Genomic DNA, 65305 nt, shown 5'->3' on the forward strand with positions numbered 1-65305 from the left:
CGTCCTCTAGTATGTATTGTCTCGTCCACTAGTATGTATTGTCTCGTCCTCTAGTATGTATTGTCTCGTCCTCTAGTATGTATTGTCACGTCCTCAAGTATGTATTGTCTCGTCCAATAGTATGTATTGTCTCGTCCTCTAGTATGTATTGTCACGTCCTCAAGTATGTATTGTCTCGTCCACTAGTATGTATTGTCACGTCCTCTAGTATGTATTGTCTCGTTCACTAGTATGTATTGGCTCGTCCTCTAGTACGTATTGTCTCGTCCTGTAGTATGTATTGTCTCGTCCTGTAGTATGTATTGTCTTGTTCACTAGTATGTATTGTTTCGTCCTCTAGTATGTATTGTCTCGTCCTCTATTATGTATGTATTGGCTCGTCCTCTTGTATGTATTGTCTCGTTCACTAGTATGTATTGTCTCGTCCTCTAGTATGTATTGTCACGTCCTCAAGTATGTATTGTCTCGTCCACTAGTATGTATTGTCTCGTTCACTAGTATGTATTTTCTCGTCATCTAGTATGTATTGTCTCGTCCTCTAGTATGTATTGTCTCGTTCACTAGTATGTATTTTCCCGTCCTCTAGTATGTATTGTCTCGTTCACTAGTATGTGTTGTGTCGTCCTCTAGTATGTATTGTCTCGTCCTCTAGTATGTATTGTCTCGTTCACTAGTACGTATTGTCTCGTCCTCTAGTATGTATTGTCTCGTTCACTAGTATGTGTTGTCTCGTCCTCTAGTATGTATTGTCTCGTCCTCTAGTATGTATTGTCTCGTTCACTAGTGCGTATTGTCTCGTCCTGTAGTATGTATTGTCTCGTCCTGTAGTATGTATTGTCTCGTTCACTAGTATGTATTGTCTCGTCCTCTAGTATGTATTGTCATGTTCACTAGTATGTATTGTTTCGTCCTCTAGTATATATTGTCTCGTCCTTTCGTGTGTATTGTCTCGTCCTCTAGTATGTATTGTCTCGTCCTCTAGTATGTATTGTCTCGTCCTCTAGTATGTATTGTCTCGTCCTCTAGTATGTATTGTCACGTCCTCAAGTATGTATTGTCTCGTCCTCTAGTATGTATTGTCTCGTCCTCTAGTATGTATTGTCTCGTCCTCTAGTATGTGTTGTCACGTCCTCTAGTATGTATTGTCTCGTCCACTAGTATGTATTGTCTCGTCCTCTTGTATGTATTGTCTCGTCCACTAGTATGTGTTGTCACGTCCTCTAGTATGTATTGTCTCGTCCACTAGTATGTATTGTCTCGTCCTCTTGTATGTATTGTCTCGTCCACTAGTATGTATTGTCTCGTCCTCTAGTATGTATTGTCTCGTCCTCTAGTATGTATTGTCACGTCCTCAAGTATGTATTGTCTCGTCCAATAGTATGTATTGTCTCGTCCTCTAGTATGTATTGTCACGTCCTCAAGTATGTATTGTCTCGTCCACTAGTATGTATTGTCACGTCCTCTAGTATGTATTGTCTCGTTCACTAGTATGTATTGGCTCGTCCTCTAGTACGTATTGTCTCGTCCTGTAGTATGTATTGTCTCGTCCTGTAGTATGTATTGTCTCGTCCTGTAGTATGTATTGTCTTGTTCACTAGTATGTATTGTTTCGTCCTCTAGTATGTATTGTCTCGTCCTCTATTATGTATGTATTGGCTCGTCCTCTAGTATGTATTGTCTCGTTCACTAGTATGTATTGTCTCGTCCTCTAGTATGCATTGTCACGTCCTCAAGTATGTATTGTCTCGTCCACTAGTATGTATTGTCTCGTTCAGTAGTATGTATTTTCTCGTCATCTAGTATGTATTGTCTCGTCCTCTAGTATGTATTGTCTCGTTCACTAGTATGTATTTTCCCGTCCTCTAGTATGTATTGTCTCGTGCACTAGTATGTGTTGTCTCGTCCTCTAGTATGTATTGTCTCGTCCTCTAGTATGTATTGTCTCGTTCACTAGTACGTATTGTCTCGTCCTCTAGTATGTATTGTCTCGTTCACTAGTATGTGTTGTCTCGTCCTCTAGTATGTATTGTCTCGTCCTCTAGTATGTATTGTCTCGTTCACTTGTGCGTATTGTCTCGTCCTGTAGTATGTATTGTCTCGTCCTGTAGTATGTATTGTCTCGTTCACTAATATGTATTGTCTCGTCCTCTAGAATGTATTGTCTCGTCCACTAGTATGTATTGTCTCGTCCTCTAGTATGTATTGTCTCGTCCTCTAGTATGTATTGTCACGTCCTCAAGTATGTATTGTCTCGTCCACTAGTATGTATTGTCACGTCCTCTAGTATGTATTGTCTCGTTCACTAGTATGTATTGGCTCGTCCTCTAGTACGTATTGTCTCGTCCTGTAGTATGTATTGTCTCGTCCTGTAGTATGTATTGTCTCGTCCTGTAGTATGTATTGTCTTGTTCACTAGTATGTATTGTTTCGTCCTCTAGTATGTATTGTCTCGTCCTCTATTATGTATGTATTGGCTCGTCCTCTAGTATGTATTGTCTCGTTCACTAGTATGTATTGTCTCGTCCTCTAGTATGCATTGTCACGTCCTCAAGTATGTATTGTCTCGTCCACTAGTATGTATTGTCTCGTTCAGTAGTATGTATTTTCTCGTCATCTAGTATGTATTGTCTCGTCCTCTAGTATGTATTGTCTCGTTCACTAGTATGTATTTTCCCGTCCTCTAGTATGTATTGTCTCGTGCACTAGTATGTGTTGTCTCGTCCTCTAGTATGTATTGGCTCGTCCTCTAGTATGTATTGTCTCGTTCACTAGTATGTGTTGTGTCGTCCTCTAGTATGTATTGTCTCGTCCTCTAGTATGTATTGTCTCGTTCACTAGTACGTATTGTCTCGTCCTCTAGTATGTATTGTCTCGTTCACTAGTATGTGTTGTCTCGTCCTCTAGTATGTATTGTCTCGTCCTCTAGTATGTATTGTCTCGTTCACTTGTGCGTATTGTCTCGTCCTGTAGTATGTATTGTCTCGTCCTGTAGTATGTATTGTCTCGTTCACTAGTATGTATTGTCTTGTCCTCTAGTATGTATTGTCTCGTTCACTAGTATGTATTGTTTCGTCCTCTAGTATGTATTGTCTCGTTCACTAATATGTATTGTCTCGTCCTCTAGAATGTATTGTCTCGTCCACTAGTATGTATTGTCTCGTCCTCTAGTATGTATTGTCTCGTCCTCTAGTATGTATTGTCTCGTTCACTAGTATGTATTTTCTCGTTTACTAGTATGTATTGTCTTGTCCTCTAGTATGTATTGTCTCGTTCACTAGTATGTATTGTTTCGTCCACTAGTTTGTATTGTCTCGTCCTCTCGTATGTATTGTCTCGTCCTCTAGTATGTATGTATTGGCTCGTCCTCTAGTATGTATTGTCTCGTCTTCTGGTATGTATTGTCTCGTCCTCTAGTATGTATTGTCTCGTCCTCTAGTATGTATTGTCTCGTCATCTAGTATGTATTGTCTCGTCCTCTAGTGTGTATATATTGCCTCGCCCTCTAGTGTGTATATATTGTCTCGTCCTCTAGTATGTATTGTCTCGTCCTCTAGTATATATTGTCTCGTTCACTAGTATGTATTGGCTCGTCCTCTAGTATGTATTGTCTCGTCCTCTAGTATATATTGTCTCGTTCACTAGTATGTATTGTCTCGTCCTCTAGTATGTATTGTCTCGTTCACTAGTATGTATTGTCTCGTCCTCTAGTATGTATTGTCTCGTCCTGTAGTATGTATTGTCTCGTCCTCTAGTATGTATTGTCTCGTTCACTAGTATGTATTTTCTGGTCATCTAGTATGTGTTGTCTCGTCCTCTAGTATGTATTGTCTCGTCCTCTTGTATTTATTGTATTGGGTCGCCCTCAAGAAACATTGTACCGTCCTCGAGAAGTATTTCTTGTCATATACGTATGTATTGACTCGTCCTCATTGTAACGTCCTCGAGAGGTTCACTTGCAGTACCGACATTTACCACACCAGAACCGACACTTGCGATATCTGAACACGTAGATATATGAAGTACACTTTTTTGCATATCCGTTCAATTATACAATTACGAATTTATTTGAGTGGTAGACGTGTTTACTCAATATTGATTTTCTTTTCACAACTGTTCATTATAACTACGGGTTGAACATCCAATAAATACAACCTGCGATATGCTCCTAATTCTTAATTAAGTGTGGCCAACAAAATGTGTTTCCATACCCAATGGCACAGAAATCTTCAGAATCGTTTGAGCGCATTTTGTCTACGATACACTTTTATATGTACACAATTAGCGTTATATTACTATTACATAATTCATACACGAGGCAGGTTTTATGTCATTGAGATACTTAATTAGTGCAAAACATATCAAATGATGTACTTGTCATTACACTGATCCATTTTGCAATAGACTTTCGAGATGTAAGTAGGTAAGCAATTTCGCAATCCATGTATTAAGATATCTATTTAAATCGAATACATGTTAGTCCTAACGACTTGTCATAAATGCATGATTAGACAAACCCTGATGTAATGATGAATAATCATTCAATACGTTTTTATTTTAATTTACCGTCTCCATATGAAGACATCGATCCATTTATCTTAATTCCTGTCGTTTCCACACGAAGTCGTTTGAGGCACGTTACTACCAGGTGTGTTTTGCTATTTTAGACAGGTATATGATTGTTTTTTGTTCAATCGTGAAGGTTTGCCAAAACAACACACGGGGGAATATGCATATTACAAGGTTTGTAAAGAAGACGTCGGAGGGAATAGAGCCTTTAAATGTTTGTAAAGAAGACGTCGGAGGGAATAGAGCCTTTAAAGGTTTGTAAAGATGACGTCGGAGGGAATAGAGCCTTTAAAGGTTTGTAAAGATGACGTCGGAGGGAATAGAGCCTTTAAAGGTTTGTAAAGACGTCGGAGGGAATAGAGCCTTTAAAGGTTTGTAAAGACGTCGGAGGGAATAGAGCCTTTAAAGGTTTGTAAAGACGTCGGAGGGAATAGAGCCTTTAAATGTTTGTAAAGATGACGCAATAGAGGATAGCCATTAAAAATTTGCTAAGAAGCAGAGAGAAAAGAACATTTTAAGGTTTGAAAAAAAGACAAAGGAGAGAATAGTGGATATCCAAAAGGGAAGTATAGGAAATGGGCGTAAACAAATGTCTATATTTAGTAGCAGAACCCTAAATCTGTATAATCTGAAAAAGTGAAACTATTAATCAGAATAAAAAAAGTCTCGGAAAATTAAGGCTCTTATGTTAAACCGTTTCCACTATACAGTCACACTCATCAACCTCAAATCAAATACCATCAATCAGTTTTAATCACATCCATGCTCTGTTTTAGGTGCTCTACTCTCGCAATCTACGTGTCGCAAGCGCGCACGTAGTTGGGCCCGGGTTGGTTCCGTTTTTTATGGATATTTTATCTATTGTTTCATAGATTTTAAGTTTTAATTTTGGGTTAGTTTACAGTTACTTTCTGATTTAGAGAGGATATGAATTGATAAATGCATTTTTATTTAACTTTATTTGCGGTTGGGCAATCATGATATGGCACAAATGATTGTAGAGAGGTGGGGCATTTACCCAAGATATTGCCTAATGTACCGATATCTAGCGGCTGATTAGGGCTATTTTTTCGCATTTTCACCATGGAAATGCTGTGGGCATCCGACGATGTGAAGTGTAGCGTGGTGTAGTGCAATCAACCGTGGTATCCGATGATGTGAAGTGTAGCGTGGTGTAGCGTAATCAACCATGGGTATCCGACGATGTGAAGTGTAGCGTAGTGTAGTGCAATCAACCATGGGTATCCGATGATGTGAAGTGTAGCGTAGTGTAGTGCAATCAACCGTGGTATCCGACGATGTGAAGTGTAGCGTGGTGTAGCGTAATCAACCATGGGTATCCGATGATGTGAAGTGTAGCGTAATGTAGTGCAATCAACCATGGGTATCCGATGATGTGAAGTGTAGCGTGCACGTGGTGTAGTGCAATCAACCGTGGTATCCGACGATGTGAAGTGTAGCGTGGTGTAGCGCAAGCAACCGTGGTTTCCGATGATGTGAAGTGTAGCGTAATGTAGTGCAATCAACCATGGGTATCCGATGATGTGAAGTGTAGCGTGCACGTGGTGTAGTGCAATCAACCGTGGGTATCCGACGATGTGAAGTGTAGCGTGGTGTAGCGCAAGCAACCGTGGTTTCCGATGATGTGAAGTGTAGCGTAGTGTGGTGCAATCAACCGTGGGTATCCGACAATGTGAAGTGTAGAGTAGTGTAGCGCAATCAACCGTGGTATCTGACGATGTGAAGTGTAGCGTAGTGCAGTGCAATCAACCGTGGTATCCGACAATGTGAAGTGTAGCGTGGTGTAGCGCAATCAACCGTGGTATCTGACGATGTGAAGTGTAGCGTAGTGCAGTGCAATCAACCGTGGTATCTGACGATGTGAAGTGTAGCGTGGTGTAGCGCAATCAACCGTGGTATCTGACGATGTGAAGTGTAGCGTAGTGCAGTGCAATCAACCGTTGTATCCGACAATGTGAAGTGTAGAGTAGTGTAGCGCAATCAACCGTGGTATCTGACGATGTGAAGTGTAGCGTAGTGCAGTGCAATCAACCGTGGTATCCGACAATGTGAAGTGTAGCGTGGTGTAGTGCAATCAACCTTGGGCATTTAGCGATGTTGCCACACTAACGGCACCCTTTACACTCTATAACTGCAGTTTTCCGTATGGGTGACTAGAGGGTAAGTTTTAAAACATTAAAAATTCAGCAAAATTAGGAACAGATATTGAGAAGTTAAAAACATACAATTAAAATACAAACTTGTAAGATGTATTATTTATTATCAGCCTTCTTACTAACAGCTAATTATGTATACAAGAATTACAAATTGATCAAAATTTGTACTAATATTACTTTAGTTGCATAGAAAATACAAAAATGACAGTTGTAAAGACTATTACAACTACAAAATATAAAACGCTCTAAACATCACAAACAAAACGTGGCCATTATTTTCATTTGATTACTGGTTTGTGTGAGCAATGCCTCTAGATTTAAGAGTACCAATGGTTACACATTCTCTGGATACATGTAACTGTCACATTCAATAAGGGCTATCCCAGTAAAATACCTAACTCACAAAAAAAACTTCTGAAATAAATTCTATGCTTATGTGTAAAAGGGAAAACGTGGCTGATGTACTGTTAAAAATAAAATCACTTCTTTCTGTATTTCTCTTTGACAAAACTGATTTTGTCTGATGACTAGATCTTCTGGTGAGAGCCACCAGTCGTACAGAAAAACATTTTTAAAATAACATTTTAATGGATGCACATTTATTCAGTAAATTTTGCTTATCTATCAACCACTCTTTAGCCTTAAATCTCCTTTTTTTAGAGAGAGAAATGGTTTGAAAAATGTTTGGACTCAAAAACCTGCCCTCTTGAAACCTCCGGAGGACTATCTAACAAACTGTAATGGATTTCGTATTAATTACATAATTTCACATTAATGGCCCTGTTATGACTCTTAAAATAAAATCACAACGATAGATTGATATTTCTATAAGTCCAAGTTTGGTCAAAATGGAGGAACATGTAAGTTACTCCACACTCACAGATTAGTGAAAAGGGAGGCCTATGTTAACATGTTATCAATAAGGCTGAATTTAGAACCAAAGCTTGTCAAGTTCAAATTATGTGTAAACTGTAAAAAAGTTAAAATAACTATACCTTTTTACAATTAAACACCATTAAATGATATGTCAGACCCAAAAAGAACCTCCATGTGAAATATCGGCATCCCCAAACCCATTGACTCAGAAATACACCTTAATGCAAAGTCTATAATGTCTGACATACAGACAGAAAGATGGACAACAGACAGGCAGGCAAGGGAATGGTATATGTACCCAGCTATTTCATAGCAAGGGCATAACAATAATAACTATCAACATTCAGAAGTATCTGTCTATGGGACGATTTTCTGAGTACACAGACTCTCGATTATACAATGATATTACCAATTCCACTTTCACTCCATTCATATAGCCATTTACGTACTGTACCGCATCAATCAGTCCAATAAAAGTACATCTCCTTCACATGCAGACGCATTTAAACATTAAAACATCCATCATTCTATACAATGCTTACATTTCAAAACTAATCACATTATACATGAAACCTTAAAAGCCAAGACAGCATTGCTAGTATTATGCAGTATATAATACTGTATAAAAATAACATAAGGAATTTTACCAGATTTAAAAAAAATAAAAGGTCTGTGATAACATGATTGACTTCACTTACTATTAACCACACTAACAACACTTGGTGGGATACCAACAATCGGGATCAATGACCAAACCATATTATTGTCATGGACCTAATATTGGTACATGTACAGTAGATACCTAAATATCTCCAATGTTTTTGTCATATTAGACAAGAGTTGTCAGAAGACAACATAGCTTGATGAGGGGGTTGAAATTCAGAATTAGTTTTTTTGATAAGTAGGTCAAAGGTCAGAAGGTACAAAAATGTAATGACAACGGAAAGACCTTGGGTGACTGATCATGCATGTCAAAGATGAAAGCTTTATTTCATACATTTAACATACTGTGGCCAGTTTTTTTTCTTTCATATGTCGAGTGTCACGGTTGAGGTCAGCAGGTCCACAAATATAGTTCTAATTAAAGAAGTGGTAACAAGGAACACACATATATAAATACATAAGCTGTACCCTCATTAGTATTGACACAACCTTGTTCATCCCAGTGAGCTTGAAAGAAGTTACTAAGAGTGACAACATAATTGTATTGTTTCTACTCTTATCTATTGTGTGATAACAGTGACAAGGTCTTTTCTCAGCTTAAATTAGTTTAAATATTTCGACCTTGTTTTACTCAAAAACTATAATAATAAACAGTAACAAAGAACACAGGGTAGAACCTCGAACACTTCTTGGTGAAAACAATTCCTTGTCAAAACCTTGAACAGCTCTTGACAAAGACCCTCAAACATTTCTATTGGGATGAACCAATTGAACCAATCCTAATACAAGTCATTGAAGAATTCCTGATGAAATTTTGGCAAAAATCAATATTCTTGTGAAGCCATCAAAATTACTGAACAATTTCTGGTTAAATAACTTGAATGATTTCTAGAGACAACTACAGAACAATTCCAGGTAAAACTTGAGTCTGTGTTTATCATCCTATTAATTGAATCAGTTATATGATCAAAGTCAAACAGAGCTAACAAATACTTGGTAAGCATGTAGACATTCATATATTTACTTAAAAAAAAAAAGGGGAATGTTTTACAATTACTCATTACAAAATCAACAACAACTACATATTATGTTTTTGGGAGTACAAATGCAAATCCAATCTAAATACTACATAAAATAAAATCAAAGAAAGACAGTTGATAATTTGTTTGTTAATTGCACATTGTAAAGACTTAGAAAATAACAGGATGAAGTAATTCCTAATAACATACAGTTCTATCAAAGAAACTGTACTTTGTTCTTGATTCTGATTTGAAATAAGTGAGTGAATCATATACTATATTTACCCCCAAATGGTTTGTAATGAGCTTTAACTTTTGTCTAGTCTTGCCAAATACAATCTGGATATGTAGGGAAGGTTATAGGAGCCTAAATACAGCACACCATTCTTGTCCTCCACCTCACTCACTGATGGAATGACCTCTCCTGTGGGGTCGTGCAAACTTCGTAATATCTTCCCATCAGCACTGACCTCAATCACCAAGCCATACTTTGGTACAAAACGCATTATCATTTCTTGGGAGAATAGCTGAAAATGAAAAATACTCATATGTATTAATAATGTACAATTAAATATGCTACTAAAATCATACTAATCCAGATCGTATTTTTAATTCAGGACAACACATCATGAAATAAATTTCTCTTCCAAAAATATAGACAAATATCTGGTTTAATTCAGTTAATAAATGAGCATGAAATGCGAGATTGAGATAGCTAGGCTGTAAGAGATGTCTTTCTTTTATATACAGCTATGTTGTATGTTATTGCCAGGTATCGGATGTAAAAGATGTTTATTCATACCGAAAGGACATTGCCACTACTGTATATGTAATCTGCCAAAATTATATCTGTCAATCATAGCAAAATGAATGCCATAGGACCTAATCAATATATAATGACATCTATACTAATACGATAACCTCCAACAAAACCAGGGCAGATTTAGGGTATTGACTATAAACAAAGGATGTTTATATCACATAAATACCATTGATATTGTTTTATTATGGTAATACAAATTCATTATTGTGTAAGAAACATTTTTCAAAATTTGCATTTTTATTATACTCTTGCATCACATCCTACATGCCTCCATTTCAGTATCCTAGCAGGAGGATAAATGTGGTATATAGATAGCGGATTGAAAACATATCAATACTTTAATGTAAGCATTGAACTGTTTTAATTGGCATTCATACAGAATGTGAATGCAACCAAACTTCATACAGATAGTTACTTTTGTGATGAGAGTTCTTATCCAAGGTCTCTGTGATGCATAATCTACTAAGCTGAATTTTCCTCCTCTGCGGGCAGTGGCCATTCCTATCCAGTATCCTCCTGTACTGCTGGGACGTATGTTGTCTGGTAAACCTGGTAGGTTGTCTATAAACACGCTTACCTCCCCTGCTCCAGACCCTGTCAACTGGTACCTAGGGGAACAACACAATAACTTATAATTACATGTATGCTTTTTTCTTTGCATGTCTTTGTTTTTTTGTTTTTTTTTTTAATCTTGAGGATGAACCAAAGACATAGACTGATATCAGTTAAATGTTTTTGGTGATTTCAACCATATATATTTTAGCACAACATGCAGGTAAATTTTTGGTTTGTATCAAGACATTAATTTAGGTATGTTTGACTAAGATATTTTTCCAACCAAGCTTTTACAGTTATTAGGCACAGATACTCTGATAGAAGCTGTATTTACTTTAAAATTCTGGCTTTTGTGGTCTCACAGATCAACAGGAAATCTTCATTCTTTGATAGCTGTATACCATTAGGGAAGGCCATGGCACTGGCAATCCTCGCTGTGGTGTTAGTCTTGGGGTCATGCTCCAGTAACCTGAACATAGCAATACATTCATCAATCTCATTCACAGTAGCATGATGATGATGATGATAATTATGATGATGCATGATAACGCTGATAGCGATGATTATGATGATAATAATGAAAATGATGATGATGATACATGATGATGGTTATGTATTCTGATTATGATGATGATGCATGATGTATGATGATGATGATGATGATGATGATGATGATGATGGTGACACAGCATGTAAGTGTGAGAGTATGTGTGTGTATGTTTTTGCCTTTGTCATATATGTCTATCATATTGTTTAATACATGTATGTGAAAAATCGTCAAAAAATATAAGAATTATAAAAAAAGCAAATTTATTCTACACCGTATGTATAGCTTCTAGAAAATTTTGTTAACATGAAAAACAGAACGTTTTAAAGTTATTGAATCCACATGTACATTAAGCAGATTTTCCATTTTTCAGAATTCTGTGAATACTAAAATGAAATCAAAGTACTGAAAGTACTGAAGACACAAACGAAAACAAATTATTTTAACTGCTTTTGTTTAGTGGGGACATGGTCAACTTTGTATGGAACATCACCAATACCTGATTAGGACTAGGACAAAATATTGGCAAGAAAAGAAATTCATATCTACTTTTGATTGCAAGTGCGTCTTGGCAGCTAATTGTCAGAATAGCTACTCAGGTAATCTTATTTGACATCTTCAATGGGTTAATGTATACGTAGTTGTAGTTGTAATATGAAGGTCCTAGATTACCTGTAAAATTAATGAGGCCTTTCTTTTCAAACTTTTGAGGATCCCATGCCTATAAGCGCTTCACAAATTATCATTATCATTAGCCATTGAAAAGATATTTATACATTTGATGTAGCGCCCCATCTAGCTACCAGCTTTTAGATCAGAGCTCAGGTTAAAAACAATTGTGTGATTGTTTTAGGATTTTATCGTGTGTGTGAGCCCTGGTTTGAATGATGTTATGTCAAGGTTTTGAATGATATTTTGTGGCAAATTGTTCTATCCCTTCAGTACCTTCTGTAAAATAGCGATAACAAACTTCAATTGTCAAAATACAATATGGCTGCCTGTCGACCATGTTGTTTTCCGATTAGTCTCAAAATGCAATATCCATAACTAGGCACCGAGGGGAACCTACATATAAAATTTGAGAAAGATCCCTTCAGCACTTTCTGAGAAATAGCGATAACAAACTTCAATTGTCTGAATCCAAGATGGCTGCCTGTCGGCCATATTGTTTTCCGATTGGTCTCAAAATGCAATATACATAACTAATGTAAGCACCAAGAGGAACCTACATATTAAATTTGAGAAAGATCAATTCAGTGCTTTCTGAGAAATAGCAATAACAAACTTCAATTGTCAAAACCTAAGATGGCTGCCTGTCGGCCATATTGTTTTCCGATTTGTCTCAAAATGCAATATGCATAACCACCCACCAAGGGGAACCTACATATCAAATTTGAGAAAGATCCCTTCAGCACTTTCTGAGAAATAGCGATAACAAACTTCAATTGTTCAAATCCAAGATGGCTGCCTGTCGGCCGTGTTGTTTTCCGATTAGTCTCAAAATGCAATATGCATAACTAGGCACCGAGGGGAACCTACTTATGAAATTTGAAAAAGATCCCGTCAACACTTTCTGAGAAATAGTGATAACAAACTTCAATTGACAAAATCCAAGATGGCTGCCTGTCGGCCTTATTGTTTTCCGATTGGTCTCAAAATGCAATATGCATAACTAATGTTAGCACCAAGAGGAACCTACATATGAAATTTGAGAAAGATCAATTCAGTGCTTTCTGAGAAATAGCAATAACAAACTTCAATTGTCAAAACCTAAGATGGCTGCCTGTCGGCCATATTGTTTTCCGATAAGTCTCAAAATGCAATATGCATAACTAGAAACCAAGAGAAACCTATATATGAAATTTTAGAAGATACCTTCAGTACTTTGAGAAATAGCGATAACAAGAATTGTTTACGGATGGAGGGACGGACGGACCACGGACGCAGGGCGATTTGAATAGCCCATGCACCATCTGATGATGGTGGGTTAAAAACACCTGGGTCTGATAAACAGACTCTGGAGGCGTAGAATGCGGATGTAGACAGGGCAGGGTATACCATCACAACGGCCACATTAAACTAAGCACTATATTCAAAACTTAGAATTACATGCTCATATCAGCTCAGACTTGAGACAGTTTCTTAATCGCTCATTAGAGTGAACATGATTTTCATATAGCACTCTACGTTATATGTTTACATTCCATACTGTGTAGCTACAAATAATCTATACAACAAAAACACATTCATTCACATGTACAGTTCAAATCAATTTAAAGTGGAATTTTGTTTTTCACCTATGTACATTGCATCAAATATTCTCCGCAATAGTATATGTACCATATACATAACTGTAACTGCACGATACATATATATATGTATGGTATATATATCATGTTAATTAATGTTAGTGAGATGTGAATGTAGCTATATGTATTGATATCATCGATTTCAAAATCAGAGTTTTTTTTTTAATCTGCAGCATCTGTCAGATGAAAATGTAGTTCGAATGCCCAAACTGGATGAACTGTACATGTAGTAGCATTCTTCAAAGTCCATTATGAATGCTTTTCATACAAATGTATTTCTTTCAATTGTTCATGTGTTTAAATTATTAGAACACTGAAGTAATTTTTATTTTCATAAAAATGGAAGTACTGCTTATTTTTAAAACTAAATTGGATATTGATAAGATAAATTTGCCAAAATGTTAAAAATCAAACCTTATTAAGTAGAATCTAAACAGTTGTAAATGGCTAAGCCCACTATTCTTAACAACAAAATTACTCATTTTGATTCTCTGTCAAATATAAACAGGTTACTTGAAGACTTTGTCAGAAAAGTTAACACATATATACATTAATAGTTGCTTTAATTAAATTAATCTGAATTTGAACATTAAACCGACTTAACAATTTAAATGAAAAAAATGTGTTTTCACCATTGACCATAATTGATAAGAAGAAAATAATTATTTAACTCAACCTATGATATAGTATGTAACATCCATCAAGACAATACCATTATCTTTAGTCATGCAAAGTTATTTCACAATAGGATATATGCACAACACAAACAAGTTTTACACATTTTTGTTGTTTAGAAGAATAATGAACTTAGTAATTTTTGCTGTTCTTCTCAAATAATATGTACTAGTGTTGTAAAGAAAAAAAGATTAAATAATAATAATAAATTATTTGCATTGATTTATCAATACTTTACTGTGCATTAGTTTAAATGTTAATTTAATTCAGAAGCTGAAATGATTTGAGACAGAAAAAACCGCAGATGTAGGAATATAACATTTCCACTGCCTTTAAATATCTCTGGTTAAATTTAGCAATCAGTACATTTCCATGAAAAATGGTGTTTTCTAAAGAGTTACTGCCCTTTAACCGTCCCTGAAGCGTTCAAAACTCCACCAAACATAATAAAGGTCTATGTAGATGTACATCGTAGACCCCTTTCTTTTTTATAATATGCTTCGACTGTTATGTAATATTTCAAATGATAATGATAGATCATTTTCTATTTTTGTTTAAACCATCACGAATATTAGAAAAAAAGAATCAGTCGCTATAATTAGAGATGAAATTTTCAGTGACGTCTACATCTGCATGCAGACAGCCACGTTAATGCGGTACGCGTTCTGTAAACGAAAAACTTCATGTGCATTACGTAGGATATAATCAATAGATCCGAAGTCAATATTAATATTCACAAGTCCATTTGCCTTTTCGAAACCCTATTCAGTGAGAATTTATTTAACTTTTTATTTGCAAACATGCGTATGGTACTCGACTGCCGTTGTTGTGATATTGTCATGATGAATAGACAACTTTTTTCTTTCGTAAAAAAACATCTATATAATCTAACCATCTGCAGACTACATCAATCACATGCAAGTTAATATTTCAGTGAGAAAATGACAGTCAAAGTTGGGTTTGATCACCTACTCTTGCTTTTATTATTGTTTACATTACTGAAAGATGGCGGACAAAATCGGATGCTGGATGAGTGATTTTCAATGTACAAAATAACAACGATATTCCGACGAAACTTTATCAATATTATAACCCATTCAGTAACATGCCACCAAAGAAAAAAAACACATAGATGTCGATGATGAAAATTCAGCGTGATGTTAGTAGATTTTTCTTCCGGGTCACAGGTAAGCAGCAATATGGCGCCAGCGAAAAGTCGATTGTATCATTCCGCGTGAAATCTAATGCGTTCAACGCGGAAAAATATTCTTACGTATCATCGACAGAACATACTTAAATTAAATACTTTGAAAACTATCTATTTGTGAGGTTCTGTTGTTTTGTCATATATCTAACGAAACTGCAGTGTTGCATTTGACTCCCTAAGTCACGGGACTATTATTTTTTTGCGATAGAATATGATTGTGAAGTGGCAGTTGAAGTTGTGTCAGAGCGAACGAAAATGCCAAAAAAAAAACCACATTGTCCTGTCAGCTTCTAAAATACAACAAAACAAAAGGAGATTTTTTTAATAGCTGAACTTCACTGTATGTCATTTTTTATCGTGAAGTTAAACAAATATTTACTGCATAACATTACGGAGTTACTGTAAAGCAACGTTTAGATTGGCCAACAGCAATATCCGCCAGAGGGCATCGTAGATTTTGTCAGCTACCCTCAAAAGCGCTGACATAGACTCAAACTTACGTTTGTGTCTACGTTTGTGTCAACAAAACAAAAGGTGATTTTTTTATAGCTGAACTTTACTATATGTCATTTTTATCGTGAATATTTATGATATTTACAAATATTTACTGCATAGCATTACGGAGTTACTGTAAAGCAACGGTTAGATTGGCCAAGGCAGTATCCGCCAGAGGGCATCGTAGATTTTGTCAGCTACACCTCAAAAGCGCTGACATAGACTCAAACTTACGTTTGTGTCAAAAATGCCTGTCAATATTTTTTGTCGTTTTTTTTATGCAGACTGATCTAAATGAATCCTTCTCCAGTTTATTTTTCGGATAAAATTCATAAAAACTGATACAATTTATTGAATTTACACAGCATTTTCACAGACATTTCACTATTTTTTTAAGCATTGAACTGTTACCAAATGGTGGTATACAGTCGATACGAATACAAATTGGGTGACAGATATGTCATGGAATAAACTCTAAATGAGTTTTGATTGGCTTACACAATGACCTTTGACCGAGACTATGGTTGTATATAGTATCTTGTTAGTAATTTTTCTAAAGTTACAAAAAAAAACACTTGCTAAAGCTTGTATTTTTTGTAATTTTTGAAAATAAATAACTCCAGTGAAAGAATTACCATATACAACAACCACTTGTGCAAACTCAGTTTCACTATTTACATACATTTCATTGATTATAAATCTTGTTAAGAAATATTATACTTCCACCAAGCTTGGCCAACATGTTTACAGAACTTGCTTTATAATTAATATCACATCAAAAAATGATAAATTAAGTTTATTCTATTTTAAAGCTGAGACATTTTATCTGTTTTTGTCATTAATATCTAACATTTTAAAGAGTTTACTGTTTTTGGCTGAGAGATACTTAACTGTTGAACAATATCAAACTAGCATTATACATGTATTTTCCTTAGGAAATAACCAAATTTCACTTCAGTATTGTTTAGCATGGTAACTTTCTAATTCACCTTAAAGTGATAAAATACATGTATTCATACTGTGAAATTCTGGTATATAGCATGTGGTTCCCTACCTGCCAGACCTTTCTGCTTCCAGAACAAGGTACCGATTGTGGCGCCTGTCCCACTTGATGCTGGAGTCTGTCATGTAGATGAGCCCATTGCTGGCAGCTGCGACATCATTGAGGAACCGTATCTTATCCCCACCAATAGAGAAAGTGGATGGCCACAGTGCAAACACATCACCTGGTTGATCAAAGATGCAATAGAGATAATGAAGACCATGATCATAAAGGCTCTGGCATCATGTGCAGCCTTGTCAGTTAGACAACTGTTTACTGATGAACCAGATCTATATAGTAAACAGTCAGTCAGGCCGCAGATTAATCAATGTTCCTTAAGTATGTAACAAGACAACATTATTGGAGTTATTGAAAAAGTAGCTCAGTTTAAGAAATCATCCCTAAATTCTGGAATACCTTCCACTTTGAGGTTAAAGTATATCCTGATGTTACAGAACATTGATGAAACTGGGGTCTTCTTTAAGGGCTATTTATATACATCATAATAGGGACAAGACTATGACGATTTTAGGACAACTTTTCTGTGTACACCATTTCATTCTGTAGTTAATATGAAAAAGGGCAGACACAAATAATAAATAATTTGTTACAGATCATCAGTCGTTCTAAAGTAAACAGAATACATAGCATGTACAGGCAAGTTTTTTCCTCATCTATAACTTTATATTTGGATACAAATTGTGCATATCTTACCTGTGGCTACATTTACTCTGAACAGTCCCAAGTATGCATCTGCTACAATCAAGTACCCTTCCTTGTCCAATCTCATTCCTAAAGGGCGGCCACATGTTGGCTCCGATTCAAATGTACCTAGTATAAAACATAACGCTGGATATAATTCTAGAAGAAAAAAACGGCAAAATAAGTTATATGCAATAATCCCTTAAAAATATGAATTCGGAACCTTTTGTATTAGACATAAATCTAGTGTAAAATCAATTCCAACTGTCTATATCTTATCAGTGTAAGAGAAAGTTATAAAAAAAAACCTTTGTGGTGAAATTCACAACCAGATAATAAACATATATTTCTTTTTGAATCCGTTTTCAACTCGCACAAAAATCAAAAATGAATTTCCTAATCATGATTTCCTGAAGCACAGGAATGTTAGTGAGAGTAAGTTTTGCTTACCACATGGTTCCACTCCAAGTCGTGCCAGGACAGTTATCTCCCCTTTATGTATGTGAAGTATCTTCCCATCAGCAGTGCCTGTGTATGTGTGCTCTGAAGAGAAATTAGTGATCAGTTTGGACAAATATTGATATAATCAATAGTAAATAGTTTACTTTATTTGGTAATAATTTCACTTTTATTGACAATCATTTACTGTTTAAATGTTAAATTTCTAATGCTGATTTCTGATATTTTGGGGTTGTCCCAGTTAGACCTAGTTTGCAAGTATTTAATTTAATGCTTTGTACAGGTTAATATTCTGCAATAAAAAAATGATACATTTATTTGTACATGTTTATAAACAACTGCTGGGTATAAAGTTTTGCACTATATATATAAATGGCTGTGAATTCAACAAAATGAACCCCCTGCGAAGATTACCACCTATACAGTATTTTGTGTATTCACTATTTTTCACTCTTGAGTTGCAGTTTACATTCATGAAAGTATGTGAACACCATAAGAGTATACAATCAGAAACCATTTATAGAGGAAAGTTTTGAAACATGAAAATGTTTTCAGACATGATAAAGTTATACAAACCTCCATCCACTACAATAGACTCTGGTCCTGTCAGTTGGTTTTTGTACAAATGTTCTGCCTTTTGTAGGTGAGTATTTGGTTCTAGTGGTCCCTCAAACACAGGGGGCTCTTTGAGTCTATATGAACCGAAATATGAAATCTTGAATCAACGTTTTAAAAGTAAAAAGTCTAGCTATGTACAACAATAATCCTGTAGAGATTGAAATGATATTTCTTTCCCATAGTTTCCAACATATTTGACTAATTGCATATGAAACTGAAAGAGAATGAACATTTGATTTCCATTTGACATTCAAGTTACATTCCAGAGAGTCAAAAGTCCTCATATGACCTTAACCTCAAAAAAAAAAATAATACAAATCATGAGTGTTGGTCTAGTGATTATGGAGAGAATAACAAGAATAACATCTCCATAGGCCTACTGTAATCTGAGGCCTTGAAAAACTTATGTCAGCACCGCTGTTTAGTACATTTACATGTACATAAATTATCTCTGCTCAAGGAAATTAAGATAATGACAATGATAAAAAAAACTGAAGTTTGTTTATCAGACAAAACTGACAGTATCTCAGCCATTGTGAAACCAAGGCCATCACCTTGGATCTTGTAATGTCCAAATAATACTATGAATCATCATGGAATGTTTTTAACCAAGTCTGTTTAAAGCAGCAATCTAAACTTCAATCAATGAGATTTTGGCTAATAATTCCACATAACTTCAGGTGTACAGTAGAAATACCTACAGTTACCCTTTAGAGTATGGTGATTAAAATCATTCAACTGCTCTGATAAAAACTGAAGACATTCCCTAGACAATAATTCCAGGTCAGCAAATGTAGTACCAATGGAAAAGCCTTGTCACAAGAAACACACATGTCAAATATAAAAGCATCATAATATGGTTAACATACTGTAGCCAAGGTAAAAGTTTTTAAAACGTAGGCAGAGGTGCCAACAATGATTAATTGAAAAGAGGAAGGTTTTCGAGCGGAGCGAGAAAAAACATTTTTCAGGGGGTGTGGGGGCCGACGAGGCCCCCAGACGCTGACGGGTTTCAAGTGTCCGGAAATGCATTCTGGGCATAAGCAGCACACAATTCAGATAATTTGGTTTGGGAAAATAACTCAAATATATGTTTAAAAAAATAAGAAATGTTAATTTTATTTAGTTTTACCTTGATATAGTCTGTCTGTGATTTCAGTGCCTCGTATGTATGATGTCATTTTCCCCACCGTGTGCAATGCTAAAATCACAATTGCAAGTAACACATCTTGCAGTATATTCATCCCGATCGGATTGAACAATAAAAGGAAAACGCTCCTTGTATTCAGATTTAAATCTCTGGTCCCATTGCGACTTAACTTTTTTCTTTGGTGTTACTGATTTTACGGTTTCGTCTTCAGCTGTCAGACTACGTTTTTCCGCCATTTTGATAAACTTGGGAAGACCATTCATGATCGTTCATATGCTTGAAAATGATGTATAAATAATACTAATGGTGACAAACGCACAGGAGATCGAGAGCGCGGATTCTAACAGATCTAGTGGAAACGGACATCAGAATTCCGGATTTAGGAAACATTTCGATTTTTTTTTATAAAATCGTACAAAAGTCATGAAAAAGCGGAAGGCGTATTTTATACCTAAAAATCGTAAGGATTACGCCAAAAGAGGAAGGGTTGGCACCTCTGCGTAGGTCAAAGGTCACGGTCAAGGTCAGCAGGTCCGCAAATGTACCAATGCAATGGGAAGGTGTTGTCATGCAAAAGGAACACAAATGTCAAATACCTAAGCTGTATCCTCATTAGTATTGACACTGTTTTATATATAAAAGTTTAACCTAGCTGTATATGGATACCAACACCATGATTATTATATAGCAATAGCTCTCCTGGACTTTGTCCTGGCGAGCTAAAACAAGCTAGGGAAGACGATTCTTACTGATACACCACTGGTTCTATCGGGGCAGGAATAACTGCTATGATGATAGGTGTTAGAATCAGGGCCGCAAACACACCAATCAGACAGGCAGCATTGTTCCATCTGTAAAAAATATAACAGAGTTTTATATTCTATGGTTTAATTTAGGTCCAATGTACAGATTGTAGGAACTAAATGTGGTAATTTGGACTGGACAACAATGCAACATTTCTAGAATTGCTTTCAAAAACAATGAAAAAACGTAGGTGTTCAAGTCTTCATTTTTATCTTTTCTGAACAAAGCTTACTTTTTAATATGATCAAAACAATTAATGCACCTTATGGTAAAAGAGGCATTGATGCTAAACTTAATTCTCAAATATACATTGTCATGGTATAGAGAAGGGATCATAACTGCCACATAATCAAGCATTATTAGAGTACGTTGCACTACTGACTCCAGTTATCCTACCCAAACCAAATTTGGCATTGATATTTTGAATTTTTCATTGGTTTATTTGAAATAAGAAAACAAAGCATGAAACACCATGTAACAGTGACTTTCATATGGGGGATCAATTGATCATAGGAAGGTCATTTCATCATAATTGGATTTTGACCCCGGGGTCACTTTACAATGAGGGTCAAAAAAACCTATACTATATCAGATTTAGAAAATATGAGCCCTCAGTACTTTACACAGGTTTGAAATAGTGAGCATTTCTCTGGATTCAAAGTGAGATTTGCTTTCTGAGACACTCAAAAATTGCCCTTAGATTTGAAAGTGTAGTTTGAAATGTGTTTCCGATGACGACGACATCATCCAGATAGCACAGGCATTTAGTTCATTAAAATCCACCTTATACCAGCTGAATAATTCTGGAAATGTTACAGAAGCATTACACAAGCCAAACAGCATTAAATTACTTTAAATTGATATATTAAGCCCTTTTGGTTTGCAAATACATTCCTAAGTTTATCCACCTTTAAGCTTGTCCATACTGCACTACCCCGAATCCACCTCCACTAACTAGATCTAATGTGCTAAACACAGGGCCCCATAAAATGTGTCAAGGGCAGGGGCTATGTAACTTTCTTAGTGACTTATTGAGTTCCCGATAGTTTATACAAAACCGAACTGTCATATCTTTTTTTCTGACCAGAACCTGAGCCACCCAGGTGCTAGTGCTTAAGGCTCTATGATATCATTCTCTAGAATTTTATTCAACTTGAACACCACAACCTCTTTCTAAGTAGGAGATGGCCTTTTAGAAGGGAGTTTTATTACATTTTTACCAGTGAAATATCAAAAATTATTCATTCTGTAAAAGTGATATTTTTCACTATTGAAAAATATCACTTTTGCTGATTTGACCAATCAAATTCATGATTAGAAAATACCAAAATAATTGACCAATCAGAAAGCCCAACATACATGTCAGCACCTGGACAGGGGGAACTACTGTTTTTGTTTACAAATTATCGCTGTAGGCCTAGTTAGCAATAAGCATACAGGGTAGGTTTTTCGTTAATAAAAAATGTAATAAACAGAATATCTAACAGTATCTTCAGTAATACCAAATATATTTCACGAGTGGGGCTAATATTTTGATATTTTTCACTTGTGCACAGCAGCACAAGTGAAAAATATCAAAATATTAGCCCCACTCGTGAAATATATTTGGTATTACTGAAGACACTGTTAGATATCCTCTATTTATTGGTCTTGAGTCCTCAGTGTCAATAAAAGGTTTTGCCTCCTTAGTCTGCCCTACTTTTCCCCCTGGACCTGCAAAGATGTCTTGATAATCTCTTAGCAAAGTTTCAACTTAATAAAACAGAACATATGATTAGCTAAATTTGAACCTGAAAATTTGTTAAGGATAGAATCCGGAACCACTGGTCTTGCGCGTAAACAATTGAGCAAAAGAGAAGTTCTCTCAAGCCAAGCAGTACATTTGTGGCTGGTATTACCAAGATTTACATACTCTCCCGCCAGGGAAGAGCTGGTCCTTGCATTTCCAGTGGTTACAGATCCTAATGAGGGCACTTGAGTGTAACAGAGCCCATTATTAAGGTGAAGGAGTAATGAAAAACACCCTGCCGGTGAGGGCCTTGAACTAGCAATTTCTCAGTCTCAAGAAAAACATCCTACAATATATCGCTAAGGCTAAAGGAAAATTCCTGCTAGCCGGTGCTAGTAAGGTGACCTATACTCTCCAGTATTACAATTATATCTGAAATCTCACATTGCCATTATTCTCTCACTGCTTTAGACATCTTGCTTTGGGTAGGTCTTTCAAGAAGCAAGTTGTTTAAGTGACATTATTTAGCTATATGCCCTGGACCTTCAACCATACCCTTGTGATGTTTCTTCATTATATGATTCCCTGTCTAAATCTTCGGACCGACGGCCTGCAATTCTTCTACGCCGGACTCCTGATTTCTCCCCCATCGTTTCTAAGTTGTTACGTTACTTTCCTCTGTCAGTTTTCTGCAATACACAGGTACATGTACAAGCTTATTAATTAGGCTTATACAAAATCTTTATTTATGTCAAATATAATTGTCAAAGTAAATATCATGCAGCTCTCAACTGGAACTTGTATTTCAACAAACATATAAAGTGATAAAACATTGTAACGGCAAAATAACAAACTTTACCGTAAGATGCTAGCTAGCCTATAATGTATTATAAAGAAGCTAAATAATCTGTTGTACAAAATTTGCCATTAAAACATTTGTAGCGAAAACTGTGGAACTCTCGAATAATTAAGAGCCCTGTAGCCCTTGGTAGGTGTCTTCGAATAGCGTCCGTGGTCAGACACCCGCCACAATACCTGAGTTTAGAGAAAAGGTAGAGTGGGTCATCGAGAAAACACAATTCAACATTGCAGTACAGTTCCAGGCTATCTACATGTATATAAAGCAACATAAGCATAAAAAGGACATATTGTTACAGTTTACAGAGTAATGGCAACACTGCTCTCGCATATGAAATACCAGTATAATCCAGCGAAGCAACACCTACTGTAGGCATGTCAAACTCTCACTCCCCCCTCCGCTCTCACTCCTTTTATACAGAAATCTGCACGATCGATCGCAGGAGCAGAAAAAAGCACCCCACTCCTGTTTAGGAGCAGTCAGCTAGCTCCTTTTACCTAATTGTGACAATAGTAATACACATAACACTTAGAAAAACAATTAGGAACAAGTAAACATTGTTCTTGTGTAATATAGATATGGATATCACAGGAGCCCCCTGATCGGTGATAAATACCTCTCTAATAGGGGGCAATAAATTAAAACTGAAAGGGAGCCATGCGGACAATCATTAGTGCCACGAGCGTGAAAAATCAATTACTTCATGGATTAAAGGCCCGGCTTGTCCCCCATCTAATTACTAACAGTCAACAGAGAGAGGCGCTAATAAAATACAGGTACAGCAATAATTGTACAGAATGATAGAAAAATACTACAAGAATATAGAAAAATTCTACACATTGTTTAATAATTATAAAGCAGTACAGAGGCCAAGTGACTATAGGACACCCTACATTACAGCCCTCTATGAACTCTTGTAGACATACAAGAATTTTGCACCAAACTTAGGTATGATATCAGACATCAGTTTGTATTGTTAGCATATGATATATTAACAAACAAAATCACGATTAGGCCTATACATTGTATACACACAGACAGAAGTACAACGGTGAAATAGAATCATAAGATTATCAGTATCCTCAGTGTGTCAAGAAGGAAAAAAAGGTAAAAAAAAACCAATTCATCAGGACTTAGAAATACAAACATTTACGTGTATTGAAACTTCTGATTTTAATTCCAAAGTAAAGTATCTTTGGCTACAGCAGTTATTCGAATCTATCAGAGTTACTTCCCTTCGTTTCACTCTAGGCCTTATATTCACTTTACCGTCGTCTTTTCACAAACAACTGCAAACATAGAATTTACTTGAGGACATTGTCACGACTGCTGGTAAAACCGAAGTTTGGTTGTATTGTTAATTGAAAAAGTAAATGTTTTACAGCTTCAAACTTACAGTAGCTAGCTAAATCTCTCTTCCTGCCACTTGCTGTTTCGTCTGCCACCGACCTTTGACCCAATGTGTTGTATAATAATTTGCACTCGAACAATGAATCCGGAAAAAAAAGACACTCGAAGTCCTATTTCATATAAAGTGACGTGCCAAAAGTATTCGGCCATGCAATATTTTTACTATATATTTCATGCACTTGGACAAATACTTATAATGATTTTATGACTTCTTTTTTTCCCCAACCACTTCTCAGACTGTAGGCCGGGTTGGATACATTTCACTATAATTTCCATTTCGACCCAAAAATGTTTAATATGGTATAAATGACAATTCGAGCAGATGATTTGTTCTTTTAGTTTAATTTCTTTTATTTAGAATCATTGGAGTTATTTGTAAATAGAAGCAGGGACGTGTATAACGTTAAAAAGGGTAGACAACTCTGGGTTATATTTTACAAATGACTTTACAACTTTCATTGATTTATTACAGCATACATTTTGCCTGTGCACAGTGACCATATTTCTGGCTAGTTTGGGAAACAATTATCTTACGATTTATACTATCGAAAACCTTTTCATATAGTATGCGAAACAAAAAACAATATTACAGCTTCTTAATTTGTAATAAGTACTTGTTCATGAATTACTTCATGCAGAGACCTATATATAAAAAAAAAAAAATGGTATAAGTGGTCCAAAAACCAGGACGGAAATACCTGTCTGACCATTCTATTAGTCTATAATTAGAGTATTTATAATGCCTATACAAGTATATAGTTATGTGCGCCTCTTTTATGTAACGGGATAATAACACCGCATGCCCAACATTATGGAAGCTCACCTCCAGTAATATCGTGAAGAGGTAAGTTTTGTATAATATAGAGTGTAGATTTGTAGGGAATTGTGAAATTATATTGAAACTTGGTTGAATTACAAGGCACTTACTTATTTGACTACCACCTGGTCTTTCCTGTGAGGATGTAAGCTCCGTTCCCCTAGCAGAACATGTAGTGTAGAGAACGCGTAGTTAAAATTTATTAAAAATTGGTTGAATTACTCAACCAGTTTTCAATAATTTTTAAGTCGAGCTATTTATAATCGGTATCTGGTTACCGAACAGAGACGGTAGCCGTAACTTTGTTACACCGTCCTGTCCACCTTGCAGAGCAGGTAATGCTTAAATATTTTGTCAGAGACGTATATATATCACATATATACGTCTCTGCTTTTGTGAAGCAAGCTTTACCAGGACGGCTACAATACAGTTGGGAATATAACAAAGGCATGACACTTCTCGAGCGCAGGAGTGCGATATCCCTAACTTGGAAAAGCCGCAACTCTGTCATTATTGATCTTTTTCGATTATTTTTTAGCACAAAATGCATCAAGTGAATGTCTATACATATGTGATGATTTAACCCAATACTCTATTAAAAGGAAACAAAAACTATAGTGTATGGTTGCGACACATGCGCAGCCATGGCATAATTCATGAAGTTATATACAGTAAACATTTCCTAAAACTTTCTTCTTTTTATATTATATTGGCAGACAAAACAATATTTTAATAATTAAGTTGATCACATGCCTGGACGACGTTTGTAGAGTTTCGTCAGTGTAAATAACAGGTTCTCACGTTAGTGTCCCCAGATTGATACCATGCAATTTCCAATTCTGATCTTATTCTTCCGGAATGAAAATTTGAAAATGCAACATTTCACAAATCAAAAAGTAGCGAAAATGCGAACATAGCGACTTTCGTTTCACAGAAATCGCGATTTTTTTTCGGGAAGTTTGCAGTGACCCAGTCCTATTATTGTGTACAAAACACTAACTTTATTTTGAGGGCAGCTCATTTTCTAAAGATGAACAAAGTCGTTCCGGATTCTCCCAGTTCAACATTCTATAAACTAACCCCAAATTAACTAGGACTTTCCTTTTATGAAGGAAATTGTAATATTATAAGAGACCTTCAATAACATCTCGTATTCGAGTGTTCATTTACAAAGGTATTTTTTTATGCATATTCTATACATGTATCAGTTATTAAGTTTCTTCGTGTTTAAAAAGAAATACACAAGAGAAACTGATAGATACATGTGTACAATTACAGACAACAAGATACCGTCGTCTGTTACACCACAGACTATAAATACTAAGCATCTTGGTTATTCAAGACCTTAATCATTCTCTCGATTCGGAATAAGCGGGACACAATGATATAAAATGAGTGTCATCCTCAACTTGACTACCCTTCTATTGGTACATAATAAACACAGTCTTTGGGGTCTTGGGATGTCTGGGTATCTTCCAGTTTCAACACTTAATGAATGCGCCAGTACCCTAATCTTAGGTAGTATCTTTTGTTTATATATAGCATACGCGCTTAATTAGTGGGTGAATATTTCAAATCGCAATAACTTAATATGATTTTCATTAATTGATAAGTTGTCTTTTTATTGGTATCCTTTTTGCATAAACGACAAAAATAGCTTTAGAGAAGCAAACTACACAAGGAAAGTGACAAACTCTCCCACAGGGGCAAGCTACAATGTACTAGGTTTCGAGCTTTTAGGTAACACATGACGCTATTAATTAAGTATTCACATTTTTATGCATAAATACCTCCGATTTAATAAGGTTTCAGAATGTATATGGCTACTTAATTAACAGTGTTGTCGTTATTAACTGATGTCATATGTTACTCAAAATTCCGAAACCTAGCCCCTGTGATCTCTCAAGCGTATGCAATATCGCTAATCATAATTTCCATGAGCCATACCGTAACTCTGTCGATTTCGTACGTTTTAACAACATTTTTTGTCTACAGTATTCAAATAGTGAATGTATTTTCGTATGATATATGAATGGGCATAATTAAAAATCCGGGCGTTCAATATACAAAAATGTAAGTTTCCCGGGCGGTACCGCGCTGTGGCGGACACTACCGGCTCTACCGGGCCGTATTTAGTATCACCTATATTTTTGTACGTTCATCACACACGTGTACGATGACAACATGGTGGACAAACAAATAACACGCTCAAGGTAAGCCAGTAATTTTAGATGATGCTAGGCCACATGCGCTGGCATATACATTTTTAATTAAAAGATACGATCTGGCCGAAAAAGTGCACCTGACGACAGTCCCGAATTATCCCTTGTGACCTTTCATCAGTTCATTGATCAACCCCCGTATCTTACAATCTAATGGATGACCAGGGAGGAATAAGGGCCCAGAGTATGTCTGGGAACGTTTTCCATGCTGTGGAATTCGTTTATTATGGTTTTATGATTATTTTTATTTTCTGTGATATATATATGATACCATTATCTAACACCATGCAAATCTTACTTCGATCGGACGAGGTCATAGCCGGATCTTGATGACTTATCTATATTCAAATGTAAACACACCTTTGACAGTTTGATAACAAAAGCTGATACATGTATTTTACCAGTTGTTGGCAACTAAAGAAAATTCTAGATGGGACATTGAATTTCTTAAGTTGTTGCTGTTGTACTCTTCATACTCTGGATCTTTGTTTTGTTATTTAAACAGCTTGTATTAGTTGTGCTTAAAGCTAACCATACTCCATGATACTGATATGCTATCAGGCCTATGACAGGACGGCGTGGTAGGAAACATGACTACAGACAGTTGATAATAAAACTTACTACTGTTTTTTGCAATCACCCATGAGATGTAAAGTCACAACCTCTCACTCCCATTTCTATTTTTATTTCCTTCCACAGTTCATTTTACGCTTTCTTTTGATTCACTAATGATAAAGTTGAACTTTATATATATATAGGGGATATTGAATGGTTTCCTGTTTAATGTAACATATATTTCCCGAAAAATGTCGAAATATTCTGTCATACAAGTGAAATATATGTTATATAAATGGGCAACCAATCAATTTTCTTTTTATTGCATTTTAAAAACTAAACTTAAAACATCAAAATTTTAATAGTGTCAATAAGTGTGAGAATCACTAACATAATTCATGACGTTGTCTCTTCGTGACATCCCACCACATCAACTTAACGGCGCCATTTTGAAAGGACTGATCAACGCAATTTTTAGCATTTTCTGCTGTTATCGGAGAATCTGTGCATGAATAGCTAACGTCAAGTAAGTATTTTGTCAAGAACTGGTCTGAATATTTCAGAAATACAGAAAAATAACCAATTTATGTATCTTCGCTTCGATTGGAAAAATTGGCAAGTTTCAATGAGGCGAATGCAAAGTTTCGGTCTGATCGGTCAAAACAAAAAAACTTATATTTTCACTGCTCATCGCTGCAATGAAAATTTAAGTTTTATTAGTTTGATTAATTTCTATATAACATTAGGAAAAAATCCAATAAATGCATAATTATATGCAAAATATCAAGTCTTAAAATAATGTGGATATTGTATAAAAACATGTTGTTTTCTTCTAATTTCTGTCTGGCGGGAGTACAGAATTTGCGATATAGCAGTAATCTCTGTTACTAAATGGAGATAAAATTTTAGCACTTTGTTCAAATACATGTAGTAGATATAAAGTAAGAAGTAATGGTTTATTATCCCCTACGATGAGTCGCCGAGGGGATATAGAGATCTGCCTGTACGTAAGTAAATACATAATATATTTATCTGGAGCATAACTTTCAAACCATGCTTGATAATTTCATCAAATTTCATACACATCAAGATCACATCAAGGTGGAGTGCAGTGTGCAAGAACTGTAACTCTTGCATCCATTTTCACAGAGTTATTTCCCTTTTAAAAAAATTATATTTACCTTATCCGGAGCATAATTTTCAAACCATATATGACAATTTCACCAAACTATATACACATCAAGACCACATCGAGGTGGAGTGCAGTGTGCAAGAACTGTAACTCTTGCTTCCGTTTTCACAGAGTTATGCCTCTTTGTAAAAAAACATTTACTTACAAAAAATTTGTCTTACATCAAGTATTGCTACAGAGGATATCAAAACACAGCATCTAAGAACTGTAACTTTTGCTTTGGTTTTCACAGAGTTATTCCTCTTTATGGAAAAGTTACTTACATCAAGTTTTCCTACAGAGGATATGAAAACAGAGTGCAGTATACAAAGTTGGGTTAGTAAGCTATGATAACATATACAGCATGGAGTCCTGATAAATTGTTTGATGAATTGTCTGAGTGCTACATAATATCATTTCATTGATGTCACCATATATGTTCCCATCTTTTCTTTCACACCAGGAGTTCAAATACAAATACAAATGCAGTTGAGGATCAATTGGTTGTTAATAAAACGGATCACATTCCACTTGTGTCAGCCTGTTCAATTCATAATTCACGTTCATCGTCAGGGTTTGTCACGAGGGGATTACAGTATTGTTCCGCCATGCCTTGTTCAAATTGTCCTGGTAGTGTTGTGAACATTTTCTTTAAAACAATAAAAACAAGAATATTGATTATCTCTAAAGAATGTACTTAAAATTGACTTTGAACAACCTTAATAGCCATTGCAATAAACTAATTACTGTTGTAAGGGATGTAACTACACATCTAAGGAAACAAAAGTAGAATAATTTTGATTGGCCCTGAAGACCTCTTCATAAACATGGTACTCACAGTCGAAGTAATACTTCCCAAGCTGATAATGATAGTCTGTAAATGGTATCCACCATTAAAGCAACACAATATCAACAAATAACTGTAAAAGGCTTGTTTTTATATCAGCACAAAACCCTAGTTGTGCTGAATCATTTTATTCTGGCTATGTCTGGATGCTGAATTGTTTGGAAAAAATCAAAATGATTAAACATATTCAAACCCAGTTTTACAACATGATTTTGATCATTAACTAATAATCAATATTATGTAATGTTTTTCTGCAAAATGAGGGTTCATTACCACAATGGACAATTTCATTCGTATACATGTACTGCGCATGAAAAGGACTGGTGTACATTATGTACTAGCTTTTTTTATCAGTTTTTTCCCAGAAAATCTCTTATTTTTCAACCATAATATATATATATTATGTTTGAAACATTACATTTGAATTTTGATTTAGAGATCGATCTGCCTTCGAAAGTGATGTGAATTCAGCTCAGGTGTGCATCAAGTGAGATTCGTGCAGAAGTCCATTTATGTGTCATCTATTACAATATAATTAAATTAGGCCTGTAGCATGCTTGGTTGAAGGGCTACAAAGTTTGTTCAAATGAATGACCTTGACCTCCAATCAAGGACGTTTGGTCAAATCCAACCAGGTGAGCTATACAGGCCCCATTAGCCTCTTGTTCTTTTCAGGTTTTAATAAATCTGGTGGTTTTATTGTTTTTGACACTTTTAATAATATTTTTATTTAAAAAGTGCTTAAAAGCAGAAAATCTATACTTTATTCTGTGTAAATAAATCAGAAATCAGGTGACTGTTAAGGCCTATATGCCTCTTGTTTTGTATATTTCAGCTTCAAATTTGATTTAAAGTTTCTGAAACGTTTCTTGCGCCTGCTGGGATGGATGTTTCCAAGTTTGTGTAGTAAACAGACTCTTCTCTTCCTGTTCCTCCTGTGTCTCGGACTTCTAGGTAAGCAGATAGAATCTTGCTAATGATATACCATTGACCAGAGTTTAAAAAAAATATGTGCAAAATGAGCCTCTAAAATACTTATAAAGGGTTAGGATGATCTATAGATGTCATGCACTATGCAGCATTTGTAAACTTTTTACATTTCAAACTTCTGAAGTTCCACCAGTGAGATTCAGCTCAATCAATCTTGCCTGAAATGATCCTGAGATGTTCCTGACCAAGTGGTACGTTTTATTTTCGGATTGGTCTGAAATCCAAGATGGTTGACATTTTGAACACATTTTCAATCTTCTCCAGTTCCGCTGGTGCCATATTGATCCGAAAATTGGAGAATGTTAAGGACAGGAAGCCGACAAAGTGCTGTTATTTTTTGGTCTTCTAAAAATGTTGACAGTTGGCAGCAGTGATGGCCATTTTGTAACATGATTGCACAATCATGGTTTTCCTAAACTATACAATTTTAATTCTCTTCTCAAGTGAAGTTCCACCAGTGGGATTCAGCTTTTACTTTCCTGAAATGATCCCGAGATGGTCCTGACTAAGTGTTTTTATTTTTCAGGTCGGTCTGAAAACACATTTTAAATTTTCATACTTGCATGTAATGACCCCGATATGATTCTAACCGAGTGTTGTTATTTTTTGGGTTGATCAGAAATCTAACATGGCCACCATTTCAAGAGTGTTTATTCTACAGTAACAGTCCAAGGGTCTTTACAGTCGGAAATGTAAACACGAACAAATTAGCCATGGTACATTTTGAAGTTAAAGACCAATTATGGTTAAGCAATGATTTAAAAATAGAAAAAAAGGATTTAACTAGATAATTTTAGAATCAACAGGGCATTCCGTTGTTGAAATGATTTTATGCCTTAAAAATAAAAGTACTGGGTACGTAAGGGAATCTTGTATTTTTCTGAAATAGAAAAAGTTATAAACTTTACGTTAACACTACATTCAAAGTCCAAAGATATGTCTTCTTCTTGTTATGTTCTTGAACATTTTTGAAAATGTTACTTCACCCTGAGGTATGAAAATTAGTCTTTGGCAATGACTATTAATACGACTATGCACAGACAAGTTCACTGACAAAAAAAAATTAAAATAATGGATGTGGCTCCCCGATTAGCAAATGGGTCGCTGAAAACAGAACCCACTAGGGATGAGGACACTACAAGGTAATGAACGTCATAAAATAAGCTGCACAAATATCGGCAACCAGATGGAAAAATGGAGAAGAGGCCTTGTCAGTCGAGTCAAATGAGGAATTCTAATTTCTTTTGCGGGATACTCATCAATTTGACAGGTTTATGATGGAGCTATGAGCGACGTTACTCTTGCTACCATGCTGACAAATCAGACATTATTACCTTGTTGAACCACAATAAATAATTTTTCAAGTATACTGTGTATTTGTCAGGTCTTGGTACTAAATGTAGCCATTTCCTTCCTTTACATGCATGTCACATGTTTTGTTTACATGGCACACATGTTTGTGCCCTGTATGTGGGGCTCATGTTTATGCAAAAGTGTGTACGTTCATTTTTGTGTGTGACATTTTTAGCCCGATGGTGGTCCATAGTTATGCATATTGCATTTTGGGACCGATCTGCAAACAACATGGCTGACAGGTGTCCATCTTGGATTTTGACTTTTGCAGGTTGCTCCTGCTATATTGTACTATTAATATCAAGTTATTAAATGTTTTGAATGAAGAAGGAAAGAAGGAAAAAGAAGAGAAGGGATTAGACTTTCATTTGACTGATGTATTTACTTGCTTTGCATGTTCCCATTACAAGTACCCAGCTGGTAATAAATGGAAAAGGAACTGTAATTGGGATTTATCATCACAACAAAAATGAAGGATTGTCCTTTTAAAAAAATAACATGTTGAATAAGATGAGTATATCATTATATTATATGAGATTATTTTCTGCTTCAGAACAAGTGATTGTGTTTAACATTGGATATGTGCCTTCGAAGTACTACAAGGTGTTCGGTAACAAGGACTATAGTGGATTTGTACACGAAACACTACTGGCTTTAATGCTGATAGTCTCCGAGTCATTTGTAAGTGTATGCCTGACTATATTGCCTGTCATAGTTATAACATTTCTATATAAATTCAATGGCTTTTGTAATCCTACTTGCTCATGATTTAGTTGTGTGAGTCCTTATAACACAAGTATCCTGAATTACAAAATTAGATATTTCAGTAACTGAATTACAAAAATAAAATTCCTTATAATAAATACTACACACAGAATTAAAAAAATTAAGATTCTTTATAATTCTGAATTACAAAATTATATTTCAGTTACTGAAATACAAAAATAAAATTCCTTATAATACTACACACAGAATTAAAAAAATTAAGATTCTTTATTCTGAATTACAAAATTAAGATTCCTTTCTCACAGTCTGAATTATACAGTAAATCTGATTTTAGTGGTTTGTGTTTCAGATAAAGAGCACCATTACATTTGTGACTTCCATCTTGTACATCCTATGGCGAGGTGTGGTGACCAAGAAGTTACACAAGAAATATTTCAAAGATTATTTGTACTATAAAATTAATGTTCTCAGTTCAACTGATAATCCGTAAGTGTTCAGAGTTTCTCCTGTTCTGTATCAGGTTGTACTCCAAAACCAAATAGTAAATAATGCGTGTATTAGATATGAAATGACTGATATACATTGTACATAAATTTAGGATTGTAGATGACTTTTCATATGAGTTTTTATGAAAAAGGTCCTAGAATCTGTTAGCAAAATTTAAAAAACCTCAAATAAGGTCCTAGAATCTGTTAGCAAAATTTAAAAAACCTCAAATAATCACATAACTCAGAAAAACACATTTTGACAGGTTTTGAAGTAAAAATGTGGAGGACATGCAAAATCAAATGAAGGCAACCATTTTGCTGCCCTATGTTCAATTCATGATGTACAATCCAAAGAAAATGTCCAGATTTGGACTAATCACATTTTAAATCAAGCCATAAATGATAAACGTTTTTACTTAGATAAGTCCCTGTACGGGTACCTAAACATTTTTTCTCTTCCAGTGATCAGCGTATAACTCAGGATGTGGAGCGACTGTGTTTTTTCTTCAGCCAAATATTGACACCTTTGATTATCTCCCCTTTCACAATAGGATATTACATATATCAATGCATCAAAAAGTGAGTACATGTACAGTGTATCATTCTTAGAATACATAACAAGACTGGCTTCATACACAGCATGTGTAATGTCAGAACAGGCAGTACAGGGCATTCAAAATGAACAATGGTTATTTTGACAAATATTTCCAGATTTCTCTTCCACTTTTAAAAACGTTTCAAATTTTATGTTTACAAAAAAGTCTATTTTTCCTCAGAATCAAGGTTGGAAGACTCGGTTATCAAGGCAAATTAAAAGCTGTAGATATAAGATTCAGATAACCTATCAGTGGAAATCTAACTTTAACTTGAGGAAATTTCAGAAAAGTCAATTTTAGTAAAACAATATTACAATATACATATAAGATGTAGTTGAAAACCTGAGACAATAGAAACTCCGATCATGTACCTATCTTTATTTTGTTATCCTGTATAGTGATTGTAATTTCTGATCTGAAACTGAATACGATTAAGATCATGTTTAGTATAAGTTTGAAGCCATGCAGTTTTCCAATATTGATAAATGACATTTAATCAATAATGTGAATACATGTCTTGATATTTGGCAATATTGTAGAGCTGTGTGATATTGTTTACATTAGAACAGGATATCTTGGTCCAGTGGGAGTTGTAGGTTTCTTCCTGGTCGGAACTGTATTCAACAAGTTGTTAATGTCACCAGTTGTCAACTTTGTATTTAAGAGGGAAAAGATGGAGGGTAATTTTAGGTAAGTATATAAGAGAGTTTGTCACATGATTGATGTTTAAGACAGTGATGTATTAGACAATGTGTCACATGGTGTATTAGACAGTGTGTCACATGGTGTATTAGACAGTGTGTCACATGGTGTATGAGACAATGTGTCACCTGATATATTAAACACTGTGTCACCTGATATATTAGACAGTATTGTGTGTAAGTTTACCCTTTACATTTTGTTGTTGTATAAGTTTACCTGTGTAAGTTTACCCTTTACATTTTGTTGTGTGTAAGTTTACCCTTTACATTTTGTTGTGTGTAGGTTTACCCTTTACATTTTGTTGTGTATACAAAATGTAGGTTTACCCTTTACATTTTGTTGTGTGTAGGTTTACCCTTTACATTTTGTTGTGTGTAGGTTTACCCTTTACATTTTGTTGTGTGTAAGTTTACCACATTTACATTTTGTTGTTTGTAGGTTTTACCCTGTACATTTTGTTGTGTGTAGGTTTTACCCTTTACATTTTGTTGTGTATAGTTTACCCTTTACATTTTGTTGTGTGTAGGTTTACCCTTTACATTTTGTTGTGTGTAAGTTTACCCTTTACATTTTGTTGTGTGTAGGTTTTACCCTTTACATTTTGTTGTGTATAGTTTACCCTTTACATTGTGTTGTGTATAGGTATAACCTTTACATTTTGTTGTGTGTAGGTTTACCCTTTACATTTTGTTGTGTGTAGGTTTTACCCTTTACATTTTGTTGTGTATAGTTTACCCTTTACATTGTGTTGTGTATAGGTATAACCTTTACATTTTGTTGTGTGTAGGTTTATCCTTTACATTTTGTTGTGTGTAAGTTTACCCTTTACATTTTGTTGTGTGTAGGTTTTACCCTGTACATTTTGTTGTGTGTAGGTTTTACCCTTTACATTTTGTTGTGTATAGTTTACCCTTTACATTTTGTTGTGTATAGGTTTACCCTTTACATTTTGTTGTTTGTGGTTTACCTTTTACATTGTGTTATGTATAGGTATAACCTTTACATTTTGTTTTGTATAGATTCAAACACATGCAGATGAGAGTGAATGCTGAGTCTGCTGCCTTTTATAAAGCTGGTGCTGTAGAAATGAACAAAACAGATAATCACCTTGACAATCTTCTCTCTGTCCAAAAGAATTTAGTGATCAGAAAATATTTCCTAAATAGTAAGTAAATGTCAGGTTTGAGATTATGTATTATTTTTAGGTACATTTATGTATTACATTTTGGGGAAAATATTATGTATAATATTATAATGTATAACTTTATTTTTGCTGAGTTCAACTCAGAGCCCAATGAAGAGATTCCTTTGAATTAGTATTTTAAGACATTTCCATATACTTAAAACATAATTAGCCTATCAAATCACAGTTATTGATGCGTTGGGAAGTTCTTCAGGTAGTAACTAATATATGTAGTCACGGTTATTCATATCTAAAGTTACGGTTAAACTGTGAAATAATAAATCAGTCTGAGAAATTAAATAAGATTTTACACAAATTCATCATCTGCTTGGCATATAATTTCATGTTGTGTGGGCTACCTTGATGATTTGATTTGTGTGTGTAGTGTCTATAAACCTGAGTGATTACCTGGGCAGTATCCTGAGTTACCTGTTGCTGGCCCTGCCCATCTTCAGTGGTTCCTACGATAATCTGTCCTCTGCAGATCTCTCTTCTCTAATAAGTCTGGTAATTATTTGATATTTGTTGAATACACCTTTATGTGCACCATTGTCTCACATACATGTTATGTGATGGCCAACATTATGGTGAAGTGAACCCCCTCATGGTAAAGTGAAGCATTTCACTATTTTCGTACTAATTCACTTCTTTTTGGCCAAATATTTTTTAAATTACATTGTTTAATTCCTCTTAACACAATAACACACAAAACATGTCTATGGTCAGGAAATATGGGATTGGGCGGGCGCTATTTTCTTATTACTTTGTAATTCACTTTTTTTCGCCAAATCCTTTTTAGATTAATTACATTGTTTAATTCCTCTAAACATAATAACACAAAACATATCTGGGGTAATAGTCCAGTCATTTTATAGTAAAAATATGGCTAACCTCAAACTAATTGCAAAAGAATTTATTTTTGAGTTTCTATTATCTGTAACATGTCTTGCTTAATATTTAAAAAGTCTAAAGCCATCACCGAAAGGGAAAAGTTATTTTTTCACCTTTTTTTATACCTTACTTGAATACAAATCATTTAATGAAAATATGGGGGGTAGGTGTATAATTTTCGAAATAAAAAATAAAGTCTTTCAGATAGAACAACTATATATACATTAGAATAAGCACAGATAGTGCACCTTTCAGGACATATCACACTATATTGATTTAGATAAATCATGACGTCATAAAGACCCGATAATTACCTCCCCTTATAAAAAAAATCAAAAATTCAAAGTGGAAATGATTTCATTGATTTTTTTCTGTCTCTTTCAAATTTGTATTGCTTTAAAATTAAAAATTAAGCAACGGACGAGAAATGTAACAACTCTTTGTTAAATCTTTCAAGCAAATTTCTGAAATTTATACCATATTTTTTGATAATCGTGATTTAGGTTAAGTAAAGATAATAGAGTATAGAGGTAAACTTTTGGTTATAAAAAGAAAATCCCTTATGGTAGAACAACTGATTGTATATTAAAGTTAGAAGTGATAATGCTGATCAAATTGAGTGTCATTGCATATTATTTTGCATGTCTATTGACGTCACAGCCTTAGAATTATCTCCACTTGTAAATAATCTCATCATTTCAAGAAATGTGAGTATAAAAATGACTTCCCTGTGTTTTGCATGTTGTTTTTATCATATATAATCTCAAACCTACTACATATATATAAAGAAACCAATTCAGGGCAGTTATTAAGCATGCTTTTGTCATTTAAGCATAATGATTGACCTTTGGGGGCTCACATGTAGCAAGGAAATGGGGGCTAAACGTATTTTTATACAAGTCTATTGCAGGTTAACCATATATTTGTATTTGCATATACAGTTATATTTAGTGTCTTTTAAAAGCATGGTAATGTTCATTTATAAGTTTTTGGGATATTACAGTAATGAAGTACAAACCAGTCATTTACAAGTCCTCGTTCAAATCTGCATGCGTCACTGGTAATGAATTCGAACAGCTTGTACCCTGCACACTCGCCGCAACCCACAGAACACGACAAACCGTTTTTACGGCACGTGCATCTTTTCGTGTCGCAATTCAATTTGCATCCACATTTAACCACTTTAAGCAGCTGTTCTGGAGCTGGAGGCATTGTACATTTCTTGGGTAATAGGTAGTTCTCTTTGACAAACCATCCCCAGTTTTGTGGAACAAAGTTACACCCATTACCAATCCAACACTGACACTGAAGAAACGACCGCATACAGTGGAACCTGGCCGCATTTGAAGTTGGAGGCAAGGTGTGTACTTTTACAGATGTGACGCCTGTGTGCGTTTTAGCTGCAAATCTTCTGAAACGCAGGAGATCTAAGGTCTCAAATGGTTGTCCGCCATACCAGGCCGTGAGAATCTCTTCTCCTGCCGATGCAACTGCATCTACATCAGATGTACTATCCAGGAAGACACGAGCATGGACTTGGAGGACGTCAGATGATTGTAGCTTCTTGAACGCTGGCCCTTTGCCGATACCAAAGAGTCGAGATGTTGTATCACATCCGCTCAAAGCATGTAACACGGGTAACAGGCTGCATTGATTTCCAAGAACCTCTTTTGTCTTACCGATGTCCCATATCTTAATTTCTTTCCCAAGAGATCTTTTACAATCGGATTTGAAGTAAATTGCATGATTCTAACTACAACAACATCTTTAATTGCGGCACAATTGACAGCAGTCTGTGTGATAAGAAGATCTGCATCTTCATCTGAGTGCACAGTCGTACAACCACTTTGCTGCAGTTTAGAACCTAACAGGTCTATGAAGTGCTGCTTATTTTCTATGTTCTTTCTTCATTCGACAGGGCATTTCCTCGGTGAAGTCTACTTTCTGTGCTGTTGCACCATTTGAGCGCCTGATATGGGTAACATCCTTCATTGACAATTTACTGGTATAACCATCGAAGACAACAACAGAATCTGCGTACTTCATTGTAACGTGTTGTACGTACGTTTGACAAATGTTCGCAAATGAATCACCAACATTCCATGGGATTCTTTGCAACAGGGAACCACCGTCTAGTACAGTTAGTAAGTCGTCTGGAAGTTTTGCAATTCCACAATCCCCCATACTCCAAATGCAATCTGCTAGAGATGCTTTCTGTGCTGCCCTAGGGAGATCTGATGCCTCAAACAATGATGAAGGGTAGCTACACAGCTCATACTTAAACACCGTAGGAAGGTCTTCTAAGAGTCCCGTAGCGGCAATCGTGAGGCGCTGGAAAAGGAGTTGAGGGTCAATTAGCACACTCTCCCCATCTACCTTGACACAGGATTTATCCCCTTGGGTTTGGACTTGATTGGATCGTTTGAATGAGAATTCAAGAACCCTTTTCCCTTCCATGGATGCTATAATACGTTCACCCACCTCCTTTGCGTGGTCTTGGTTTACGCTATCATCCGCTACCTCGCCTGTTTCAATGTTCCGTAAAGACACAGAACCTGAAAAGGGATTTCGGTCGCTCAAGAAACCCAGGACTTTTGTTATATCCTTATGGTCTCGTTCCTTCCTTGCAGCAGTGGCCTCCTTATGTTGGTCGCTAGTTTGAAATCCCACGCCTGTCAAAACTTGCAGAGCGTTATTCATGTCTGCACATGCAGGCATTGACAATAGCCACTGACTCCTCTGGACATCACCCATTCCACGACCTCTGGTTAGTCCTCCTGATGTCTTTACACTTCTCATAAGTTCTTGCTCTATAACAAGGTCGCATGATAGACCAGCCCAGAAACGATCACTCCTTCGAAAGACATGATATCCAGACAGAAACTGTTGGTAAACATCTGGATGTTCAGTTTCCAGGTTCTGCATCTGTGTGAGGTAAGTATATCCAGACTTCGTGTAAAGATTGTGCCCTGCAGCGGCGAAGTATGGTAGCATATCCCGTATACATTTCAAATGCATTTCCCAATCACCTGTTCTCTCGGCCTTTATGAATGATCTGAGAATTTGTATCATTTCAGAATACTGAATCCAAAGCCTTGCTGTGCGCATTTGTTCATATCTCTTTGAGTTCTCAGCAAGCAAGTCAAATGCTTCAGTTAAAACCGAGTTGTTACACAGTGTTTCAATAGAAATGTCTCCAGCTACGAGCTGATCATACAAGTTTGCTGCTTGAGATAACATGTGAGATCCATGATTCGAAAACGCTGGCGCATCTTCATCTTGAAGATTCTCTTCTGTCTCCATGTTCTCCGCTACGTCGACTGGAAGCTTTACTCCAAACACTTCAGACACAAGAAGAGCATGAAGAGCAACGTCAACTAGCATGTGACCTCGAAGTGCTCTTGCAACGGCTTTCCCTGTGATCATATGAGAAACTGCATTGGGGGAATACACTGTCTCTAAAAGCTGATGTAGACCCGATCCACACATAAGATGGCCAACAGCTCCAAGAAAGCTCATTTAAGCATTGAACGGCTTTCAGTTGGCATTCATAGTCGATATGAATTCCAACTGGACAGAGGCAAATTCAACATGAAGCGCTTCATGGAATTTGCCTCTGTCCAGTTGGCATTCATATCGACTATGAATGCCAACTGAAAGCCGTTCAATTCTTATATTTACCATCTGCGATTTTTTATTTGTCATGCGATTTTTGTTTTGAAATTTTCAAATTCAAATTTCCCGCGCTTACGAGTAGCAGAGATCACTTCCTGTTGGCAGTTCATAGGCTGGTGAACTCGCAACTGAATTGGTAGGGTTATATAGTGGCAGTGCCATACAATGGTAAATATTTCTAAGTGAAATCCTCCTAAGCGTAGGACGATTGATTTGAGGTTGCTCCCTGGCTCATCATTGGATATGATGGTAAATGCTTTCCAGTAGAGTGGTTGGTCAAATGTGATGATCGGGGTTTTGTTGTAGAGTCTGGCCTGCTCACTTATAAATCTCAGTGTTGAAAAAACGCATGATAGATCACTTGGGTTTAGATCAGTCATTGGTAGAAATGTAAATGATGATTTACCTGGATGTGACCCTGATGCAATCATTTGCATAAGACCTGACCATCCTGGCGTAGGCGATCTTAAAGGCCATACAATCTGAATCAATGCATCCAGTTTCCAGGTGGAATCCATCTTCTGCATCTGTTTGAGCGACGCGAATGTCATGCTTCCCATCTTATTGGTAGGTTGCCTGTAGTTATGGATCTCTATCTTTCCAAGTTCAATCAGGTCATTGGTTGTCACAAGAGTTCTGGAAACAGGTCTAGCAGTGAACATGCCAGGAGTTACCCCGGCGATGATTCCCATACCATGAAATGTATTGTAGCCATCCAAAGTTCGGATGTTGTGGTCGACGTTGTCGGCAACAAACTGGATACAGCTATGGGGAGAAATACCATAGACAGACGTACCTTGTGACGCAGCAGCACAGGACGCATACCTCTGTACTTCTGCATAGGACGAACAAAATCCCAAGCTATGGCATTTATCTATTAGAAATTTGGAACCAAAATGATGGTGGAGCTGCACACCTAGGCCAATCTGAAGAGGTGGAAGCAGAGATCGAGGTCTACTGGCCTGCATGATGGCTTGTCCAATTGATACCATTTTCAAAGCACTATCCTTTTCACTGAAGACAGAAGTCAGCAACGTTAAAAGACTGCCAGGAACATATCTCTTGTTGGATTCAATATCAGATATATCCGATGATGACGGGTAGAACTCCCTACTGAAATTTAAGGACTTTATGTCAGCTCTTATGAGTTTCGCTGCTGTGTCAAGTATAGCTGTTTTTTGTTCCTCTGAGTTTTTTTTAGGTGTACAGTAAAATTCCTGAAGGATGGATTCGGCTGTTCGACGCAGAGTCACGACATTTGATCTCCCGTTAGTTTCAGTAATCAAAACACTATCCCCAAAATGTTCCAGCAGTCTCTTTTTCATATACACGGTACTATATGCTAATTCGCCACATGATTCGGTCATCTTTCTCACAAGGTCAGAAACTGTTAATTGTTCATCCTCATTGCTGATTAAATAGTTAATAACCTCCTGGAAGTAATCTGTGGTAATACTCGGCCTGCCTTTTTTCTTTTGTTTTGTGCCGCTCTGTGGTTCAAATGAAAAAGCATGTGGAATGAATTTCCCAGTCCTGAAATTGACATTACAGGACTGGTGATAAACCGCATCTGCTGCATGCAAATCGTTCACCGATTCTATACGACCACGGACGTCAGCTGCCCAATTATCATCCCTTTCAGCACAAATCTGAATCACCCTCGTCTGGAAATCGTCCGTCCGCACTGGGAATACATCGTTTCCACGTTTTTTACTTTGTGATTTTGCAGTTTGTCCGCAAAAGAGGCAATGACATGAAAAGTTGAAGACATGATGTGATCGTAATACAGGTATTTGGTCTGTGGTTTTTACGGTTTCAGCTTCATTTTCCTTTTTCACTTTGTTTATGACATTTGGATTGGTATATACTTTCCGGCAATGGATGTGGACGAAGTCACCCAATTTGGATCGCAGGGTATCACCCCTTTCAATACTAGCTTCGTTAATACGTTGGCTTCCTTTGTCTTGTATTTGTACCCCTTTCTCATTAATTTCGCCTTGACACAGCAGACAGTTCCGTACTTGATTATTCATTATTTCTGAAAAAAGAATTGTGCCCCTGTTTAAGACGCGTTATAGGCAAATACCGTAGAAATCATAGTAAAAAAAAAACAACAAAAAAACAAAAAAAAAAACCCAAAAAACCCAAAGAAAAACAAATATAAGGCACTAGAAGTTTAATTTATTAACTTATAGGAAAACAAATTACAATTTCCCAAACATAAAAAAAACAAATAAGTGAAACACAAATAAAAGGTAACTATTCACCAAACTTAACTAGTAGAATATTTGATCTGCTATTCTTTTCAACTGAAATTAAGAAAAATACATGTATAATAAAGTAAAATAATAAAAGAAATAAATAAAACCTAAAAATCAAGGCAATATTAAAAAAAGATAGCAGTATTTTATTTAATAAGCACAAACAAACAAATATTCAATTCATGTATTAATGCATTTAAAAACTGAGGAGTAGAAGAATGAGAAGAATCCATCAATGATTAAAAAATACGTCCACACTAGGAAATACTCGTGTGTGAAATTGGTTTACGATGTATTATAATCTCCGTTTTTGTAGCACTACACGGCTTCCATACTTTGAATTTTTTATCGAGGCCGTCTTCCGTTATTTTAGCATAAAAAATTAAAAAGGGTAGCCTTAGCACATCTATATTCAAGACATTATACACAATATGGAAAAATCAATGTAATTTGTAAGACGTTAGTCTGAAATACAAGAAATATGCGCCCGGTGAAAGCAGACGTCGTCGTACGTAGAATGTAAACAAACCCGAACTCACTTCACTTTACGCTGTCCGACATTCAGAAATGGCATAACATTATCATTCTTGTATGAAAAGACCACAATTTTACATACAACATTTCATTTTCAAACTAGAATTATAACTTACTTGCGAATATATTTGTATATAATGATGTATTCTGCTTCGTAACATCGCGGTACCGGTGGGGCAAATCGTCTCAAATCTCACTACGGCGGCCCATACTCGCAAAACACCGTATTGACAATATTTGACTATTTCAATGCCATTATTTTTCATTTTCCCCAACTTAGATTTTTCTAGACTTTTGGTATGATTTAAAGGGTGTCGTATTCTATTTAAAACCAATAAAGTTAATTCTTTTGCAATTAGTTTGAGGTCAAATCTTTAAATGACTGGACTAAAGGAAATTTAGGGTGGGGTGTGGCACTTCATTTTACCTTTGTCAATCAGTTTCATCAACAATTCATAATCAAAGTATGTAATAAACATGAAAATACAGGGTATATAGTATATCATTTAGAACATTTTTTTAATGCTGTACCCCCGGCGTTGGCGTCCCACCCCACTTTAACGTTTTTGGGATCAGTTTTTGGAAAGCTTCTAAGTCCAAAAGTATACACCTCACACCCTTCTAATTTGGTTTATACATTCATTAGAGGTCTAGGAGTGATGTTATGGCAAAATCATGCAGAACAAAATTTGTGATCATTGATTGCACTTGTTGTAATTTTGTCATAATCTATAGGGTGAAGAAAACATGGAACCATGTGGACACTGACATAACTAAAAACAGCTTATTTATACCCAACTCATTCCATGTGAATACTTGTTCTTTAAATAATATCTATTGTAGATACCAAATTGTTAAGTAATATCCTGCTTATATTTCAGAATTCATTTGTGATAATTTACCTGATCAGCTGCTTCACCAAACTGATAGACTTGTCAGTACAAGTGTCAGAAATGGCTGGAAATGCCCATAGGTGAGTCATAGTTATTCACGCCACATTAGGTTAATACAAGGTGATCGAGTCACAAATATATACTCCACATTAGGTTAATACAAGGTGATCGAGTCACAAATATATACTCCACATTAGGTTCATACAAGGTGATCGAGTCACAAATATATACTCCACATTAGGTTCATACAAGGTGATCGAGTCACAAATATATACTCCACATTAGGTTCATACAAGGTGATCGAGTCACAAATATATACTCCGCATTAGGTTCATACAAGGTGAGTCATAATTATTCACTCCACATTAGGTTAATACACGGCGAGTCACAGTTATTCACTCATCATTAGGTTAATACACGGTGAGTCACAATTATTTACTCCACATTAGGTTAATACAAGGTGAGTCATAATTATTCACTCTACCCCTATTGTATTAAAGTGGAATGTGCAGTATCTGACACCTCAGTTATCTAAATATCTGTCTTATCCCCAGATAAAAAGTATGAAATCTATCTGAATACGGGTGCGCCAAGTGATTAAGATATACAGCTTCCTACAAATTATGGTCTTTCGCGTGGCTGCAAATTACGGGCCTGCTGATTGGTTAAAAACATGGTGTCCTACAAATTATGGGTCTTCTGAGTGGTTATAGAATATGCATGGTGTCATACAAATTATTGGTTTGCCAAGTGGTTCAGATATACGGCACTGTATTGTGTATTACTGTAAACAGTTTCATTGTTGAGTCCTGACAGAGTGTGATGTTCTACAGTTACTGACACTGTTACAGGGTGGGGGAGCTGATAGAAGCCCTGGGCAGACTGAGAGCCGAGGATGACACTGTTTACAACTTCCTGGATACCAGCAATGATGGGTAGGTATATCATACACCTCATGTAGAGTTATCTCCCTTATATTCACCAAAACTTATTTTCAGATTTTATGTTTGATATTGTTAATTAAACAATTTTCCAAGATTTGAAAATGAAGTACTGGTATCAGGATAATGGAAAATAGATACATAGACATTTATTGGGACACATAACGTTTTTACTTTATATTTCATATGACAAATTTTCATTGATTAAGACTTTATTTTTTTCACTGGATTTCTTGAAATTCCATACTCTTATAGACAATTGTTTGTCTTTCACCTGATAATTTCTTTGTACTTACTTAATAATACTGTTGCTAAAATTTTAAAACTGTAGCATGAAAATGAATTCAATATTTGTTGAAATGACTGAAATATGTATTAATGATATTACCGTATTTGACCTAATAAGGGCGCAGGGCGCGGGTAATTGACAGTGGGGGCGCCCTTATTAAGATTAGTTATTCTGAAGTTTTATGAAACAGACTATACCTTAGACCAGAATACCCAAGGTTGTGGAAACGGTAAAATATTCAGTCATAAAAATATTCCAGATGAAGATATCTAATCATTATCATATATTAAGCTTAAACACCACTTGAATACTCCTGTAAACCATGCCAGCTGATCTTTAGACCAGAGAACGTGTGTTCCACCATTTATGTTCAAATGGAACTCTTTTGTGTTCTATTCATAGAAACAGGTGATTTCCCAGATCATATCAGACATCATTTTCTTTGACCTAATAATTGATTTACAATGTCTTTTACTAGCTTTCTGTTCTGAACAAAAGTTATTTATCAACAAGAATGAAGTCTTTACTTTACCTTCAAATAAAGCTGGTAATTAAGTTATTATTTGTATGTGTGTTTAGTTTTGGGTGCTCTTTGCACTGACATGTCATCTGTAGCCTGTAGGAATACACAAAATGTGGCGAAAACATGTGCTCCAGTTACTTAATTTGCTGAAGAAAATTGAACACATAAAGTAGCAAAATATTTCACATAAATTATTACTTTTGAACACCATTTTGACACTCAGTCAAAGATTTATTTCCTTGAAAAAAGGTAGGGGCGCCCTTCTTAGGGCAGGCGCCCTTATTAGGTCAAATACGGTATGCTTCCCAAAGTTCAAATTTTGTATCTTTTTATCGATGAACATTTTGTAATGACATAATGAAGCTAAGATGTTCAGAATTAAACAAGGAGGCAACTGACCAAAGATCAAGATCATCTAGGGAGAGGTCAAGGTCACTAGGTCTAAGGTCAAGGTCAAATATTGTACTGCACCTTTTCACTAAAGGACGTATTGTTGTGGTATTATGAAGCAATGTTGGTTGGATTTTCTGATAAACCTTTTGTTATGATATCTTGAAGCGATGTTGGTCAGGATTAAACAAAGAGTCAACTGACCAAAGGTCAGGGTCATTTGTCAAAGTTCAAGTTCTAATTTTGTGTCTTTGCGCTGATGAACATTTTATAATGACATTATGAAGCAAAGCTGGTTGAAATTAAACAGGGTTTTAACTGGTTTAAAGTCAGGGTCACTGGGTTAAAAATCAAGGTCCAATTTTGCATCTTTTCACCAATGAACATTTTGTGATGACAGGGATTCAGCGGATTTTAGCTTAAGGTGTCTTGGTCGAAGGTCAAGGTCCAATTTTGTATCTTTTCACTGATGATTTTTTTGTTTTGATATTATGAAGCAAAGTTAATTGGAATTTAAGAAGCAATAAACTGAATTAAGGTTAAGATCACTGGATCAATGTCATGGTCTAATTTTGTATCTTTTTCTGAATCTTTTTTTATGTTATTAAAAATCAGATTTAAAGTTGTTCAGAACTTACCGTAACAAGGAATCAACTGAACAAAGGTTAAGGCCATAGGATCCAAAGGTTAAAGTTTAAAGTCAGGTTTATAAGTATTAACAAGATTGTGCTTTAATCATTTATATATCAATCTGAATATGTATGGGTGTTGTATTGGGAATAAGCTACTAACAGTACTAACAGTACTAACAAGATTGTGCTTTAATCATTTATATATCAATCGTATGTATGGGTGTTGTATAATGGGAATAAGCTACTAACAGTACTAACAAGCTTGTGCTGTTACTCATTTATGTATCAATCAGAATATCTACAACTATTGTTTAACATGAATTGTCTACTGTAACAGTATTAACAAGCTTGAACTTGTGATTTGATAAAACTTAATAACTATAATTACATTAATATGATTATGTATATTCACTACTCTAACCAATTTTGAAATTCCTTTCAAAATAGTTGGAATGTTTCTGTATCTTCTATGTTTTGGATCATGCATGACTATTGATATTAATACAAGTTTATCATGCTTAATTAGATCTATCACAGTATACTATGGCTCAAAGTTACATCATACTGTGGGTCAAGGTCACTCTCAAGTTCACACGTATACTATGGGTCCAGGCTACACATATCATACTTTAGGTCAAGGTCACTCTCAAGTTTACACGTATACTATGGGTCCAGGCTACACATATCATACTTCAGGTCAAGGTCACTCTCAAGTTTACACGTATACTATGGGTCCAGGCTACACATATCATACTTCAGGTCAAGTCCCTCTTAAGTTTACACACATCATACTGTGGTTCAAGGTTTCACACATCACACTGTCAGTCAATGTTTCATACATCATATGTAGGTAAGGGCTACACACATCATACTGTGGGTCAAATAACACACATCATACTGTGGGTCAAATAACACACATCATACTGTGGGTCAAATAACACACATCATACTGTGGGTCAAATAACACACATCATACTGTGGTTCAAGGTTACAGACATCATACTGTGGGTCAAATAACACACATCATACTGTGGGTCAAATAACACACATCATACTGTGGTTCAAGGTTACAGACATCATACTGTGAGTCAAATAACACACATCATACTGTGGGTCAAATAACACACATCATACTGTGAGTCAAATAACACACATCATACTGTGGGTCAAATAACACACATCATACTGTGAGTCAAATAACACACATCATACTGTGGGTCAAATAACACACATCATACTGTGGGTCAAGGTTACAGACATCATACTGTGGGTCAAATAACACACATCATACTGTGGGTCAAGGTTACAGACATCATACTGTAGGTAGGGGCTACACACATCATACCTTGGTTCAAGGTCGCACACATCAGTGGGTCAAGATTTCACACATCATTCTATGGGTCAATGTTTCAAACATCATAGAGTACTTTAGGTAAAGGTTACAAGCATAACACTCTTTTGGTCAAGGTTACACATCATACTGTATGTGAAGGCTACACATAATACTTTAGGTCAAGGTTACACACATCATACTTTGGTTCAAGATTTTCATATCATACTGTTGGTCAAGGTGAAATAGCATTTGTACTGAAATGTGATAAGATATGGATGGGCTCATTACCATGCATGGCCTTTTTGTTGGATAACAACATTTTCTAAATAAGCATGATTTAGCATTTGTGGCTAGAAAGGCACCCACATTTTATATTCTTTTAACCTTTGCACAATATATATACCACTGCTAGATGTTAGAACTCTGCTTTCCTCCTACTTTCTATAGGGAAGGGGCTATTCCCTTATCTGACATATCTGTTGCATGCAGCAATCAAGGTGGAGATGGAGTTTCCTTCGGCAGAATACAGATGAATGAGAAGGCTCTAACTGTACAGGACCTGACCTACGGACCCCCAGAGAGTCATGTGATTCTCTGTAGAAGTAAGTCTAATGTATTGACACTGCTTTCTATAATGTCATCTGTATATGACAATATTGGAGGTTAAATCCTATTTCTTGGATTTTCAATTGTAGTGACTTTCATGCAGAATTGAGAAAGCTAATATTCTGATACTTGGTGATGTCCTGTGACAGTCTTTTTGATGCCCTTGTAATTTTGTGGATCTTTGAGTGTTATCTATGTCTGTCTTGTCTGTCTTGTCTGTCTTGACCTGTCACAATAGCATATCTAACAAATGTCACCACTGACGAGACTTCATTTCTGAAAGTAGTTGATTTAAAGGTCAAAGATAAAAATAATTTGAATAAGGTCATTAACTCACTGTTGCTATTTATAGAAACTGAAAGTCATCTATCAAATCATTGTCATCACTTTGTATCTATTTAGGGGTTTTGATTTTTAACCAAGAATGAGTTTTAAGGTCAAGGTCACTGTCTCTACTGAATTTTACAAGTAATGATAATTTGCATTCTGTATTCAAATCGCTCTTCTTCCCTGGACTGTTGTCCATATGTCCATCTGTAAAACAGTTTATTGTTATCACTTTCACTTGAGAAGTATTGTAGGGAATTTTCTCAATCTTCATATGTAGGTTGCTGTTGTTGACCCTATATAGATGTGCCCATTTGATTTTGAGCTTATTCAAGCTAAACAAAATGGGGGAGAATATTGCTATTTCTAATCCATACAAAGTTCTTCTAAAATTAGTCAGGCTCTCTCTTAGATTATATATGTAGGTTCCCTTGTTATTAAATCATTAAATAGAGATGATAATGTATTTATTATTCTATTTTCTTTTTGATTCTGACCGAACCTTGTCTTGTTTCAGATCTGTCCTTTCAGCTGGAGTCTGGCGTAAACACACTGGTAAAAGGAGACAGTGGATGTGGCAAGAGTTCTTTATTGAGAGTTATAGCAGGGCTATGGCCCACCGTAACAGGTAAACAGTCCTGTATGGAAAGTTGTACTCGTTAAAGGTAACAGTTCTGTATGGAAAGTTGTACTCGTTAAAGGTAACAGTTCTGTATGGAAAGTTGTACTGGGACTCGTTAAAGGTAACAGTTCTGTATGGAAAGTTGTACTGGGACTCGTTAAAGGTAAACAGTCCTGTATGGAAAGTTGTACTCGTTAAAGGTAACAGTTCTGTATGGAAAGTTGTACTGGGACTTGTTAAAGGTAACAGTTCTGTATGGAAAGTTGTACTCGTTAAAGGTAACAGTTCTGTATGGAAAGTTGTACTCGTTAAAGGTAACAGTCCTGTATGGAAAGTTGTACTGGGACTTGTTAAAGGTAACAGTTCTGTATGGAAAGTTGTACTTGTTAAAGGTAACAGTTCTGTATGGAAAGTTGTACTCGTTAAAGATAACAGTCCTGTATGGAAAGTTGTACTGGGACTCGTTAAAGGTAACAGTCCTGTATGGAAAGTTGTACTCGTTAAAGGTAAACAGTCCTGTATGGAAAGTTGTACTCGTTAAAGGTAAACAGTCCTGTATGGAAAGTTGTACTGGGACTCGTTAAAGGTAACAGTTCTGTATGGAAAGTTGTACTCGTTAAAGGTAACAGTCCTGTATGGAAAGTTGTACTCGTTAAAGGTAACAGTTCTGTATGGAAAGTTGTACTCGTTAAAGGTAACAGTTCTGTATGGAAAGTTGTACTCGTTAAAGGTAAACAGTCCTGTATGGAAAGTTGTACTCGTTAAAGGTAACAGTTCTGTATGGAAAGTTGTACATGGACTCATTAAAGGTAACAGTCCTGTATGGAAAGTTGTACTCGTTAAAGGTAACAGTTCTGTATGGAAAGTTGTACTCGTTAAAGGTAACAGTTCTGTATGGAAAGTTGTACTCGTTAAAGGTAACAGTCCTGTATGGAAAGTTGTACTCGTTAAAGGTAAACAGTCCTGTATGGAAAGTTGTACTCGTTAAAGGTAACAGTTCTGTATGGAAAGTTGTACATGGACTCGTTAAAGGTAACAGTTCTGTATGGAAAGTTGTACTCGTTAAAGGTAACAGTTCTGTATGGAAAGTTGTACTCGTTAAAGGTAACAGTTCTGTATGGAAAGTTGTACTCGTTAAAGGTAACAGTCCTGTATGGAAAGTTGTACTCGTTAAAGGTAACAGTTCTGTATGGAAAGTTGTACTGGGACTCCTTAAAGGTAACAGTTCTGTATGGAAAGTTGTACTCGTTAAAGGTAACAGTTCTGTATGGAAAGTTGTACTGGGACTCGTTAAAGGTAACAGTTCTGTATGGAAAGTTGTACTCGTTAAAGGTAACAGTCCTGTATGGAAAGTTGTACTGGGACTCGTTAAAGGTAACAGTTCTGTATGGAAAGTTGTACTCGTTAAAGGTAACAGTCCTGTATGGAAAGTTGTACTGGGACTCGTTAAAGGTAATAGTTCTGTATGGAAAGTTGTACTGGGACTTTGATTAAGACAAAACTGTTAAAGCTGAAATCATTTCATTATCCTCTGTCATTTCCAAAACATTAATCAAGTGTTTTGTTTTTCCAAAAAGATGACAACCTATAAGTCTCTGATTGGCTAAGACATTTTGTGTAATAACTTTTTCTCCATTTGTGGCATCAAAATAGAAGTTAGTGGAATAGATGATTAAAAGATACACTCTGAAAAGAAACAAAAAACTGGACATTATCCACAAAATGGCTGCCTATTGTAGGCTTCTGATTGGTTGAAATTAAGATGCAATTTTTTCGTGAAAATTGGTACATGTTTATCAAAGTGGTATGAAAGGATAAACACAATGGTGAAATCCATTTCGTGATTGGACAATTAACATTGAATATTTCTGAAAATTTGAAATGTAAACATTGGATTTTTTTGTGGGTTACTTTGATGTTTACAAGTCGTTGTTACTTGCATGTTTATATTAAGGTGTAACTTTGATGTTGATGACAGGGTTTGGTGTATTTTACAGGATCTGTTATCAAACATATTCCAATGGAACACAAAAAGATTCTGTTTCTGCCCCAGAAGCCCTACTTCACTGATGGATCACTGAGAGAACAGGTGTGTATCTCGTTCACCTCTATCTAGGTACATTTTAAAAGTTATGTGTTTTTTAAAAGTTATTGCTATTTATGGAGAAGAACTGGGAAGATTTTTCTCAAACTTCATATGTGGGTTTCCCTTTAACCTTAGTTGTCCTCATTTGATTTTGAGTGTGATCCAGAAAACAAAATGGCCACCTGACGGCCATCTTTGATTTTGATAATTGAAGATTGTTATCGCTTTTTCTTGGAAGCTACATGTACTAGAGAGATATTTTTCAAACTCCACTGATAGGTTCCCCTTGGTCCATAGTTGTGCCAAATTGATTTCGACCTAGATCTAGAAACAATATGGCTGACAGATGGACATCTTGGATTTTGAGAATTGAAGTTTGTTATTGCTTTTTCTTGAAAAGTTCTGGAGGGATATTCCATATGAAGGTTCTCCTTGGTCACTAGTGGTGCTAATTCAATTTTGATTTTTGAGATGTATCTAGGATTTTGTATGAAGACTTCCTTGTTAACAGATCATTAAAGTAGCGAAAGGATCATCAATATTAAAACAAATGAATATCCTTCAATGGTGGATGGCAAGATTCTTCTTGAATCTCTTATTATTCATGAGATCTAGATCTAGAACCATTGACCTCTCAGAGTGGTTATTAGCACTAAATCATAATGAAAAGGAGTACGGGAATATCCTTCTCAGGCTGACGCTTGAACTAGTGACCTCTCTCTCTCTCTCCAAGCAGGCATTCTACCACTAGGCCAAAGGGTTATTTCCAATTATTCTCCACTTTTGCTCTACCTATCTTTTACGAAGTCTTCAAACCCAAAGTTATTTTGCTCCAGCAAAGCCTCTCAATCTCCTATACATGAAAGTTTACATTTGGATTGGTCAGCAGCACCAAACTGTAATGAAAAAGGAAAACAGACAGGAAAATACCCTGCCAAGGCTGGTGCTTCAACTCCCTATTCAGACATCCTACCACTTGACTAAAGGGAAATTAATGCTGAGCATAATCTAATGAAATGATTTTTTTCCCTCCACTGGATCAGTCTTCCTTGATAAATTGTGGGTAAAATAACGCATAGTCACAAACGATTTATAACAACATGTGAGTACTATTTCTGATGATAATTTTGTTAGCTCTTGGACAAAAGGAAACATACACTGTGCACACATACATATTAGGATAGAAAATATTGACAGTTCTTTGCCTAAAGTTACTGCACAACTTGATGAGGAAGTGTGGCCATTGTCCTTTTACTTACAGGGTTGTCGCCCTTTGCTTGTCATTTGTCCAGGTCATATTTTCTGTTAATGTATGCAACTTAGGATTAAGGTGTTTCACATACTAAAAGCATGTGCTCTTAGTCTACTTTTTACAGATTCTTCACCTAGAATTACAACACTTGTATGTAATACACACACTTGATTGACACATATTTGAGACCCTTATGTCCATACTTTGTACAGCTCATATCACCATCAATTGTCTCTTGTCAGCATGTTTAATTCACATCTCCAGATATATCATTTAATAATATCATTTGAATGTAATTTGTATGTTAACTACAACTAACATAGGGACTGGTGTATTATGTGTCTCCATATTGTTGATCACAGGTGATGTATCCTATGCAGGATATCCTCTCAGGGTCAGGTAAGCATATTTCTCCTGTATTTTTTTTTTATCTCAGTCAATAGTTATTTTTTATGAAATACTATTATAATGCAAAAAGAGACCACAGTCTTTTTTTCATTCATATATTAATCTTATTTTTATGAGATGAACAAAATATCCCACTTTTGATAATTATTTTATTCCTGTATTTAGTAAATTCCCATGTATTTACTCAATTAACTTGGTGATTTAAAGAGATACTAGTCTGTACCAAGTATCTTGGTATCATATCAGCCTACGTTCTTAATGAAAACATTTGTAAGACTGATTGAATTTAGATTATACATGATAATCAAATGTTCTTGTAAGAGTTGCTTCCCTTCTTGTTCATCTGTTGGTCAAGATCAGTGTCTTACTAAGGCCTCCTCACCCTACATATCTTTACATCTTCCCTCATTGGTCAAGATCCCTCTAAGTCTTAAAGGCTTACTCTTCACCTTTTACATGTATATATATCATCCTGATTGACAGTGTCTGCAGAGAACCAGAAGATCACCCAGTATTTAGAGTATGTCGGATTAACAGACATCATGGACAGGGTCGAGGACCTGGACAAGAGTTTGGACTGGAACTGGTAAGATACCTGTTTATATAGGATTTATTATAAAGTACTGATTCTGTCTCTCTTAGGAGGTTTTTAGGATACCTGAGATAAAGTAGCCGTGCATCCCTAAAACATCTACGGGGGACTGAGAGGCGGGGCAAAAAGGGGTCAAATTGACTGAGATTTCATAAAAAATCTTCTTCTAAAGACCCAAATAAGGAAGAATCAAATATACCATATGCATGTTCATGTATACTCTTCTTAAATTGAAGGGTCTTAAGGTACTTTACAAAAATTATTGATTTCATGACCTGAAGGTCTCGTGTTTGCCCCTGAAGAAGGGGAAAACTGAACTATAGTTTAGATAAGGAAATCACATTTTTAAGTATCATTTGTTTGATTTCTTTTGGAATTAATTCTAGCATGATTAGAATTATCAGTAGGGGGGGGGGGGGGGTGGTGATATGCACATGCTGGCCCTGACAGACCCCAAGGGACTGCCTAAAAGGGTCAAATTGACTGAAATGTTTCTGAACTCAGGTGACAGTTAAGGCCCTTGGGCCTAATGTTGTTTGGAGTAAATGTCCTTTATCTGAAACATTTGATAGAATCGTTTACTTTCATGTGTACAAGTTATCATCATCAGGAGAGGGAGGGTAATGTTTGTCTGAGACATTAACTATAAAATCTTTCACAGGTACGATGAATTGTCGCCGGGAGAGATGCAGAGACTGTCTTTTGTTCGTTTGTTTTATCACCAGCCAAAATTTGCAGGTAATTTTAATTATTCGCTTGTGACGACTTTGTGGAGAAGATATAGCATTCTACATACCCAGTATATGTACACGGGTTTGTGTACCTACTTAGGGTCCAATTCGGTATATGTACATGGGTTTGTGTACCTACGTAGGTACATTCCGTATATGTACATGGGTTTGTGTTTTGTGCACCCACATACATGTACATGCATTCCGTATTGGTGTACATTTTTGTGTTCACTTTTTGTCATAGAAACTTCATTTTTAAATTGATTTCGATCAAACTTCATTTAATTGTCAATATGAGAATACCTCCAATGAGTTTGTGTCTGAAGTCAAGGACAAGGTTACTGTTGCTATTTATAGAAAATCTTTGTCGGTGCTCAAGTGACTTCTGGGGAACTGAATGTTTTGATATGTGATATCATTATTATAACAATGTTAATTCATTATTTGTGGGACATGGCAGATAAGTGTCAGTTTGTACCAATCTATACTATTGATGGTGTCCAGTAGGACACATGCTCTACCTGTTATGTTAGATAGTGTGAAATGATGTTGATGTTTAATGTTTATTTTGTACAGTGCTGGATGAGGCGACCAGCCAGATCGGTCTGACAGCAGAGAAGAAAATGTACGAGATGTGTGGTCAGTTAGGTATCACAGTGCTCAGTGTCGGCCACCGCCAGAGTCTCAACAAATACCATATCATGGAGATCATTCTGGATGGTCAAGGGGGTTGGAAGATACAGCCAATCACAGACAATCTCATATCAGCAAGCACCTGCTGATAGAGTCTGATATTACATTTACCATAAAATCCTGTGTAATTTATGCAGTTTTTTGGCCAAAATTGCTGTTGTAGTTGGGAGTGCTTTGATTGCAAAGGTACGAAGATCACCCAGATCTCTGTATTGGCATCGAATGCCATGACAGTTTACACAAGTCCAACATGAATCCCTGTTATTATGATATTTTTTCTGTCCAGAATTATTTTTATAAGTTGTAGCCCTATGCATGTTACTATATTTGGCACCTGGATAATTCATCAGCATCCCTTATAAATGCCAGAGACAGACCCCAGCCAGAGATCACCACCCAAAACTTCTCAATCAAAAAAACAATAGAGGTCGAATCACCTTACCTGTGTTGGTCAATGTGCTTGTCATGGCTGGCTGTCTGCTAATAGATAGTAAATAAAAGTGTTTTGTTTTTTATAGGACCGTCAAATGTCTACAGACATTTATAACAGGCATACTATAGCTCTTCGTCTGTTAATTAGTTAAAGGTTTTTTGAATGGTCTACAGTTTAGTCAGATCATGTGTTGTTGTGTGTTATAAAGTGTATGTGTGATGGTTGTGTGTTATAAAGTGTATGTGTGATGGTTATATGTTATAAAGTGTAAGTGTGATGGTTGTGTGTTATAAAGTGTATGTGTGATGGTTGTGTGTTATAAAGTGTATGTGTGATGTTTGTGTGTTATAAAGTGTATGTGTTATGCTTGTGTGTTATAAAGTGTATGTGTGATGCTTGTGTGTTATAAAGTGTATGTGTTATGGTTGTGTGTTATAAAGTGTATGTGTGATGGTTGTGTGTTATAAAGTGTATGTGTGATGTTTGTGTGTTATAAAGTGTATGTGTGATGCTTGTGTGTTATAAAGTGTATGTGTGATGGTTGTGTGTTATAAAGTGTATGTGTGATGCTTGTGTGTTATAAAGTGTATGTGTTATGGTTGTGTGTTATAAAGTGTATGTGTTATGGTTGTGTGTTATAAAGTGTATGTGTGATGCTTGTGTGTTATAAAGTGTATGTGTGATGCTTGTGTGTTATAAAGTGTATGTGTGATGGTTGTGTGTTATAAAGTGTATTTGTGATGGTTGTGTGTTATAAAGTGTATGTGTTATGGTTGTGTGTTATAAAGTGTATGTGTGATGGTTGTGTGTTATAAAGTGTATGTGTGATGCTTGTGTGTTATAAAGTGTATGTGTGATGGTTGTGTGTTATAAAGTGTATGTTTGATGGTTGTGTGTTATAAAGTGTATGTGATGGTTGTGTGTTATAAAGTGTATGTGATGGTTGTGTGTTATAAAGTGTATGTGATGGTTGTGTGTTATAAAGTGTATGTGTGATGGTTGTGTGTTTTAAAGTGTATGTGATGGTTGTGTGTTATAAAGTGTATGTTTGATGGTTGTGTGTTATAAAGTGTATGTGTGATGGTTGTGTGTTATAAAGTGTATGTGATGGTTGTGTGTTATAAAGTGTATGTGTTATGCTTGTGTGTTATAAAGTGTATGTGTGATGCTTGTGTGTTATAAAGTGTATGTGTGATGATTGTGTGTTATAAAGTGTATGTGTGATGTTTGTGTGTTATAAAGTGTATGTGTGATGTTTGTGTGTTATAAAGTGTATGTGTGATGGTTGTGTGTTATAAAGTGTATGTGTGATGGTTGTGTGTTATAAAGTGTATGTGTGATGGTTGTGTGTTATTAAGTGTTTTGCTTTCATTAACAATGACTAATGTTTGCTATGTCTGGGAGAAAACTGGAATTTGTGGATCCAAATGAGTATCACCATTCATTTATGATATATTTTTTATAGATTTATTTTGTTATCGTCTGATGTTTATCTAATTGTCAATGTCGAAGTCTGTTGATAAAATCTAAAGCCTCCAATCAAACTGCCATTGTTTATATTGCTCAAAGTCGTAAATCCTTCTGGTAAATGTTGATTTAGTTAATTACGTCATACCTGAAGATCCCAACCAAACTACCATTATAATTAGTTAGAATTTTATAACATACCTGAAGACCTAGCTTGACTAACATTCTGTTGTTAATCTTGCCTTTGTCAGTTGTAGTTTTGAATCATTTCTGTAAGCATTGATTTTGTTGAAATGGCATTAAACACTTTTTTTTAATTTCTAGGAACAATTTTATAAACCGACTTACCAACCTAGTGTTCTACATTTTCAATGATAACGTTATGTTCCATGTATATACATTTGTTTTTTAAATTTCCTTTCTCTTTGCACATTGTCAAGAGACATGGATAAGTCTAAATTATATTGAGTATAGTTAGGCGTAACTAGTTTATAGAGTTTAACTAGTGGTCAGAATAGTCAGGGATAACTAGTGGTCAGAATAGACAGGTTAAACTAGTGGTCAGAATAGACAGGTTAAACTAGTGGTAAGAATAGACAGGTTTAACTAGTGGCCAGAATAGACAGGTTTAACTAGTGGTCAGAATAGTCAGACTTAACTGGTGGTCAATAAAGACAGGTTTAACTAGTGGTTAATATATACAGATTTAACTAGTGGTCAGAATAGACAGGTTACCTAGTGGTCAATATAGACAGGTTTAACTAGTGGTCAGAATAGACAGGTTTAAGTAATGGTCGATATAGATAGGCTTAACTAGTGGTCAGAATAGTCAGGGATAACTAATGGTCGATATAGACAGGTTTAACTAGTGACCAGAATAGTCAGGTTTAACTAGTGGTCAGAATAGACAGGTTCACCTAGTAGTCAGAATAGACAGGTTTAACTAGTGGTCAATATAGACAGGTTTAACTAGTGGTCAGAATATACAGGCTTAACTAGTGGTCAGAATAGACAGGTTTAACTAGTGGTAAGAATAGACAGGTTAAACTAGTGGTAAGAATAGACAGGTTTAACTAGTGGTCAGAATAGACAGGTTTAACTAGTGGTCAGAATAGACAGGCTTAACTAGTGGTCAGAAAAGACAGGTTACCTAGTGGTCAGAAAAGACAGTTTATCTTGTGGTCAGAATAGTCAGATTTAACTAGTGGTCAAAATAGACAGGTTAAACTAGTAGTCAGAATAGACAGGTTTAACTAGTGGTCAATATAGACAGGTTTAACTAGTGGTCAGAATATACAGGCTTAACTAGTGGTCAGAATAGACAGGTTTAACTAGTGGTAAGAATAGACAGGTTAAACTAGTGGTCAGAATAGACAGGTTTAACTAGTGGTCAGAATAGACAGGCTTAACTAGTGGTCAGAAAAGACAGGCTTAACTAGTGGTCAGAAAAAAGTTTATCTTGTGGTCAGAATAGTCAGACTTAACTGGTGGTCAATAAAGACAGGTTTAACTAGTGGTCAATATATACAGATTTAACTAGTGGTCAGAATAGACAGGCTTAACGAGTAGTCAGAATAGACAGGTTACATAGTGGTCAATATAGACAGGTTATCTATTGGTCAGAATAGACAGGTTTACTAAGTGGTCAATATAGACAGGCTTAACTAGTGGTCAGAATAGACAGGCTTAACTAGTAGTCAGAAAAGACAGGTTACCTAGTGGTCAATATAGACAGGTTTAACTATTGGTCAGAATAGACAGGTTACCTAGTGGTCAATATAGACTGGTTTAACTATTGGTCAGAATAGACAGATTTACCAAGTGGTCAATATAGACAGGTTTAACTAGTGGTCAGAATAGACAGGCTTAACTAATGGTCAGAAAAGTCAGGCTTTACTAGTGGTCAGAATAGACAGGTTTAACTAGTTGGTTAGAATAGACAGATTTACCAAGTGGTCAATATAGACAGGTTTAACTAGTGGTCAGAATAGACAGGTTTAACTAGTTGGTTAGAATAGACAGGTTAAACTAGTGGTCAGAATAGACAGGCTTACCTAGTGGTCAATATAGACAGGCTTAACTAGTGGTCAGGATAGACAGGCTTAACTAGTGGCCAGAATAGACAGGCTTTACTAGTGGTCAGAATAGACAGGTTTAACTAGTTGGTTAGAATAGACAGGTTAAACTAGTGGTCAGAATAGACAGGCTTACCTAGTGGTCAATATAGACAGGCTTAACTAGTGGTGAGGATAGACAGGCTTAACTAGTGGCCAGAATAGACAGGCTTACCTAGTGGTCAATATAGACAGGCTTAACTAGTGGTCAGGATAGACAGGCTTAACTAGTGGCCAGAATAGACAGGCTTACCTAAATGTCAGAATTGATGGTGTTACATTACTTGTGGTCAGGTGTTTATATAAGGAGCATGTGTTTGGTAGGAATTGTTACAATTTAATGGTTGTTTTGTTGTGAATGTTATTTGTAATATTTTGATAAATGATTTTATTTTATGTTTGTTTAATGATAATTAAAGTTTTTGTTGATGAAGCAACTGTTTACATTTAAAAGATCAAATACTGCGATGTTACAAACTTTATGTTATTATACATGGTTGTTGTTTCGATGATGGCTACCCTATAGCTGAAACATGTCAACAACACCCTCCAATACTAAATTTGACCGTCGATAGAACAACTATGTTGAGCTTACTCTATTACACACACATAAGCTTGTTTTGTTCATTTGTCTTGTTGTATGCATTATTTTATGTACATTGAATATGCAGCATATTTGCGCATGTCAATCAGTAAAACTTTATAGCAAGACTTGTGACTTCTGTGTAACTTATAAACTTTGTAACCAGACTTGTGACAAATTTGTAACTTATGAACTTTGTAGTTAGACTCATATCACTGTTTAACTTTTAAACTTTGAACCAAGACCAGACTTGTGACTACTGTGTAACTTATAGCCTTGTGACTACTGTGTAACTTATAGCCTTGTGACTACTGTGTAACTTATAAACTTTGTAGCCAGACTTGTGACTTCTGTGTAACTTATACACTTTGTAGCCTGACTCATGACTTCTGTGTAACTTATAAACTTCGTAGCCAGACTTGTGACTTCTGTGTAACTTATACACAGCCTGACTCATGACTTCTGTGTAACTTATAAACTTCGTAGCCAGACTTGTGATGACTGTGTAACTTATAAACTTTGTAGCTCGATCATGACTACTGTGTAACTTGTAGCCAGACTCATGACGACTGTGTAACTTATAAACTTTGTAGCCTGACTTGTGACTTCTGTGTAACTTACAAACTTTGTAGCCAGACTTGTGACTTCTGTGTAACTTATAAACTTTGTAGCCAGACTCGTGACTTCTGTGTAACTTATAAACTTTGTAGCCAGAATTGTGACTTCTGTGTAACTTATAAACTTTGTAGCCAGAATTGTGACTTCTGTGTAACTTATAAACTTTGTAGCCAGAATTGTGACTTCTGTGTAACTTATACACTTTGTAGCCAGACTTGTGACTACTGTGTAACTTATACACTTTGTAGCCAGACTTGTGACTACTGTGTAACTTATACACTTTGTAGCCTGACTTGTGACAAATTTGTAACTTATGAACATTGTAGTTAGACTCATATCACTGTTTAACTTTTAAACTTTGAACCAAGACCAGACTTGTGACTTCTGTGTAACTTATAAACTTTGTAGCCAGACTCGTGACTACTGTGTAACTCATAAACTTTGTTGCCTGACTCATGACAACTGTGTTACTCATAAACTTTGTTGCCTGACTCATGACAACTGTGTTACTTAAAACTTTTTAAATGTAGAACTACTGTTGTCTATTATAATATGTATAAACATCAGTTATTTGTGTTCACTATCATAGATAGACAGGGATTCAGTTCATATTGTCATTTTTAGCTTATTATAATGAGATTAATTGAATTAAGATAGATATGTGTTAATGTATATATTAAGTGTTGAACAAGTTAAAAATACAATGTACCTTGCATTCCATTGCCACTATATTATATATTTGTTTGATGAATACCTAACCAGTACTTATCGGTAGTATTAAATGTTTGTCAGGACTATGTGGCTGTTACAGACTTATTTCCATAGATCTCAGTTTTTATGACAGTCTAAGACTTAACAATAGATCTCTACATAACAGTCCCAAGGACCAAAGTTTAATCTCATTACTTGACAGATTAACCAAAGTAATTCTATTATCTTCTAATATCAAACACTTTAAATTTAAACTCAAGCTCTACTGAACTACTTTTAATACTGTAATTTGTTCCAAAACCTGATGGGAATTTTTATTACATGGTCCTGACTATTACGTATTTGAAGCGTATTGGAAATCCAATATGGCCAGCAAGGCAGCCATCTTAAACATCGTTTTGAACATAATATTAAATATTACCGAGACTCTTTTGCTCAGATTTGTTTGAAATGATCATTTTATGTTACAGAATAGTTCTCATTGGTGCCAATTTGAAATCCACTACCGGCATATGTTATGTTGAAAGGTATTATTTGCTTTAACTTGATTTCTTAAAAACTACAGATTAAGCCAAAACTTTATGAGACCAGTCCCCAGTTTCATCAATGTGCTTAATTACTTAAGCATCATTGAATTTTTCTTATCTCTATATATATATTATTGATGTCCTATAGGAACTTCTGTCACTCAAGGAATAGTAATGAAACTTGGATCTGCTTTGTTATTTTGGACCCGATCCATTAGAATTTAAATAAATTCTAATGACTATATTTTAGGAAATCTTCCATAATTGAAATTATTGTTATTTGAGTTTGATTTTATTATGTGTTACTATTCTGTAGAATTGATGTAGGCAATTTTGGCCTCTTCAATCTTGTTAGAATGGTCTTCTTAGCTGAAAACAGTGATGTTTTGGACTTTGTTCCGACTTCATCTATTGTAAGATTGACTTTCATGCCAAGCTGGGATTGTTAAGCAGAACCATGGCAGCTGTAAGTCTGACCAGTTGTGGGGATATATGTATGGGGTGTGATTTACTCAAGTGTTTTATGAATAAAAGTGAGAGTGATGGGTAATGTTGATGTTTGATTTATCTGTTCAAAATGAAACTAATGTAACAAGAGGCCCACTGGGCTTAGGTTTCTCACCTGCTACTAACGACAAGAGGCCCACTGGGCTTAGGTTTCTCACCTGCTACTAATGTAACAAGAGGCCCACTGGGCTTAGGTTTCTCACCTCCTACTAATGACAAGAGGCCTCCTGGGCTTAGGTTTCTCACCTGCTACTAACGACAAGAGGCCCACTGGGCTTAGGTTTCTCACCTGCTACTTATGACAAGAGGCCCACTGGGCTTAGGTTTCTCACCTGCTACTAATGATAAGAGGCCCACTGGTCTTAGGTTTCTCACCTGCTACTAATGTAACAAGAGGCCCACTGGGCTTATGTTTCTCACCTGCTACTAATGTAACAAGAGGCCCACTGGGCTTAGGTTTCTCACCTGCTACTAATGACAAGAGGCCTACTGGGCTTAGGTTTCTCACCTGCTACTAACGACAAGAGGCCCACTGGGCTTAGGTTTCTCACCTGCTACTAATGTAACAAGAGGCCCACTGGGCTTAGGTTTCTCACCTGCTGCTTATGACAAGAGGCCCACTGGGCTTAGGTTTCTCACCTGCTACTAATGACAAGAGGCCCACTGGGCTTAGTTTTCTCACCTGCTACTAATGACAAGAGGCCCATTGGGTTTAGGTTTCTCACCTACTACTAATGCATCTTTAAAGTTAATCATTATAAAACTAAATTCATTAGAAAATTCTTTAGCCCTTCATTTACAATTATCTTCACACATTTCATCCTTGTGACCTACAAGGTAGAATGTCATTTATCCAAATGTGTTACTGGTCCAATATAATGACACTGGGTCTCTTGGTTAATGAAGAAGTTATTTAAAGATTTTAACATATTTGACCATTATGACCATGAAAGTTATTCAAGGTCATTCACTCCAGCTTGCTACTGGCCTAGTGTCATGACTATTGACCTTTTGCTGATTGAGAAGTTTTTAAAAGAAAGCATTGAAAGCCAGACGGACAAGAGATGCCACACCATGACATAACCTCATGAATGGATCCTATTAATACGTATTAACCAAGTTTAAAGTTGTTATGTTCAATGACACTATCATGTGACATCATAACAACAATGATATATCAAGGTCTGGCAAATGTTAACGAAACTGAAAACTAAAATAGATCATTTTTGCCACACCTTTGGATCAGGTCAACTATAAATACCTGGAGTCAGATTGTTGTCCATCCGTTTGAAGACACAATGATGTGCCAGCTACTCCCCCTAAACTACTGAGGGAATTTCAATCAAACTTGCTGGCAATAATCCTTGTACATTGTAGATGTGCATAATCTATATTGGGTTGAGTTACCTCCCCTTTTCTGAAAGTAATGTCCCTTTGGGGCAATGGGTGGGGACACATTAGTTTCCCCACATTAACTCCAAAAGTAATTTTTAACAGAAGCTTCAAAGGAAGTTTTAATGCCACCAATACTAAGACAGGTTTGATGATTTTCAGAAACAGTTTCCGTTCGATATCTTGAGTAATTATTTAAATGCAATGAGATTTCAACGAATCCTAACGTCAACAATCCTGATGCTTTGTTGGTGTGTGTAATCTATATGAAGCAGAATTCACTTCCCTGCTTTAGAAAGCTAGTTTCACCCCTTCCCTGCGAGGTCAAAATTGAGACCATGGTTACTATAAATAGAATTTTCAATATCCTTTTTCTAGAAAATTCATTAAGGGCTCATCAATCACTGAAAATCTGTACACTTCCTGACGATTGAGCTTGGCTCGACTTGAATACAGGGGTTGGCATCTTGTTCTTTTTTTTTTCAAAATTTTGTTTTACATAGTAATTTACTGTTCACTAGTCTACAAACAGGTTTCAAATAAATGACAATATCTCCTCAGTTATTTGACCGATTTTATACAGACTTGGTCAAATGGTATAAATAAACAGAGCCTATAATTTGTTATCTCAGGAATTTTCAAAACTTGTACCAAGGCAACACAATCCTAGCATTTCGAACGAATTTAGTTTGGTATATATAGGGATAACAGGGGATGTCAAGAACATCAATCATTGTATAGCAGAGTTAAGCTAAAAAAATAGCAAATAATAATGATTCTTTAAGAAGGGGCAACAACAGACCAATAGCATGTTTTATTTTTGTTTAATGTCCTATCAACAGCTAAGGTCATTTAAGGATGGCCACGCCTATGTGCTAGATGCATGCGTGATCTGTTTTGGGAGGCTGTAGTATAATTATGTTTGTCTCCTTTAGATAG

General features: G+C 35.8%; 2 protein-coding genes across 3 annotated transcripts; one reads left to right on the top strand and one right to left on the bottom strand.

Annotated features, from left to right (window-relative positions):
* Positions 1 to 6824: 6824 nt before the first annotated feature.
* On the bottom strand, positions 6825 to 24731 carry LOC117324163 (adipocyte plasma membrane-associated protein-like). Its single transcript, XM_033879840.1, has 10 exons — positions 24672 to 24731; positions 22972 to 23105; positions 20633 to 20734; positions 18692 to 18807; positions 18107 to 18199; positions 17669 to 17785; positions 16967 to 17138; positions 11014 to 11148; positions 10540 to 10732; positions 6825 to 9828 (listed from the first exon to the last, which is right to left on the bottom strand). Exons 2-10 carry the CDS (start codon positions 23064 to 23066, stop codon positions 9610 to 9612), a joined length of 1242 nt encoding a protein of 413 aa, XP_033735731.1. The 5' UTR covers positions 23067 to 23105; positions 24672 to 24731; the 3' UTR covers positions 6825 to 9609.
* A 2941-nt stretch (positions 24732 to 27672) lies between these two features.
* On the top strand, positions 27673 to 56767 carry LOC117324164 (ATP-binding cassette sub-family D member 4-like). 2 transcript variants are annotated; one of them, XM_033879841.1, is made up of 17 exons: positions 27673 to 27715; positions 31133 to 31251; positions 33194 to 33321; positions 33716 to 33852; positions 34317 to 34433; positions 35015 to 35140; positions 36172 to 36317; positions 36721 to 36842; positions 44578 to 44669; positions 45441 to 45524; positions 49145 to 49299; positions 50148 to 50258; positions 52250 to 52341; positions 53953 to 53989; positions 54482 to 54584; positions 55252 to 55328; positions 55898 to 56767. In XM_033879841.1, exons 1-17 carry the CDS (start codon positions 27687 to 27689, stop codon positions 56101 to 56103), a joined length of 1881 nt encoding a protein of 626 aa, XP_033735732.1. In that variant the 5' UTR covers positions 27673 to 27686; the 3' UTR covers positions 56104 to 56767. The 2 variants fall into 2 exon arrangements, with proteins under 2 accessions (XP_033735732.1, XP_033735733.1); XM_033879842.1 differs by having other exon boundaries at positions 49187 to 49299.
* The last annotated feature ends 8538 nt before the right edge of the window (positions 56768 to 65305 follow it).

Source organism: Pecten maximus, chromosome 3 (genome assembly GCF_902652985.1).
Source record: "Pecten maximus chromosome 3, xPecMax1.1, whole genome shotgun sequence".
Classification (NCBI taxonomy): domain Eukaryota; kingdom Metazoa; phylum Mollusca; class Bivalvia; order Pectinida; family Pectinidae; genus Pecten; species Pecten maximus.

Coding starts and splice junctions, on each gene's coding strand:
- LOC117324164 (XM_033879841.1), top strand. CDS start 27,687: ATGGTGGACAAACAAATAACACGCTCAAG. Junction 50,259..52,249: donor GCTATGGCCCACCGTAACAG/GTAAACAGTCCT, acceptor TGTATTTTACAG/GATCTGTTATCAAACATATT. Junction 54,585..55,251: donor AAGAGTTTGGACTGGAACTG/GTAAGATACCTG, acceptor AATCTTTCACAG/GTACGATGAATTGTCGCCGG.
- LOC117324163 (XM_033879840.1), bottom strand. CDS start 23,066: ATGGGGGAGAAATCAGGAGTCCGGCGTAGAAGAATTGCAGGCCGTCGG. Junction 18,200..18,691: donor GTCTATTGTAGTGGATGGAG/GTTTGTATAACT, acceptor ATTTCTCTTCAG/AGCACACATACACAGGCACT. Junction 9,829..10,539: donor TAAGAACTCTCATCACAAAA/GTAACTATCTGT, acceptor TTTCATTTTCAG/CTATTCTCCCAAGAAATGAT.